The sequence below is a fragment of the Armigeres subalbatus genome, chromosome 1 (genome assembly GCF_024139115.2).
Source record: "Armigeres subalbatus isolate Guangzhou_Male chromosome 1, GZ_Asu_2, whole genome shotgun sequence".
In the NCBI taxonomy this organism is placed as follows: domain Eukaryota; kingdom Metazoa; phylum Arthropoda; class Insecta; order Diptera; family Culicidae; genus Armigeres; species Armigeres subalbatus.
In genome coordinates, this window is record NC_085139.1 from 307,552,751 (window position 1) to 307,624,839 (window position 72,089).

The 72,089-nt window shown below is 40.3% G+C and overlaps 4 protein-coding genes and 1 long non-coding RNA gene across 5 annotated transcripts in view; 3 read left to right on the forward strand and 2 right to left on the reverse strand.

Moving 5' to 3' along the window:
• The first annotated feature begins 1,423 nt into the window (after positions 1-1,423).
• On the forward strand, positions 1,424-2,375 carry LOC134217568 (uncharacterized). The gene is made up of 3 exons (XR_009981094.1): positions 1,424-1,443; positions 1,516-1,584; positions 2,072-2,375. It is a non-coding gene; the product is annotated as an uncharacterized LOC134217568 (long non-coding RNA).
• A 740-nt stretch (positions 2,376-3,115) lies between these two features.
• On the forward strand, positions 3,116-32,289 carry LOC134207890 (ras-related protein Rab-40C). Its single transcript, XM_062683909.1, has 4 exons — positions 3,116-3,562; positions 30,745-30,839; positions 30,901-31,078; positions 31,148-32,289. The coding sequence occupies exons 3-4, from the start codon at positions 30,955-30,957 to the stop codon at positions 31,858-31,860; spliced, it is 837 nt and encodes a 278-aa protein (XP_062539893.1). The 5' UTR covers positions 3,116-3,562; positions 30,745-30,839; positions 30,901-30,954; the 3' UTR covers positions 31,861-32,289.
• A 4,148-nt stretch (positions 32,290-36,437) lies between these two features.
• LOC134207551 (uncharacterized) lies at positions 36,438-37,283 on the reverse strand. Its single transcript, XM_062683256.1, has one exon. The coding sequence runs from the start codon at positions 37,281-37,283 to the stop codon at positions 36,438-36,440; it is 846 nt and encodes a 281-aa protein (XP_062539240.1).
• A 25,201-nt stretch (positions 37,284-62,484) lies between these two features.
• The window catches only part of LOC134207891 (putative vitellogenin receptor), a 22,608-nt gene continuing 13,003 nt past the window's right edge, over positions 62,485-72,089 (reverse strand). Inside the window, exons 3-6 of the mRNA XM_062683910.1 lie at positions 67,366-68,118; positions 66,560-67,306; positions 66,082-66,498; positions 62,485-66,018 (exon numbers count right to left, since the gene is read on the reverse strand). Coding sequence (XP_062539894.1) covers positions 62,630-66,018; positions 66,082-66,498; positions 66,560-67,306; positions 67,366-68,118 — 5,306 coding nt within the window. The 3' untranslated portion in view covers positions 62,485-62,629. The remainder of the gene's footprint in view (positions 66,019-66,081; positions 66,499-66,559; positions 67,307-67,365; positions 68,119-72,089) is intronic.
• LOC134217571 (uncharacterized) overlaps positions 70,292-72,089 on the forward strand; it is a 2,109-nt gene continuing 311 nt past the window's right edge. Inside the window, exons 1-3 of the mRNA XM_062696356.1 lie at positions 70,292-70,397; positions 70,479-71,113; positions 71,171-72,089. The exon at positions 71,171-72,089 is cut by the window's right edge and continues 311 nt beyond it. Of these exons, the coding sequence (XP_062552340.1) occupies positions 70,350-70,397; positions 70,479-71,113; positions 71,171-71,900 (1,413 nt within the window). The 5' untranslated portion in view covers positions 70,292-70,349 and the 3' untranslated portion in view covers positions 71,901-72,089. The remainder of the gene's footprint in view (positions 70,398-70,478; positions 71,114-71,170) is intronic.

The following is a 72,089-nucleotide window of genomic DNA, read 5'->3' on the forward strand; positions in this document are numbered from 1 at the left end:
TATATTTGGCCCTATGAGGCAAATATTGTTATATAGTTTATATGCAATGTAAAGCAAGGTTTCAAAAGTTATCAATGTATGAATTTTATGTACGGAAACGTTTCAAAAACAATTGTAAGTATTGTTACATTAGAGAAATATGTTGATGTATTGTATCCTCACTGTTGATACAATCTGTGCAACCATCAAGAAACAATGCATCCTATTGTATACCGTATATTGTATGGTAATTCAATTGTTTACACTATTGAACCAATAGTACATTTTTATCCGGGAAACGCTTGGTGATACGCTGAGACGAGACCTGCAAAGAGGAAAAAATGTAACTTCAGCTGCTGCCAGTCAACTGCTGTCACGAACTGTCAGGTGCAACCAGCAGCTTTTTGAGTGAAAGTATTGGTATCCCAAATAAAATATTCCACATCATTTTTGTTTTACCAAGACTTTTTTACTTTAACGAGTATTCCAAACTTTCCGTTTAGCTTGTTAATAATCAGTAATAAACCTGCACTAATAAAATTTCAATCCTAAAAGTTATTTGTGCTAAAGCTATAACATTTATTAGGAATGATGAACATTATTTTTATGGGTTTAAAAATAAACATCATTTTGCACCTCATGTATATGATAGGGTAAAAAATAACTCATAAAAGAAAAATAATATTTCTTATGTATGTGCAAACATAAACATTATGTTTAAAATTTAATAGCAAAATATTATATAGTTTCACATATATTGTCTATCCGGAACAAATTTATACCGCTTTTTATACCGAAGTTGGATTTTTCTCCAGATACAGGCAACTTTCCCAACTTCGGAAGTAGTGCGCTGGATTCGCCTAAAGATGCGCTAAACAACGCATCAACTAGTTTGACAGATAAAACTTCGGAAGAAAGTTCGGTTCGGAAGTCCCGACTTCCGAATTCTAAGTTGGTGCTACGCCGACAATAATTGTTACGTTTGCCGTTTCAAAACGAATAATGTGGTCGCGGGTCGCATACAGACAAGACTCCTCCAGAGCCAGCATCGATAATCAGTATAGACGAATCCAAGTAAAAATAAGAAGAAGACACACGACGGTGTTAACTTTGACAGATCCTACAGCTCAGCATAGGGAGATCATTTTAAAATGCTTATAATAAATTCTAGACAAAATGTAATTAAAATCTGATTGATGTATGATACGGAAAAAGTTCCGAACTGTATGATAGATACGTTTTTGGAAAAAAATCAAAAAATTGAGATAAGCTTCCAGATATGTAATTCGGAACTTTTTCCGTACCGTACATCAATCAGATTTTAATTACAATTTGTCTAGAATTTATTATAAGCATTTTAAAATCATCTCCCTATGCTGAGCTGTAGGATCTGTCAAAGTTAACACCGTCGTGTGTCTTCTTCTTATTTTTACTTGGATTCGTCTATCGATTGAAGACAAAATGGTAAGAAAATTTATTACTTTCTATTGTTAAGATTAAGCATTTCAATTTTGTGGCTCTATTTGGATCAAACAGGAATTGGACTACCCAATACCGACAAAACGCCAGGATTTTCAACCATTGTGCTGATTGCGATTGTTCCGAGTGTGAAGCTGGGTGCTGCGGATAGAGCCGCTTTTCTGCTCTCAAGCGAGTAGAGGGATATTTTGAAATCAATCCCATAAGCAAAATTATTTTGCAGTTACTTGGCTGTCAAACATTTCCCGCTCTTCAAATTTCTCTTTCCATGCTGCATGAAGGCGCACAAATGCGCGAGACTCTACATGACTTTACGATGGTTTACATACATTCCTGCTCCAATCAGCTGTTGAATCTCGTGAAATTTCGTAACGAGTGCTTTTTAATTGCATTCCTACTAATTTTCAACTCGAAATATAATGTGAAAATATTTGTTATAAATAATACAAAACTCAATCTAAGTTTATTTTTATTTTTTTCCCAAATAATAACAATACTTCTCAATATAGGATCTGAAACGAACATAACCACAATCTTCAATGTTTGGCTCCGGCACAATAGAAAAGTTTGGCTTCAGTCTGACAACCAAATCGATTCTATTCGCACCACCCAGGTGTGAAGTACGGAAGAAAATGAATAATATGGAGAAACTTCTGGAAGGAAGCTCACACCGAAGAAGAAGAAAGAAGCACGAAGAAGAACGAAGAATCGGGGATTCGCATTAACGACAGGACATCACGGAAAAGTGTACCTGTTGGTGTTCCGATATACTTTCGTTGGGAACTGGAGGAAATAGTATCAATTGATGTGCTGACTGGAGGTTACCGCTAGATTTTTGGCGATGATACAAAATCCTCTGACCGAAATTAGCACTGATTACAAACAGCCTAAGTATCGGATTGCGCCCCATATATCCAGTGGCGACACCTTCTACTCAGTACCCAACTCAACTTATCCGCAATCCAAATCCAGGAGCAAACCTTAGTCTCAGTAAATATTTGATTTGTTTTAAATAAATGCATTTTGATTACAATTAATGAAGTGTTTTTTATTCTTAATGTTTTATTTAATAATAATACCGAGAATAATACACCAATATAATTCATAAACTACAAACATAAATTCTATTTAGCGTGACAAATGAGTTTTAAAGATCTCACATATAAATTGTATTTGACATTACGGCATAGATTTCATTTGTCTGAGGCTTAATAACTTTTATGTTCGCAAACATACATATTATTTGTAATAGCAAATTGCAAAAATCTATGTAGTTTCACACATAATAAATATACGGAAATTTACCTCGGTGTGTGTTTTGTTCCCGGTATAAAAATCCTTATGAAAATGAATTAACTATTTCGTGAATTGGATACACTTTTATTGTGCTCGGAAGGGTCCACCTGGGGCTTAGGTGAAACAGTCAAGTAAACAGTTGAAACTCGATGGTCAACTGTGATGAAAAGAAGAACAAGTGTCAAAACAAGAGAAAAGAAGCAGCGTCTTTGCAGGTCTCGTCTCAGGTGATACGTAATTTACGATTGACTATCGAAATTTCTTCGGCACTCATGAGTGAAAATCCCGTCACTGAAAAATCATCGTCCGCGCAAAACGTCAAAGTGACGGCTTGAGTTCGCGGTTGAGAAAAAAAACACCTTTGACAGCAAAACGCTGAAAAAAGGAAAAGTTTACACACCACTCACTCAGGTCAGGTTTATTTATCGCTCTGTTGCAATTTTCCCCGCAGAAAAACGGCATAAATTTTTGTGCAATTTCGATAGTGAAAAGTGTCTCGGCAAGTGCGCGGTAAGTGAAAAATCAACGTGCATCGTGTGCTACACGAAACGGAAATATTCACCGATCGGATCGAATCGTCGCATTACACCCCATCCATTAGCCCAGCGATCCAGGAGAGAAGATTTTACTGCGCTGCAAGTGGCGAATCAGCCGAAAAAGACACAAAAAAAAGTTGGGAGAAAAAACTGAACGCCCGTCCCCCGCGCCACTCGGTATAGGGGCAGAACCGGATTCGGCCATTATCTGTTTCCGATCGGCAAGAACTTGGTGGCGAAATCAACGGAAACGGGTTCTTCGGTTCCGACGGGTGAGTGCACAGAAATTATTGTAATTTATTCAGCAACCCTTCAACTTCCACCCACACTGCGACCGAAACTGGATACTCCTCCGCTTGTCGCTATGTTTTGCCTTTCATCTCAATCGCGTATTTTTTCATTATTTTTTTTTAAATACTGGTGGGTGATTGTTTCCATCGCTAGATCCTCCATTCGGATGGTTGTGGGTTGGAGGGATGGTTAAGTGGTCACATTCCGGCTCGCAGATCGGTAGTCCCTGCTGTTCGTTTGTAGAAATAGTCAAACCCTCTTCGGCGGTGGTGACCTTGTATTTTAATTTATTCACAAATAACACATTCTTATTCGCTCACCAATCGCTTCCCCGAACAGGCGTCAGTAGTCTTCTTCCCTTCTCCTAGCGAAGTGAATTGTTTTATGCTTGAATTACAAAGTCGACACAAATCCATAGGTGATAATTATGCATTTTTTCTCATGTAGAAGTCTCTAAGTCAAATTTAAATATGGATTGTCACAAATTGAACCTATTATAGGAAGATTTGAAGGAGGGTGTATACTATGTATAGTATTATAAAGAGATGATAATGATTTATTATTATAATGTATTATGAGATGATATTAATTTGCTGGAGTAGATATTTCAATTCTGCTCTGAATCTTTCTGAGTAAATACTTGAGAGTAAAATTAAAAAAAAAAATACGAGTCAAGTACGAGACACTGAAGACGGGCTTACTGTGTTACGTATCTGTCAAAGGTACAATCAGGTGGTGGAATTAAATGGAATTGTACGAACTCGTCTTATGACAGGTATTGTAGATCCAGTTGAAAACCGAACTGAGCTCTCTGATTTTGAGTAAGTCAACTGAATTAAAAATTAATTCAGAATACCAGAAGTTTGGACATTATTCTTTCTTAACGTGGTAATTTAGTAATTGATGCTTTATTAAAAACGATAACCTGCTAGAACAAGACTTTTGCTCAGGTCAAGGAAGGTTACTTTTGGTAGATACAATTCAGAATACAGTGAGTTGAGTATAACATGGAAACAATTTGTTATGTACATTTGAATTCTACTAATACATTAAATTGCTTGTCTTAATGCTTACCTATTAGGAGGCTCAGCCCATTAGCCCTGTCCCTTCTTTAACCGTTAATGGTGCACATAATATCTGCACCCATAACAAATAACAAATGAGCGGGGCTAATGGGCCTACTTTATAGGATACAAGAAAGCTGCTTTCTCGAACGCGTGAGCCATTTTGTTCGAGATTCCACGGAGAGCGATCCCAGCATTGGAATCGAAGAGTTACAAGGCTGTTACAACAGTCGCGGATTTCGCGATTTTCGCGAATTTGTCGCGGATTTACCCTTCCAGTCGCGAAAATCGCGGTTCCGTCAAACATTGTCGCGAAAATCGCGGATTTATAACTACACTCTCGCGAAAATCGCGATTTCCTCAATTTAATTTTAGGATAAATTCAACATGTCGATTATTTGGGCGTTTGCAAAATAAGCAATCCGTCAAAGATCCAAACACATGGTATTCGAATAACCTTTCAATAGTCGTATGGATGTTGGTTTAAGTGGACACATAGAAAGTCTGTCGAATTGCATTTATAGATTACTGAAATGCCGAGAATTATTTATTTTATTGCCTAGAACTTTTGTGCCACTAATTTCGGAATTACAATTATGATTACTTGCGCTGCATAGAGGGTCAACGATAAAGTTGGATCAAACGCATTATTATTCACACATGCAACTGCTGGGACGGAACTGATAGCTGATCGAAGCTGTCTTTATTTATATGTTTTTGATTTATAATATTAGGTTCAACACCAATGAGGAAAGGAAACAGAAGGAAGGCATAGTTCAACAATGCACATATATTTTCTGTGGCTCGTGATATGGTTGAAGTGTTAACTATGCAGTTTTGGGTATTACATAAATTAGCAAATGTTCTTTCATTTTCTTTTCTATCGACAAATATGCCAATAGATTAGAAGCAAAAATATTGAAATCTCGCATTTATAAAACATGTTTTGAAGTACTATATACTATATTTTTGTTTGTCGCGGATTTGTTTCTTCAGTCGCGGATTTCAATTTGCCAGTCGTGGATTTTGCGGATTGGAATTCGACTAGTTTGTAACAGCCCTGGAGTTATCTCAGCATCGTGTAACGGTATTCTATATTTTCTTTGCGCGAGGGGACACGGTACACGCACGAGAGTGAAGATATAAAGGGCTACTAGCAAATGTATGCAGCCAATTCAGCTTAATGGATTCAAAAGTGCCCGTAAATTTGTTTACATTATATTGACAATTTTGCACTTATAACTAAGCCTACCTTACGACCTAATTTTGTGTCGAGCCGCTAATTGCATACTCGATGCTCTGGCGCAGCTGCTGTTGCAGGGGCCCCGCTTTCCAGAACCAGTCGTTCGAATGCGCTTGTCATCTGACCGCGCTCCTTGCGCTTCCACTCACTTACAGCATACAAGTCATTGCTTGACCCGCAGAGGCACTTAACAGTTAATTTTTGATCTAGCAGAAGTCCTAAATATTTAGCTTCGCTAGACCAATTAATTGGAACCCCATTCATAGTGACAATATGTCTGCTAGAAGGTTTCAAATAAGAAGCTCTCGGCTTTTGTGGGAAAATTATAAGCTGAGTTTTGGAAGCATTCGGGGAAATTTTCCATTTTTGCAAGTAAGTGGAGAAAATATCCAAGCTTTTTTTGCAATCTACTACAAATGACACGAAGGCTACGCCCTTTGGCTGAGAGACCTGTGTCATCTGCAAACAAAGATTTTTGACACCCTGGTGGTAAATCAGGTAAGTCAGAAGTAAAAATGTTATACAATATGGGCCCCAGTATGCTGCCTTGGGGAACACCAGCTCTAACAGGTAATCTATCAGATTTAGAATTCTGATAGTTTACCTGCAGTGAGCGATCTGATAAATAATTTTGGATCAGTTTAATAATGTACAGAGGAAAATTAAAATTCATCAATTTTACAATCAAACCTTCATGCCAAACACTGTCAAATGCTTTCTGTATATCAAGAAGAGCAACTCCAGTCGAATATCCTTCAGATTTGTTGAGCCGAATTAAATTCGTTACTCTTAATAACTGAAGGGTGGTTGAATGCCCATGGCGAAAACCAAATTGCTCATCAGCAAAAATAGAATTGTCAATAATATAAACCATCATTATATTCAAAATAATCTTTTCAAACAGTTTGCTTATTGAAGAAAGCAAACTGATTGGGCGATAACTAGAAGCCTCAGTTGGATTTTTGTCCGGCTTCAAAATAGGAACAACTTTGGCGTTTTTCCATTTATCTGGGAAGTATGCCAATTGAAAACATTTGTTAAATAAATTAACCAAAAAGGATAAAGAGCTTTTTTGATAAGTATGTAGAAAATACCATCATCACCCGGGGCTTTCATATTTTTAAATTTTCTAGTAATAGATCTCACTTCATCCAAATTAGTTCCCAACGAAGGGTCAAAAACATTCTCTTGATTGAGAATGTCTTCGAAGCTCCGTGTAACCTGGTCCTCAATTGGACTAGTGAGACCTAGACTAAAATTATGGGCACTCTCGAACTGCTGAGCAAGTTTTTGAGCCTTTTCGCCATTTGTTAATAAAATTTTATTTCCCTCTTTAAGCGCTGGAATTGGCTTTTGAGGTTTTTTAAGAATTTTCGTTAATTTCCACAAGGGTTTCGAACTGGGATCCAACTTCGAGACATTATTCTCAAAGTTGGTATTTCTCAGAATAGCGAAACGTTTTTTAATTTCATTTTGCAAATCTCGCCAAATAACTTTCAACGCGGGATCGCGAGTTCTTTGGTATTGCCTTCTTCTCACATTTTTAAGACGGACCAGTAGCTGAAGATCATCGTCAATAATAATGGAGTTGAATTTAATTTCACATTTAGAAATTGCAATGCCTCTGGCTTCGACAATTAAATGTGTCAACGATACGAGAGCATTATCAATATCACTTTTGGTATCGAGAGGAATATCAACATCAAAATTCCTATCGATATACGTTTTATATAAATCCCAATCAGCTCTATGATAATTAAAAGTAGAGCTGATTGGATTATAAATGTCTTCTTGTGAGATTTCAAACGTCACAGGAAGGTGATCAGAGTGAAAGTCAGCATGAGTTACCAATTGGCCACACAGCTGACTTGAATCCGTTAAAACTAAATCAATTGTAGAAGGATTTCGACTGGAAGAAAAACAAGTTGGTCCATTGGGATATTGAATAGTATAATATCCCGCAGAACAATCTTCAAATAAAATTTTACCATTGGAATTGCTTTGAGCATTATTCCATGAACGGTGCTTGGCATTGAAGTCACCAATTACGAAGAATTTTGATTTGTTGCGAGTCAGAATTTGAAGATCAGCTTTCAACAAATTCTGTTGCTGCCCATTGCATTGAAAAGGCAAGTAGGCTGCAGTGAAGGAAAATTGTCCAAAATTTGTTTCAACAGAAACTTTCAAGGTTTCAAAAACTTTGGTTTCGAACGAAGAAAATAATTTATGTTTGATACGTCTATTGATGACAATGACAGGCGCTGTCAAGACGATCATTTCTGTAGATATAATAATTTGGATCTCTTTAATGGAGAGTCCTGGTTTTAAATAAGTTTCTGTTATAATGGCAATATGCACATTATGAACTGTTAGGAAGTTGAATAATTCATCTTCCTTACCCTTTAGAGAGCGGGCATTCCAATTTAGAACTTTCACACAATTATTTGGATCCATTTTAACGGAGTCCGATAACAATTTTTTGTGTAACCTGAACAGCTTCAGGAATGGTATTTGCTTTGAACATTGCATCAATCATGTGATGCAATTGTTCAGTTAAAAAATCAAAATCGGAAGCAGTCATGCTACCTGAATCGGCAACATGACCGTTATTTTCCGTTGGGACATGGGTATAAACCTCCTTTTGAGAAAAGAAATTTTGTCTACCAGCAGCGATGTTTGCATGCGTAGGTACATTGAAAAAATTGGAATTTACTGAAGTGCTTGCTACCCGTTGACGAGCGGCAAAATTTGTTTGTGAATTTTGGTGGGTATGAATTGCTCGACCGGTAACTGGTTTCGAAATTTGAGCGTTTGAAAAATTTCTACCCGTCGAATCTGGGATCCGATTGGAATTTCCCGTCATCAATTTTGCACGGGAATTCAAAAATTTTTTGCGTGAAGGGCATTCCCAGAAATTGGATTTATGATTGCCCCCACAATTTGCGCACTTAAATTTATTGGAATCTTCTCTCACAGGACATGCGTCCTTGGCGTGAGAGGTTCCACCACAAATCATGCAATTAGCATCCATGTGACAATGTTTGGTTCCATGACCCCACTTTTGGCACTTACGGCACTGGGTGGGGTTTTGAAAATTTCCCCCAGGCCTGCGGAAATGTTCCCATGTAACACGGACATGAGACATAATACAGGCCTTTTCCAAACTTTTTATATTATTTAGTTCACTTTTGTTAAAATGAACTAAATAAAATTCTTGAGAAATGCCATCTTAATTACTTGGACTGGTGAAAATCCAAGTAATTGAGAAATTTTAATCTCATCCAGTGATTTGTCATCACTGGGGAGACCTTTCAAGACGACTTTGAACAATCGCTCAGTTTTGTCGTCGTATGTGAAGAATTTATGGCGCTTCTCAGTTAAATACTGAAGAAGACGTTTGCGATCGTCAAAGGATCCCGGCAAAACGCGGCAGTCACCCTTCCTAGCAATCTGAAATGAAACCTTGATCCCCTGAAGGTTACTCAAGATTTCATTCCGAAAGCCAGAAAACTCGGCAACAGATACCACAATTGGCGGAATCCTTTGTTTGTTCGCATGAATCGAATCACCTGGGCTTGGGCAGGACGGTCTTGAAACCTTGTTTCTTTGAAGGAAGTGGAGAATTCAGAGACTCCCCCTTCCTCTTGTTTTTGTTAATACTCATTGCTGAGCGTGGAGACGTGACCTTCTAAGAGTTTTTTTTTTCCAGAACGGTGTCCCTGCAGGATTACCACCGCTTGTCGGAATTTTACTTCCGCAAACGGGTCCAACGTAAAACGTAGGCACGGGTCCTTGCAAAGATCGTAACGGGATCAGTGGGTACAAATAGCGCTGAGAAGCACCGTTGAAATTAAAATAGCTTCGGGTAGTATTAAAAACTTCCTTCCGCAAAGAAAGAAAGAACCGCACAGCACGAAAGCACGATGCGGTCTATCGATATGACTTAATATGCCATTCTCAAAGTACTTCTTTCTTCGCACGAATAGTGCTGAACAATCACACAGCAGATGTTAAGAGGTCTCAATCCCACAATCACAGAAGCGACAGATATCAGTTTGACTTCTGTTTATCTTTTTCAAATGATATCTTGCCGGACAATGACCTGTAAGCAAACCAATAATTATTTTCAGAGAACTTTTTTTCAGGCTCAACAATTTATTCGACATTTTCTTGTTTGGAGTGATGAACTGTTTAGCCTGTCTTAAGGCTTTCGACGCAATCCAGCTCGACTGTATAGTATTATCTTTCCAGTTTTTAATCTCCATTTGTATAACACATTTAGAAGCTCCGCAGAAAGGTTCGGGTCCTATGAACTGGACATTTGAACCTTGTCTTGCGAGTAAATCCGCTTTTTCATTTCCTTTGATGTCACAATGTCCCGGCACCCAGTACAGATGCATTTGGTTTGAAATAGCTAGTTGTTTCAACAATTTTATGCATTCCCAAACCAATTTAGACTGGCATTTGAATGATTTTAATGCATTTAGAGCGGCCTGGCTATCTGAAAATATACAAATCCGGGCATGTCTGTATTTTCTTTGCAAGCATACGAATGCGCATTCTAAGATTGCATATATGTCTGCAAGGAAAACAGTAGTCCACTTTTCCATTGGTATTGATAAGTTTAGTCCTGGGCCTGTGATTCCTGCTCCAGTACTGTCATTCATTTTTGATCCATCTGTGTAGAACTTAATCGATCCTGGTGGAATATTTGGTTCTCCTAATTCCCATATTTGGCGGTCTGTTTGAACTACTTTGTATGGTATATCTAGGTTCAGCCTCTTTTCCATCCAGTCTTCGTTCATTACTACGATTGGATTAATAGGAAAATCTCTCAGTATACTAAGATGTCCTAAAAGATTGCCATCTAAAACTCGTTACATCTTCGTAATCTTAGTGCACATTTTCAGCTTCCATTCGCACGTATTGATGCAATAGTAGCTTATAAAGAGCTGCTTCTAATGCTCTCGATGATGTACTATGCATTGCACCTGTTATGGCCGTACAAGCCAAACGTTGTATTTTGTCCAATTTGTATTGTGTCGTTTTTTGGTTTATCTTCGGCCACCAAACTAATGACGCGTATACTATTCTGGGTCGTACAATAACCATATATATCAAATGAATCATTTTAGGTTTAAGTCCCCATTTCTTTCCATACGTTTTATTACTTATCCATAGAGCGTTTGTAGCTCTGTTAACTACGTGTTCTATGTGTAAGTTCCAATTGAGTTTATCATGTAAGATGACACCCAGGTATTTAACACTTGAAGAATATTTTAGAGTTGTTGTGTCAATTGTCAAGCTTTTTAGCGTAAACTTTTTTCTACGAGTGAATGGAACTAAAACAGTTTGTGCAGGATTTATATTTAAGCCTTCGTTAAAGCACCATTGCAAAGTGCAGTTCAATGCAGCTTGCATTCTTTCAGAGATTATCGAATCAAATTTTCCTCGAACTATTATGACAACGTCATCAGCAAAACCAATAACCTCGAAACCTTGTTCTACTAGTTTGTTTAGAAGATCATTAACTATGAGAGACCAACAAAGGAGATAATACACCTCGCTGCGGACAACCTTTAGTGGTCTTGATTTTTATAATTGAGTCTCCCAATTCGGCATATACTTTTCTATTATTCAGCATTTCCATAATCCAGACTGTAATTAGCTTTTCAAAGTTCATTTTTTCCATCGATTTTTTCATAGATTTATAAGGGGTTATCCACAAATTACGTAAGGGTTTATTTGCCATTTTTTAACCCCCCTCCCTCCCTTGTAAGGCATCATAAGATTTTCAAAGACCCCCCTCCCCTCCCTAACATCTTAGTAAGATTTCATTTTTTTCATTAAAATTATTCAAATTTGCTTGTGAAATGTTTTTAAAGCAGTTTATGTTTTTATTGAAGCTTTGGATAAAAAAGAAAGTTGAATAAAAAATTAGAAATCAGTTTTGGCGCAAACGAATCAGCAGAACCATCAATTTATGTGCTCTTACGATTGAGCAAACATAAATGATTAATCAGCTGCTGTGAACTCATTTGTTACCCAGGCTTCGACAGCTTGAACCTCAGCAAAATAATCGTCCATTGATTGTGGCGTGAAATCAGTTGCGTTGTCGGTATCAACATCCTCTTCATCCATCCAGTCAACGTCTTCAGCTCCTGTGTAATCGTCACGGATCACACACAGCAATTCCTTACATCGGCGAGCTGCTACTCGCACGGGACGAACTTTACCAGATTGTTTGTTGCACGAAGATCCATGAACCGATTTAGTGTGTATACCAGCAGCTTTCATCGATGCGAAATACAAACCACAAGTCTTACAGGTTCTTTGCTTGATTTCATTACGAAGCGAAGGACAGTACATGTCGTATGGTACATTAACCATGTCAGAATCAACAGGTATAGGTACACCCAATGCAAGACGCTGGAACAGAGGCAAAAACCGATCTGTCTGTTTTACATCACCTGGTCTTGGTACCATGATACCCGCACTAGATTGTCTCAATGGGCAAGGTGGTGGAAGAAACCTGTTTGGTAAAACATAGAGAAAGCTACTTCGGAATGGCTTGCAGCATCCAGCATTTTCACATTTAACGATTTGCAAGGCATATTGAGATTCGCGTACATGGTCCTTGTACCACTCATGATCTGGCAAGCTAGGAGGATCACATGCTTTCCTTGGTTCTTTATATTCGGCTACAATCGGGAATCCATCAATGACCAATGCACTCCATAGTTGACCCAATGCTTCACCCGCTGCTGTGAAGTTTTTCTTTTCGAGTTCTCCATCTATGGTTTTACCTCTTTCATCAAGATGGGATCCATATGAATCTGCAGGCAGGATCACTCCAGCTAGTTGGGAGCTGAGTGGCGCCATTTTCCGCTCTACGCGATTGAACGCGCTTCTTCCAGGCGCATTGGTCATCACAAGCATTGCATCAAGGTCATACCGAAGAAAGTGTTGCACAGCATACAAAATAACTTTTGGGTATCTATAATGAAAAATGGATTTAACTGAAATACACATCTATACGTATATGAGAGCCAAACCTCGGATTTTCGTCAGGGCCCCCATCGACGGAGATAATCATGACCGGTTTTACAAATCCATCTTCAGTTTTCATGAAACTTTGAAAAGCTTCAACATCCATCAAAGTATCTAGATCATCCGAATGCGTTGCGGCATTGGAAGCAGCATGCTTGAGGCTTCTAATAGCAATATACGTTGGCCCTGAATAAGTCACAGCTTCTGGATAGCCTTGTCCATGTGGTTTAATTACAATCGCACTGTAGACGGAAGGTGTAAGTTTGTGTTTTGGGGCTACTACCCAGTCATGGTCAGGTAGACTAACTCGGTACTCAAGGTGCATAAGTAGAGGTGACTGTTTGTGTGCCGCTGTGAGTCCAATCGGGACTTTAGCTTTGTCGTCCTGACTGATAAAGTTAACCTGATCGCCACCCAGCAGTGAGGCAATGGATGCAATGTTTCGAATTGTTGAGACGCAGAACGTACTATCTGGATGCTGTTTATGTTGATCCGCTTGAGCCTTGAATAGCTTTACCTGAAATTTGCAATAACACAACATTTTTTTTTGGTTTTACTTCTTCAGAACTCATTTTGTAAAATATTTAAATATAGGGGGATTCATATTCCGGCAATTTTGCATCACTTCGCCAGAAGCATTTTTTTAAACTTACATAGCACAAACTTGGCAACAACATGCTTCCTATAATTCTGCGTTAGCATACCGAGTTTCAATTAAATCGATCAATAACAAAACCCCATGACGAAGTGATTCTTTGGGGTGCCGAAGTGCTGCAAAGCCCTACTTATAAATTTAATTGACCGAATCGTTTGAAGATCCAAAAAAAGCCAAAATTCCACAAAAATTTTATGAGGGCCGTTTAAGAAAATTTAGACGAAACAGATCATGCATATGGATACAATAAAAAAAATTATCGCTGAGGCAAATGAAATGTAATATGTTATTATTAGTCATATAATATAAACTTTATTATGTATTACCAAATCGGGATTATAGAATTAGATTAACGCAGAGCATCGTAGCACAGACAAACAGACATAACACTTGTGAAATTCTCATTGTTCACTGATTTATTGGTCAATGTAGATCGTCATTAGTTGGCCAATCGATCATTCGTGGTGCGCGCATCAGATTGGTGAAATCGAAGCAAAATTCTTTACACAAACAATGACAGTTCTTTATGGATTTTTACAGTAGAGCAACAAAGAGCAGGAGATGGCGGCCATGTTTCACTCAAACTCTGACAGATAGCAATGGGGTTTCCCATAGGAGGGAAGAGCAGAATTTGCTTCGACTTCGCGAATTGGCTCGAGTTTGACGTTTGCTCACTGCCGCCGTCTGGTTCGTGGTATGCTCAACTTAATGAAAACAACAGATGTCGTTAGGGTTTATACGACGATGAATTTCATTAGTGAATTTTCAATATGTTATGTCTGTTTGTCTGTGATCGTAGTTAATATTCTGAATGAAATTTACCCAAAATAGCTCCGATAAAAAACAGTAAGAAAAAAGAGAACATAAATTTGGATTCAAATTCTAATAATCCTGATGCACTAAATATGACAGTCGAATCAATATTTTATCATAAAATAGCTATAATCAAATCTCAATTGGCGTGAAAAAAGGGGCTCTGGGGCTGTTGACAAAACAGTTAGGCCGTTACAAATCATTTTAAAACAAGAGGGAAGACAGTGAGTAATTGAAAGTAACTCTGAGTAATCCTGAGTATATATTAGGGTGGTTCAAAAAATCGAGTTTGCTCCACACCGCTCATCCGATTCTGTATCAAATCCTGGATGTTCTCCGAAAATTTGGATAAAAACTGACTTAGCACAAGCCGTTTCAAGTTTGCATGGAGAAATTAAATTTTCCATTGTACTGGCTATAACGCTTCCACATTGAACGCAGGCAAAAAGAAAACCCACATAGCTAAAAGAAATACTCAAGAGCTCAAAACAAAATTACGATGTGATTATCCGGGATGTTATTTTTTATGAATCCAGAGAAAAGAGTCCGAGCTGTAGATTATTAAACCATGAACTGGATAATTTGTAGCAGTATATGATTGCTTGGAGCGATATTTCATGGGAAAATACTTCATTCCTAAGCCATCATGCTTTACCACTTATAACACCTGTGTGAGGAGCTGTTTTCTTGGTCAACGATCTTAATATTTTAATTACTAGACGACGAGTCATATCTTGACCGACAAAGAGCGCCTTGACGAAGTGAACAAAACTGTCAAAACTACAAAAAGTTAACAACTTCATGTTCAGAATCATGCGCTACTCACCGGAACGGTCGATACGTGTCGTTTTCCTTCCAATGTTGCCGAATTTTTCGGCAGCAATCGAATATAGAGTCCACTTCGTGAAATGTTAAATCCCTTTCCCTTCACGGCGTCGTGCAGCTCATCAAGTGTTCGATACGTTCTAAGCATTTCTGTACGTCTTCTTGAATCCGCTGCAGTTTTCAGAACAACGAGGTCGACAATCGTTTCCAATAACTGGTCATTTTCCGCAAACACTGGTCTTCCTGCTTCACTACGCAATCTGAAGGACTCTGACCCTTGGGGATTTTTGGCTAGGATGTCTTCGAGTTGTTTTTTACGGTTTTCTCGGAATTTACGCTGATACTCGGCGTTTTTCTTGGTTGACGTCAGGGACTGCTCTTTAGCCTCAATTTCAAGTTTCAGCTTTTTAATTTGCCGGTCAGCGGTATCATCCATCCCCGCATCTCTTGCCACGATTAAAGCGTCCTTCCTTGCTCGTAGAACTGATAGCTCCGATGCAATTTTGTCCTGCGTCGGAGTTTTTCTCTCTTGCGTAGAAGCCGTTGTTACAGGCTCGTCGGGCTTAGAAGAGTTTTTGTTCTGGTCCGATGTGCATTCAGCGCCAGTTGTAGTAGAACCCGATGCTGCGGAGATGCAAGAGGAAGTCGGTTGATCCTGCGAGCTACTCTCCGGACGTTGTTTTTGAGCCGCCTAAAATAATACAATAATTTAGTATGAAACTTTTAAACCAACATTTATAGTTACCTTAACAAAAAAATTATTGAATATGCTCTGCTTTTGCAACCTCGTTGCTTCCAGGAGGTTGAGTTTTTGTTTAATTGCTCTTTCGAGACTCTCGAATGTTTTGTTTTCCGCCTTCATCTGGTTCCAGATTTCATTAGCCTTCAGCTGGGCCTTGGCGGCAGATAATCCGGGGTTGGCATTTTTAAATGCCTGGCACCACTTGATGTGTAAATCGCCTTTTTTAGACATTGCAAATTAACACTTTTTCGCTACTGAAACTTTTCAATGGAATTCTTTCTCGTGGACCGATACGCAAGCGGATTGAGTTTAAATTTGAACTACGCGGTAGGTGCTGATTTGTTTTAACGTTTGCGCGGTTTACACGGTATCATCAAATTACTCATTTGCAAGTTTAAAATAACCCATTTGCAAGATTATTTAATTAAATAAATTATATCATTCAAATTTTTATATATATATTCTTATCTTACGTAAGATTTTAACAAATCCCCCCTCGCTCCATCGTAAGCAAATGTAAGAAAACTTGGAACCCCCCTCCCCCCCTATTCCCTTACATAATTTGTGGATGACCCCTAAGAAGCATTATCAAATGCATACATCGAGAAATGCTACAAGGGCAATTTCCTTGGCATTGAAGGCGCTTTCTATTTTTGAAACTAGTTTGTGCAAAGCTGTGACAGTAGATTTGTTTGCTTGATAGGCAAACTGATGTCTGCTTAGGGGGTTTGTTTTAGGATATTTTGATTTTATATGTTCGTCAATTATTTTTTCCATTATTTTCAGCATACCGATGTAAGGCTTATTGGCCTGTATGATTTTGCATTTGTTTTGTCTCTTTTTCCTGCTTTTGGAATAAAGACAACTCGAACTTGGGACCATATTTTTTGGTATATGGCCAAGTGCTAGACTAGCTTTAAATACATTGGTGAGAGAATCAAGTAGTACTTCTCCGCCCTTCTGAAGAAGTGCAGGAAAAATACCACCCCTCCCTGGAGATTTGAAGGGGTCGAAGGAGTTCATTGCCCACTCAACTTTAGACCGTGTGAAGATAGTGTTAAGTAAAGCTGAATTGTTACTCATAGTCCCATTTGGACAAAAGTTTTCATCAGTTTCTTCACTTATTCTATCTTCACTTTGAATTAAATTTGAACCAGGGAAATGAGTTTCCATCATAATTTCAAGAGTTTCTCCTGAGTTAACAGTAAACTTACCGTTTGCTTTCTTAACGTTTCCCAGACCATTAGAATGATCTTTTGAAAGTAAGGTACTCCGGGGCAAGTGAAAATACGGGGTAAGTGGGCACGGGTTAGGGACAAAAGGTCGAAAGACAAAAGGTCGAAAGGACAAAAGGTCGAAAGACAAAACGTCGAAAGACAAAAGGTCGAAGGGACAAATGGTCGAAAAGGACAAAAGGTCGAAAGGGACAAAAGGTCGAAAAGACAAAACGTCGAACGGGACAAAACGTCGAAACGGACAGAACGTCGAACAGGACAAAAGGTCGAAAGAAACTAAAGATCAATAAGATCAAAAGGTCGAAATGGACAAGGAACTGAAACGGAGAGAGTCAATCTAGCACCAGAGTTGCTTTACACAGTTAACAAAAACTCTGCTCTTTTATTTTTCACAATTTTTAACAAATAAATAAAATTCATTCAGTGAGTACAACTAATAGTTGGATGTTGAGTTTTCTAAATGTCACTTCGATCTGTCATAATGGTGCACGCCGCACATCAAATACACCGGCGTATATTACACGCCGGTGTATTTTCAATGCGTGCGCCTTTTGACAGATCGAAGCGACATTCAGAAAACCTAGATTTTCATCTATAATTTGCACTCATTGAATGAATTTTATTTAATTATAAAATAGTTCAAAATAAAAGAGCAAATTTTTTGCCAACTGTATAGGACAACTCTGTCTCACGCAATACAAGTTTTAGTCCTTTCTTTTTATTTTATCATTCCTTAATCTTTTTATCTCTAACAGAACTATGTAGATATTCATAATATTGTTTCATAGTAATTACTCCTTCTTTGAAAATTGCTTATTCTTCAACTTTGCATGATGTGATGAGTGTGTTATTTCCAGTGGTGCAATCTATCAACAAAGCCTGCTGAATGTGATTCTTTTGTTTTGTATTTTTCTCTGCTGCTCTTTGACGCCTGTGCCTATGACGGTGCCTTTCAGTCAGAAAGACAAAGCAGGAGTAGCTTAGCCAACTCGGTTTGCCAACAGCGGGCTGAAGTTGATGATCATTCGGCACAAATTTCCTGTCTTTGTCTTTCAAGTGATAGTATTCACCCATGCATTTATATAGGGCCGTCCCATTCACGCAGCAGCGAGTGAACTGAATGGACTGTCACTGCGAGCCGCGTGTGCAATGAGAAAAAAGGTCTTTTGTTTACTTTATCATTGATTGTTGCTGCTAACCATTTTCAGTTTTCACTTCTAGGAAGTGAGTGTGAAGAGGCAATGGTATCAATATCCTACAAATTTCAGTCACTGAGTTTGAGAATTCGCACCCCTGGTTATTTCTACTTGAAGTTAAATGCATTTCATAATTTTTTTCGGAATACACCCATTTTGTTATCAACTTGTTCTTGATCGACATTTTGTCCCTTTCGATCTTTTGTCCTTTTCGACCTTTTGTCCTTTTCGACCTTTTGTGTCTTTCGACCTTTTGTCCTTTCGACCTTTTGTCCCTTTCGACGTTTTGTCTTTTCGACCTTTTGTCCTTTCGACCTTTTGTCTTTTCGACCTTTTGTCTTTCGACCTTTTGTCCTTTCGACCTTTTGTCTTTCGACCTTTTGTCATAGATTCAGTGGGCACTATGGCTGCTGATCAATCGATAAACGTTTTTTTTTGTAACAATCTTCTAGAAAGATGAAGCAGGACTATCAACGAATACAGCCCAAACAAAAATATTTGGAATCAAAACCATTTGAGGCACCATGCTAATGCTATTGCTTGATCATGACTTTAGACTACCGGGAAAATCTATTACTTATATTTTAATTCAATGGATTTCCATCATTGATGTGGAAGGTGAATAATTTGAGCAATCAAATAATTGTGTGACATCGAAAATGATTTATAAGTTTTAATTTAAGCCAAAATTTGCAATTTTCACTTACCCTTTAGTTTTAACATACATGGGGCAAGTGGGACATATTTGAACAACAATTTCAATAGAGCCTTTTTAATTGTTTTTAAATCGTTGTCTAGTGAAAAATAACTTCGACACTCATATATCATATGGATCTGAATCAGATGTAGTTTGCTTATTGTTGGTTTCGCTGTTAAATAGTATTGTACAGTTGATTAACAATAATACAAAATTCATTCTAAAAAATATCTCCCGCAATAGTTATAACAATGCGATATTTTTCCATTTACAGTGCAAATAATCTATTTGTTCTACGATAGGTCAACAAAATTTGTCTTGTGTTTTGTTATTTTCAAATTGCGCATCAAATTTACAGATTTTCAGATAAATAAAGTGCTCAACACATAAATTGGCAATTTCGTTCAAATTTATAGCAGTGCGCATAGCCTGAATAAAAACGTTTCTTTTGAAGTACTGATTTATGTAATAATCTGTGCTTTAAACACAGAAACATTCACTCGAATATTGAATAAAGAATTGCTTATCCTTTCCATCTAAAACATTTGGTACAAAAGTAACCCAGTGAAGAGCAAAACAAGAGCCAATTAAACAGTAAATCGGCTGTTGTCTGGTGTTCATATTTGCTAAAATTATAATCCCTTCCTTGTAGCAAAAACAAAAATCCGACAAGCAACAAACCTCCATCCATGATCTGAAAATACTACGACTCAAAAGTAACATGAACATTGTAGATTCCTTTAATTAGTTTAATTCGACAGTATAAAACAGAATAGGTCCCACTTGCCCCGTTTGAAGGGGTAAGTGGGTCCTACAGGTGAATTTATTTCTTTCACTACCAATATTTTTTGTAATTGAATAAATGGCTTACAACACGTCTACACTTTAACAACGGAAGCATATAATGATGTATGCGTGGTTAATGTTCTGAAATATCGTGTTTTATGAATATGCGTTAACAATTTTGCTGAACTAGCGTTTTTTAGGTCCCACTTGCCCCGGGGTACCTTACTTTCTGTAGTTTTGCTACATCTGGAGTTTTTTTTCCATGTTTTCACAATAAAAATCTCCATTATCTTTTTGATTTTCTTACTTCTTTGTTGTACATTGAAAGAGCTTCCTTGTACTGGTCCCATTCACCAGAAGTTTTTGCTCTGTTGAAAAGCCGTCGATATTTTTTCCTTAGCTTATTCAAGGTTCTGTTCCACCAAGGAACATCTCTAGTTGAGAATTCTTTCTTGATTGGACAGCTACTCATATAAGCATTTCTAATATTTTCAGTAATATTTTCTGCAATATTGCCAAGTTGTCTTACGGATTCAATCGGATCGCTCAAATTTATGTTTTCAGATTGTAACTTTTCATTATATCTTTCCCAGTTGGTATTCCTAGGATTTCTGTAGCTCACTTTGATTATTTCTCCGATACATGCCAGTTTTCTATTTTTGTTGAAAGCATTGGACTACAGATTGTTAAGTCCAATACTTCCTGTCTAACTCTCGTTACAAATGTAGGTTGATCCTCTTTATTACATAAATCGATATTATTCGAAGATATGTACTCAAAAAAGTCTTCACCTATTTTATTAATGTCGGTGCTTCCCCAGATTGTATGGTGGGAATTTGCATCACAATCAACAATAAAGTGTTTATTATGTATTTTACAGAACGAGATAAACTCTGTCAATTCTTGAGGAGGTACAGTGTCCACGTCCCCAGGGAAGTAGGCTGAGGCGATATAAGCTTCTGTTTTTCCCCGAGTGGTCGGAATCTCCATCTGAATTGCAACCAAGTCCTTAGTAATGAATTGTGTTATTGGAACGAATTTAATCCCTCCTTTTATTGCGATAGCTGTACGAGGTTTAAGACCATTGGCGTAACTACAGGGGGCTAGAGGGGGCTATAGCCCCACCTAGAACTAATTTAGCCCCCCCTAGAATTTTTGCCACCTTGCATGAATATTGTACTTATCTAGCTCTCTGATCATTTATAGGCGTAACTTCCAGGAATGCCTTTTCTTCATTCACATCTCCCTCTATACGAAACATTGAATCTATTTTAATAAATTTTCGAACTTCGAACAATATTGTTATATCTTAAGACATGAATGTTAAACACGAAAAATAGTACGCTCTCTTGATTCTTCAGCGCTAGATGTCATTACTGTAGGAAATTGGAGTAGGAACATAGGTTCCATGCTGATGTAATGCTGATTGAATGCATTATAGAAGCAACAGACTAAGAAAACAAATACAATTTCTAAAATTTAGATTGGATAATGAAAGTTCTAGTGGCATACTGAACTGTCTGTATGGTCCTAATATCGACACAGCATAAAATGTTGGACAAAATAGTTTAAGGAACACAGGATGCTTTGCTTATTGGCATATTTCTTAAAAATCCTGATTTAAAATTGCCTTTCTCAGCAAGTATTTATTCTTTAAATATTTTGAAGTTTAACACAGTTTTGCGAGTATATTAAATTAAACCTAGCGTGTTCATAGTTCTTAAAGATACATGACCTTTCTGGAAGAATTATCAAAAGAATCCTTCCGGAATAGTGAGAGCTTTGTACTACGTATCATATGTCTGTATCGATCCAGATATTTTGAAAGAATTTCTTTCTGTAGCTTTGAATGGTAATTAGGTGGATTTTTCTCAGAAAATCATTTAAAAGATTCCAGAAAGGCAAAATCTTGAGTTTTCAAGAAGAGGTAACAAAAATTTAAATGAGAAAGAAATAGGAGTTCCTTCGGATGGATAAAACTCCACAGGCGTCTTACTACCCAACAAACAATTCAAGTTGAAGCTAGTTTTTTAGCTGAACAAGCCAAATTATGGCGAAATAAGCTCTTTATCAGCCTCCAATGCTTGTTGGGTAAGCTCATATGTCTTTCTAATCGCATAAAGTTTTTCTGGAATCTGACGACAGAAAATTCATCACTCACACTCAACCTCCTGTGAAATGATGGTTCTGAGACGAACCGACAATGCGCCTTTCCAATCACAGGCAAAATCAGAATTGTGAAAGAAAATTTCTTTTGTCTACTCTGACATCAACGTCAGATGATTTGCCATCCATCCATTGCAATTTGAAGTATGTTCGTCTCGGCTCAACCTCCTCTAGTGTATCTGAGAAAAACCGATTTGTTTTCAATAATGTTTCATTCCAATTTCAAACAGAAATAAAATCTGAATTTTGAATATCACTTGACTGCTACTGACGCCAACGTTTCTGCAGCGTTGCTCTCCGACGAGCGTTTGTGATTCTGATACTGACGGAAACCTCCTTCAGTACCGACGCCATTGTTTGCTATCAACCCTTTCTTTTCATAAAATGCTGATCCTGAAAAAAGTCGATTTTCAATCCACAATGCGTCTTTCGAATCACTCACAGCAATCAAACGTTAAATTGAACCGTGTGTTAAAAATTCACTGCTGCTGCTGTCCGACGGCCGCTCAATGATTTCGCGCTAAGACGCTAAGAATAAACGTTTAGCACCGCCACTGATATCCCGAGACCGCAATCGACGTCTAAAGCCCTCTGTACACCTCCCGTGAACATGAACATGAACAAGAGGTGAGAAAGAGCGATAATTTCACAGTGAACATCGTCGTGGACAATCGAGTCTAGTTGGAAGTGTTGAATTATTGCCCACGAATGCAGGCAGCAAGTAAGTGTACAGTAGTAAACGAAGAAAATAAAAATGAAACATATTGTCGCATATATGTATATGAACTATTCGTGTGGGTAATCTACGGAACGATGTTGATCAAGTGGTTTAATTTTAATCATCTTTTCGTTTAAATGTTCGGGAATTTTGTTATGAAAAGCCAGTAGGTACATATACTTAATGATTTCTGAAATTTTCAACTGTGCTACCAAATGTATACATTTTGCACCGTTCAAAGTTGAATTAACAAGTTCCGGTGATCGATTGACCTGAATCCAAATATTATCTTTCGACTGGTTCGCATCAAAGGAGTTCTGGCAAAACTACCCACGAAGCATGTAATTCACATGATTCATTCTGTTCCACACATTAATACAATAATGTCCAATTATGCAATTATAGTTAAGAAAATACGAATTTACGAAAAGAGAAGTAATTTCTTCTAATCTTCTATCCCATTTGAAGGATTGATTTTGACATGTAGTAACAAGTTTAATTTGATGAGGAGTTATTTTTTTTTTTTACTTTTGCTAGATATGATTTTTTGACTTTCTCTTTTGGCTTACATTTGTTTAATACTTTTCTTCATCTCATTTTTTTTAAATTTACTATTCATTTGTTCGAATAGTGTTAATTAATGTTTGAATATTTGACCAGTTCGCCAATAAAAAATCACAATTTTTGCTCAAGTTTTCGTGTATAAAATTCACTTGATCACGTATCGTATATCCGTACCGTATTTAATTGTTGTGTTTACTATTGAAAGTCTTAATATGTATTCAATAATTTTTGCTGTGCTAAGATTTTGTTGATAGTTATTATCCAAATTATGTAAATTACTCACATAAACTGTTTCAAATAAACAACTTTATTGAATAAACTCATATAGGTATACCTGATCACAAACATTCTGAATGATAATTATTATTAATATCTGTACCTCGTGGATTGTCATAACGCAAAGAGCATACGAGCGTGTGTGTACCAAAAAAACAAGGGCAGACAGACAGGCAGGATGAAAACGACAGAGAGGCAATCTACACATCTTGTTAGATTCTTTATTCTCCCTGTATTGCTGTGGTGGGTATATGGCGAATATGGTGTATATATCAGAGAGGAGAGAAGCTTTCTCTGGTAAATCAGGTAAAAAAATTCCACGGAGCTCGTTCACGTTCGAATGGCAAAAGCATTCTGAAAATCTGTTCACCGTGAACGACAGAGACGATGCACAAGCATATCGGAAGCATATCAAATGATTCAGTAGTAGCAAAGAAGAAAAAGTATGCCAAGCATTTATAACTAATATAGCTTTGAATAAACTTTGAATAAACAAAAGAATTAATAAATAAATAAATTAATGACTTAAAATTAATGGGTTGATAAATTAAAAAATGAACAATCGATTAAATTACAAAATTATTGATTTGAAAAACTAATAAATGGATAATTTTTTAGATTAATAAATTCAGAAATGAATGAATTTATAAATTATTGAATAAAAAAAATAAATATAATAAAATAATCAAAAATAAAATAGTAAAATAATAAAAAATATTTCATAATAAGTTTATAAAGGTATGTTAATAAATTATTAAATTACCAAATTGATAAATAAACAAATTTATAAATTTATAAATCAATGAGATAATAAATTAATAAATTGATGAATAAAAAAAATGATAAATTAATCAATTAATAATTAATAAATAACTAAGCTGCCGCTGCAAGCATAACTGTCTAATATTTTCATAATTTGCTATCTATATGGAAAAGTAAGAAATTAATAAACTAATCACTCAAAAATCTAATATATCAACAGCAAAAAATGATAAATCAATAAATTTATTTTGAAACCTAGTAAATCAGTGACTCAATAAATAAGCGAATGAACAAATTATAATTAATGAACAATAATGATGATACACAAAAAAAATATATTTTTTCCTTCATTGCACACTAGATAAACCCCTTTCAAAAGAGGAAAAAATAATAACTTTCTTTACGGACAACTTACAGAAGAGATTAAGGGCTTATTCAAAAAGGAATGTTCCAAAGAATTTAGGAATCAAGGACGTGGAACACTCATGTATGTAGTTATGCGGCTCGTTTTGCCCCAATGTCCCATACATCACGAGTTTACATATTTTTTGTCATTTTATCTTTAGGACATTGCTCTAAAATTGTGTTTATCTCTTCACTGTGGATCGACAGAAGGGCACTACATATATTTTGCGGGAAAAAGTTGAAAATTTTAGGGATTTTGGTGTTTAATAAGCGTCAAAATGCATTTTATTTGAATTTTCCGGCCGCGTCAATTTGAAATCGTCGCAAAGCAAATTGTCGCCAGCAAACATGGCCATAAGATCTGTCAGATCAACTACGAACAAAATTGTTTGATTTCAATAATCAGATTATTTCCAGAAGTTGAGTACTTTTTTGCATGTTTTAATGATTTGACTTTGCATTAACACAGATTTAAATTAAAGATATTGGCGACGATTTTAAAGGTGCATAAAAAGTGATCGACGCGATTTGTTACCAGCGAAACTGAAAATACTATTAATTTAAATGATATTTGCCAATAATATAATGAAAATAACAAATAATCATATATTTCATTGAATGTATTGAATTATAGGGGACTTATTCAAAAGAAAATTTTCAAAGAAATTCAGTGAGTGATTTTTCATAGATACTACTGTATTTAGTTATTGAGCTCGTTTTACTCCAATGTCCCATAAATCAATTTTTTTCATATTTTTCTTCCTTTTATCTTTAAAATATTGTACTAAAATTGTGTTTTCCTTTTCATTGTGGATCCTCAAAAAGCACTATACATATTTTGTTGGCAAAAGTTGAAAATTAAAGTGTTTTTGGGGTAAAATAATCATCAAAGCGCATTTTTGTGAATTTATTTTTAATATAAAATAATCTTCTAAGCTTGTTGACCTCAAAAACCCCTCGAATCAATTTTTTCAATGCAATACAATTCAATACAATTATTGAGCTATATAATTTCATAGAGGAATGTGGACGAAAAGGCATGAGAAAAGCATATTTCCGATCTCATCCTATCTATTGTCACATCGACTCTCAAATAATATGATAACTCTTGAATAGATCGCACGATCGGGTATGGTTTGGAAATGTTCGGCATCGGCTCTATCGAGAAGTATTTAAAAATCGTGTTTTATCCAATAAATCACAAAACAAAACATTTGCGAAATAATTGATATTATACATGATATTTTATACATGAAAAATTCACATAAAATGCACTTTGATGCCTATTTGACCCCTAAATCCCTTAAATTTCTAACTATTACCATATTTAGTGCACCTCTATGGATCCACAGTGAAGAGATGAACACAATTTTAGAGAAATTTCCTAAAGATAAAATATAGAAAAAATATGAAAACTCGTGATTCGGGCAAAACATGCTCAATATCTACATACAGAAGTGTTCCACGTCCAATGAAACAGCACTCACTGAATTTTCTTGGAAAATTCTCTTTCGAATAAGCCCTTAATTTCTTCTGTAAATCGCTCGTAAAGAAAGTTAAAAAAAATTTCCTCCTAAATCGGATTTTCCCATTGTGCATTGGCTCTACATTAGGGTGGTTCAAAAAAACGATTTTGCTCCACAGTGCTCATCTGATTCTTTACCATGTTCTGAGTGTCCTCTGAAAATTTGAGCTCATTTGGATTAAAACTGATTTAGCACAAGCCGTTTCAAGTTAGCAAGTCAAGCAAATTAGTATGGGGAAATTTATTTTTTCATTATACTGTTAATTACGTTTCCCCATCAAGCGCAGGTTAAAAGAAAACCTACATAGCTAAAAGGAATACTCAACAGCTTTCACTCAGTGAAAACCGCATCTCAATTAATCTTTCCAATAATTAGTAATCGATTTTTTGAACCACCCTACTCTACATTCCATCTGGAACTTGGCTTACCTTCTAGAACAGAGCTTCCCAAACTTTTTGGTATGTGACCCACCTAGCGAAATTCTATATGTCTCGCGACCAGGGACGGGAATGGTTGACAATTCTTTTTACCATTCCTTCTTCTATGCAAAAAAATAAAAACAAAACCACGGCAGCCACAGCAGCAGCCACGCCAAGCAGACGACAGTCAGCACATGCTTTTACCATTTTCTCTCCCCACAATTAATGTTTTCGTACAATAATTTCACAACGTATAACCGTTTTTGGTGGGAAATATTCATTTCATTACTACTTGCTTGATTTAGAGACAAGAACTAATAAATCAGTACCTACGGATAGCACTCCTTCTAGGCTTTGCGCCACAGGTAATTAAACTCGATTCTGTGCTGTTTGCGCTGCGCACGAGCCGAAACAAAAAAATCTCACGCAAATGTTGACCGCGCGCCGGCACGACTCTAACGTAGCAGCAAGCAAACAGTTTGCTTCATCGGAAAAATAAATGTCACGATGTCGCGTACATTTTTTTTGGCAAACTGTTTCGGCTTGTTTGGCGTAAGAAATTTGACTGAAAAAAAGATAAACATTCGCATAATCAAAGTGTTTTAATGTACATTTCCCAACACTGCTCGCGACCCACTTATGAAAAAATGCATTTTACCAAGTAGTATTATAAGCATTAATTGAAACAGAATGTCATCTGTTTCGGATTCTTCCTTCTGAAAAATATTCACATTAGTTTACATGTACAAATTCAAAAAATGACGAACATGATAATGTTTGTCAAAATGTTAGCGTATTTATTTTACTTCATTGAAGGGACATCTTTTAGGCATAAATGTTTTCTAAAATAGCGTGGTGACGACTATTTAAAATAAATCGCGGTTTGAACTTGAAATTATGTTCCTGAAAAAAAAAATGATAAAAAGGTTCGGTATCCGAGCTGCAATTAATATTTGTTCTACGCGACCCACCAACAATCCGCTCGCGACCCCCCTGGGGGTCGGGACCCACAGTTTGGGAAACCATGTTCTAGAGTAATAATTTGAAAGCTGTCAATCGCATAAATATGTATGTGTGGCAAGTAAAATGGATACACTATACACTGGTAGGGAGCCGATAATGTTTCCAACCCGCAAACATTCTAGGCCGGACCGAGAATCGAACTCGTCATTTGTGTTGGGAATCCTACGCCTTTGCTCGCAAAGCTTACTGGAGACCCGTATAAATTAATACAATTTAATAAAAATAAAACACCAATAAAAAACCAAATCTTCCAGTCGTTTTTCTTTTGTATATAAATTAACTATTAAATCAAATATAAATCATAAAATAAAAAAATATGAATAAATACAATGGTTTCTAGTTAGCCTAGTCAGCAAAGGCGGAGTATTCTCGATTTTTTTGCCGTCTAAAAGATTTTTTTCGGGTTTTCAGCAATCTCGACTCACTGGCCATAGCGTATCTTTGTACTTGCAACATAAGACACATATCCATGCAATGGACGGGTACAGAATAGAAACATCAAATAATAACTGTGGAAATGTTAATGAAATATTGAGTAAAGAAGCAGGCCAAGATTCAGTGGTAATATAGAGCCATTGAAGAGGTAGAAGAAGAAGAAAAAGAATGATTTTTTTTATGAATGAAGTAATCTATCTATGAAAATATAAATTTTTCGATTGAATATACGAATGATTGAAGTATTAAAATAAAAAATATTTAAAAAGAAAAAATAATATTACCAAATAATAAAAAAGAAACACAATTCATTTATGAGAAACTACTGAGTTAGTTTCCTTCCGACCAAACCGATACGAGTGTTAAAATGAGCGACAGCGACACACAAAGCAGGAACCCACCGAAACCGATTCAACGAGAACAGTAAACACTCTCGGTCGGTGTGAACTCCCAATCCAAATCAATCTATTCTCCTTGTATTTTTGAATTCACCACAGCTCCACGTTCATGTTCACCGTCGCGTTTACACTTGCGATGAGTTCACCGCAGATACGATTTCACGATGATTTCACAGGCATGACCGTGGAATGCTCATAAATCTGATATTATTGATGTTTTTCATGTTTTTATGCATCTCACTACTAAATGCAGCATCTGCCTTTCATTTGAACATGATTCCCCCACGATTTGAGTATGTATCAAGAAGTTATTATCGAAAAACAGTTTGTTCACGTTCACGTTCACGGGAGGTGTAAAATGCGCTTAAGAAGAACAGATTTTCTTTCCACAAAGCGCTTTTCTAATCACTGATAGAAGCGAAACGATAGTCTGAGCATTGCGTGGATATTTCTCTTGAGTACTGCTACTTTCGGCGACGGCCAGCGCATATTCTAATCCATTGTTTTTAATTGTTGGGGAAAATCTTAAAGAGTTCGTCGATCGATTGATACCAAAATCTCGAAAATCGGTACTTTTCGTGAAGGTCTCAAATTTGAATATGCAGAATACCTCCCTATCTTCGCAAAGGACGTAATCCTACGTCAAAAATTTAGCCCCCCCCTAGAATTTTTCGTTAGTTACGCCAATGTTTAAGACATTTCTCATCGTAAATGAGTTTGCATGCCTGCGTAGCGAATCCAAGAACTTTGTTCTTATTAGTTCAAGGTTCTTGTATAAGCGCTACTTCGACATTGTCTTTGATGATTCTTCGGAAAAGGACTGCAGTTGCTCTTTTGGCGTGATGCAGGTTTATTTGAATGAATTTTATTGTATTCTTCATTACTTATATTATTTTTATTTATTTATTTATTTATTTATTTATTTTAGCCTTTCTCGTATACAAAGTATACGTAAAGGCTATATGTTCGCTCCAGAAATGAACTTTTTATAGGAGGCCCGGAGACCCATAGTGTTATATACCAATCAACTCAGTTCGACGAATTGAGGTGATGTCTGTGTGTGTGTGTGTGTGTGTGTGTGTGTGTGTGTGTGTGTGTGTGTGTGTGTGTGTGTGTGTGTGTGTGTGTGTGTGTGTGTCTGTGTGTGTGTGTCTGTGCGCACCCACCCAAAAAAAAATGGCACTCATTTTTCAGGTACTTGTCCTTAACCGATTTACTCGCAAGTTGCATTCGACGCAGCATACTCTACCATTGTTTCCTATTGAAAATTGGTCAGATCGGACTATGGGCTCGGAAATTATGGCCAAAATACCCCTTTTTATAGAAAAAATGAGTAAAAAAAATGTCAATCATTTTTCAGGCACTTATCCTTAACCGATTTACTCGCAACAGGTTGCATTCAACGCAGGATACTTTACCATTGTTTCCTATTGAAAATTGGTCAGATCAGACTATGGGCTCGGAAGTTATGGCCAAAACACCACTTTTTTATAGAAAAAATCAGAAAAAAATGTCACTCATTTTTCAAACAGTTATCCTTAACCGATTTACTCGCAACTAGTTGCATTTGATGCAGAATACTATCCCATTGTTTCCTATTGAAAATTGGCCAGATCGGACCATGGGCTCAAGAATAATGGCCAAAATACTATTTTTATAATGCACGAGAAAGGCACCATCACCGCTAGGTGGATTAATCAGGGTTTTTTTCCGGGTTACAACTTTCATAAAGGACTTACCATCCACTCCTTTTCGGTTATTTGTCTCTTAAGTACATCTGGTCTTTTTTTCAAGGCCCAAGACGATTTTGAATTTTTTGAATTCCAGTCAATTTCTGGTCTTTTGAAGACCCAGAATGAGTTTGTCCTTTTGTAGGCCCAAATTTATTCTGGGTTTTCGAAGACCCGGGAAGGTTTTGGTCCTTTGATTGTCCAGAGACATTCTGGTCCATGTAGGGGCCTGAGAAGTTTAAGTCCGTTGATATACCGGACAATTCGAGAGAAAGTGTGTGAAAATTTCTGAATATTCTAAGGATTCATTCACATAAGGAAATACATATTTATCTGAAAGCATTAATGTTCTCGTAGAAAAGAATTGAAGTATTGAAATTCCGTTTTTAGTGGCCACCCGTTATAAATAAATCAATTTCTTATATTTATTTTCAGATTTCAGCAGCTGTGTTTTGCTGCAAAACACCTTAAATCTGTGCAGCTTGGCCGCATCTATGGCTACGAGAGGCCTATCATTGGCCAGAACAAATGTAATACACTTGCCTTTGGCCCCAAACAAATTCACAATAAATTTGAATGCCTTTTTTCCAGAACCGTTAATCATCCTTCAATCAGTCCAAGCGGCTTACAAATTCCAGAAACGACATGGCTAAAGAGTACGATTATCTGCTGAAGGTGCTGTTGGTCGGTGACAGCGATGTAGGAAAGCAAGAAATTTTATCTGGATTGGATGATGGCTCATCGGAGAGCCCATTCTGCAGTGGAAGCAGTGAGCTATTTAATCATTTTTTTTTTCAAAATCCATTAATTCACTGATTTTTCTTCTTTTCCAATTCAGCCGCATACAAAACCACAACGATCCTGCTGGACGGCAAACGGGTTAAGCTACAGGTTTGGGACACCTCCGGGCAGGGTCGGTTTTGCACAATCATCCGATCGTACTCCCGCGGCGCGCAGGGCATCATCCTGGTGTACGACATCACAAACAAATGGAGCTTCGATGGGTTGAGTCGGTGGTTGAAGGAAGTGGAAGAACACGCGCCCGGCGTTCCCAAGGTGCTGGTCGGCAATCGGTTACATTTGGCCTTCAAGCGGCAGGTCGCGGCCAAACAGGCCGAGTTGTACGCCTCCCGGAACAAGATGGCCTGCTTCGAGATTTCCCCATTGTGTGATTTCAATATCCGAGAGTCGTTCTGCGAGCTCGCCCGGATGGCACTGCACCGGAACGGAATGGAGCGGATCTGGCGCTCGAACAAGGTTCTCTCGCTGCAGGAACTCTGTTGCCGGACGATTGTCCGGAGGACGAGCGTTTATGCCATCGATACGCTCCCACTGCCTCCATCGGTGAAGTCCTACCTGAAATCGTACGCCCTCACCTCGTCACAGTGTTTGAACACGTTCCTGCATCACAACACGGCACCCACGTCCAACGCGAAAAACTTCAAGTGCAAAACTCCCACCGGCCACCTGAAGCTGCACCGGAGCGGCATCGGCATCGGAGGCGGCAGCAGTGCCATCGGCAACATGCGGAACAGCTGTGTGATATCCTGATTGACGTCGCTGGTGGCGTCGTTGCGGCGGATATTTATCCGCCGGCGACGTCGTTCCCGGAATGATGGAGCGGGCGGGGGTGGTAATGGCGGCAGCAGACGCAGCAGCCACCACAGTGCGTCGGCGGTCATCATTGGGAACACCACGGCCACCATCACCGGCCGTCAGATGCCGACGAATGCCGGCCCGGGCGGTGGAGGGGGCCGAGGTCGTGGTGGCGGCAGCAGAAACAGACAAAGCGGCAGTAGTTGTGGTTGTTTTTAGAAGAAGCGTTAGTAAGTACTAAACAATTTGTTTTCTTAATTTCTATGATCTGTTTTACTGTTGTTTTGAAGGGGTATTGCTTCATTTTGATATTAGGCGTAGGGCTTTAGTTTTCTTGCTTTTCATTTTTTTCCCTTGTTCTATTATATAAACAAAGTGACAGTTTTTAAGTTATTCGCTTTTTATTTTTATTCTTTCGTTATAATGTTTAGGAACTCCATTGGATGTAAATTAAAATAAATATGGCATGTAGCAATGTGTCGTGAAGCATTTCAGTAGATTATTTTGAGGAAAAACTATCAAAATCCTCAAAATTCTTCTAATAATTATGGAATTTTAGGAATCCTTTCCGAAATCTAAGGTTCTTTTCGGAGTTGTGAGTTTCCTGTGAGGCTAACTTTGTGTGAACAATTTGACGCCAATATACACGGTTCGATGCCGCATCTCTTTATCCTCGAATGCGCCCCACGCTCGCCAATTCGTTTTGCACCTGGTCAGCCCACCTCGCTCGCTGCGCTCCACGCCGTCTCGTACCTGCCGGATCGGAACCGAACACCACCTTTGCAGGGTTGCTGTCCGGCATTCTTGCAACATGCCTTGCTCATCGTACCTATCCAGCTTTAGCTACCTTTTGGATGCTGGGTTCATCATAGAGCTGGGCGAGCTCTTGGTTCATCTTCGCCGTTATCGACCATCCAAAATACTAGAGCTCTTGGACTGTGCACATTGAAGTTAGAGAGCAAATCCCATGCTTCTATCAATTGTGCAATTGCGATTATTTTGGTCGATCACGGAGTAGCAACTACGAAATGCACGGTCATCATGCTCATGCTTCGTGTGGACTGATGATGTTTTGTCCAAGATTGTGCGAGCTGACAAAGTGACGACCTATTTCGGCGACCTTCTCTGCAGGAGTTATCAAGCGATCCTCAGAGCCATTGCTGTCTAATGGGATCAAAGGTGGAATGGGTTGAGGCTTGGATTTTAGAATTTTGGTCAGCTTCCAGAATGGCTTAGCACAGTCTGTGAGAGCGCGGATCTTATTGGAATAATCACTATTTCTAAGGACCACCATTCTGGCCTGGATTGCTTTTGTCATGCGATTGCAACGGGTTTTGAGTGCAGGCAGCCCAGTACGTTGGTACTGTCTGCGAACCACGTTGCGAAGACGAATGAGATCTTTGGTGAGGGTGTCAATGGTTAGGGTGTTGCTTACCTGACGAGCCGTTGGAACATGCTGCTCTCTGGCCACCGAGATTGCCTCTTCGATGGCGCACAGCTGGCGGTCGATACTTTCTGGCGTCTCCGGACGCACCTCGTAGTCGATGGTGGTGTCAACGCACTGCTGGAACCGCTGCCAGTTCACTCGATGGTAGTTCTTTCTGGGGAGATGGAGACAATTGATCGACGAACTGATTTCGGCCACTATTGGATAGTGATCCGAGCTGAGCTCCTGGTATACGATCGGTTGTGAGGTGTGATCGTCCATGTTGGTTATGTACAGGTCTAACGCTGGGTGGACTGCGGACCGATTCAGCCGAGTGGGGGAATCCGGACTCAGAATCGTGAAGTGACCTTCCTCCATGTCGTTGCTCCAGATGGCACCGTTTCGATTGCCACGACTGTTGCCCCAGGCTTGATGCTTAGCGTTCAGGTCACCGGCAATGATGTACTGACCTTCCCGCCGCGTAAGCTTGACAATGTCCATCCGAATGGCCGATGTACCATCGATCTCCATGGCTTGAGTTGGGCATGAGAGTGATTACTTCGACTGAAGTGGTGACTTTTACCCCAACGGCCTCGATGATCTTGAGCTACAGACTTGGCAGCAGACGATAATAGACGTTGTTTCTCAGTGCGATAGCCACACCTCCTCCCCTGGAGTTGGACCGGTCGAGTCTCACCACATGGAAGACCGGAATATGTACACTCACCTCGGGCTTACGGTGCGTTTCCGTGATGAAGGCCACGTCGATCTCTCTCTCGTCGAGAAAACTAGCCAGCTCAATGATGTTGCTCTTAAGTGAGCAAGCGTTTCAATTGACCAGACCTACCCTAGCAGCCATTTTCAATGACGATCATACCCAGGGTGAAGATCATGTCGAAGCGTGTTTTGCACCCGCGTAGTCGCGTTGCCAGTTGGGTGAAAATCGGAACTAGCTGCTCCGATGTGTAGAGCGGTGGGTCGCCCTCGGCCGGAAGGGGCTCATTATCCTGACGATGGAATCCAAGGGAAGGAACTGGAGGCGTTTAGAACAGTCTTCTTCGGCAGGGTCCTGGTTGAGGCCTTCTTTTGGATTTCCAAAAACGCCGCCCGCTTTGGACAGTCCTTGGTTGTAGCACGATGTTTCTCGCCGCAGTTGGCGCATTTGGGATCAGCCACCTCCATCCTCTCGTACTGTTCGGTCGGATGGGGTTCGCTACACTTGTTGCAGCGCGGCTTCATGCGTGCCGTACCCGAAGTTGAAGCAGTTGGTGCACTGCGTGACGTCGTCGCGGCGAATTTTCCGGCGCAAATCCGGTGGATTGCCCTTCCCACTTCTCCTTCCGCTCAGGTTGCACCTGCGGCAGCTGTGATTGCTGTTTCTTACGTTTTTTCGGCGGATTGCCAGTATCGTCGATTGGCAACGACGAATATACGTTGCTCTGCAAAAGCTGCTTGGAGGGGGTTACCCGCGCCTTATCGGCCACCGAGTCTCCCAAGTAACCAAAAGTTCTCTTAAGAGTACGTTTTTTGCTTAAGCAGCTCAGTAAAGCTGATTAAGCGAAAAACGTACTCTTAAAGGAATTTTTGGTTACTTGGACTCGCATGACGGATCCGGGAAAAAATAACGCCAACGCGACGAAGCAAAAACGTAAACCCTAGTAGCACAGCTCAGATCGGTTTGGTTGCAGCAACTCCAATGTGACTAGATTTGGTCGCATATGAGTTGCAGTGACTGATATGTGACAAGTGTGCTACTCGGGAACAGCGAACGAACGAGAAAAAAACCCTTGGAAAAATGTGCGAGCAAAAAGCACGTCCGTACGTGCTGCTATCACGAACTGGGGTCCTATGCACCCCTTTTGTTCCTATTATGATTCTGACGTCGTGGCTTGGGCAGCTGTCGTACTCACGTTTCAGCTGCGCGTGGAATGCGTACTCCTCATCATCGGTGCTGCCGAAGTGAAGTTCTTCTTCTTATTGGCATTACATCCCCACCCTGGGACAGAGCCGCCTCGCAGCTTAGTGTTTATTAAGCACTTCCACAGTTATTAACTGCGAGGTTTCTAAGCCAGGTTACCATTTTTGCATTCGTATATCATGAGGCTAGCACGATGATACTTTAATGCCCAGGGAAGTCGAGACAATTTCCAATCCGAAAATTGCCTAGACCGGCACCGGGAATCGAACCCAGCCACCCTCAGCATGGTCTTGCTTTGTAGCCGCGCGTCTTACCACACGGCTAAGGAGGACCCCATATGGGCTTTAGTGGGCTATGGACGTTGATTATGCTGAAGTTGAAGAACCGGCCTTTGATCACCAACCTGCTCATTTTTTCATTGATCGGCCACAACCCGAGCACACGCCTTCGCATATCACCACCCATCACTATGAAAGCTGTTCCCAGCTTGTGTGTGTTGCCGCAGCTCTGGTAGATGGTATGATTACCTCTAAACCTTCGCACCGTTGATCCCTTCCAACAAACCTCCTGCAGCGCTACGATGCCGAATCCACGGTCCTTGAGCACATCGGCGAGTATGCGTGTGCTCCCGATGAAGTTGAGAGATTTGCAGTTCCACGAATCGAGTTTTCAATCGCTAGTACTTTTTCGTAGCAGTGGTCTTCGCCGATGGTTCCGGTCCGTACTCTCTTGTTGATTATTCGTTGGGTATGTTTTTTTAAAAGCTGGCTTGCAGGGCCTGACACCAAACCCCCTAAATTTCCGGAGGACCATTCCTCCTTATTCTATTGAGGTTAAGTAAAATCGAGGGAATTCGGAGACAAGTAAACGCGTGTGGACGCTAATACGCTACAGACACGAGTGAATTTATTTACGTTTCAATACATGTGTGGTTTGACTTTAATAGAGTTGCCAGATGGGCATTTCGTTTAGTCGTTGCTCGAACCGGGGGGTTCAACACTCCTCCTCAACGCGGAACGATTTGATGCCAATCGCCTTCCGGAGCTGTTGCAGTTTCACGGCTTGCAATGGTTTGGTTAGCAGATCAGCTTGCATGTATTGCATGTATCATATTGCAGTTGCACGATGCCGTCCCGAACCATATCCTTGACGAAGTTGTATTTTGTGTCGATGTGCTTTGCCTTGCGTTCAGCTCGGTCTCCACGGGTCAACGCAATGGTTGTCCTCCTTAACCAAAATTGGTAAAACCAACTGCTCGTCAACGTCCAGCATGAGCTTCTGGATCCACTTCACCTCCTGCATGCACTCGGCGAGGGCAACGTATTCGGCTTCGGTACTCGATAAGGCCACACATTTCTGCTTGTGGCAGCCCCATCCGATGAGTCCATCGCCGTACTTGAAGACAAACTCCGAGTTTGATTTGCGATCACTAGCGTCGCCCGCCCAGTCGGCGTCCACAAAACATTCCAGTTTCTGTCCGTCTCCTCCGAGGTACAGTACCTTGTCCAATGTACCCTTAAGGTAGCGAAGTACCCTCTTGGCCTCAACCCAGTCCGCTTCGGTCGGCTTCGTGACTCGTCTTCCAAGTATTGACGTGGCGATCGATACATCGGTCCGGGTGGTCGCGGCGACGTACAACAAAGCACCTATTAGACTCTGGTACGCTTTCGGTGAATCCAGTTTCCTACTACTCTCCTCCTTTTGTTTTAAAAAGCCGGGATCTATCGGGTATTTCGACGGCTTTGCGTCCTGCATACCAAACCGCTCCAGAACCCGCTCCAAGTAGGCCTGCTGGTCAAGACAGTAACGCCCATCGACCATCCGAACACGTATCCCAAGGAAAAAACGTAGGTTATTCATGACGCTGATCGTGAAGTTTTGTTTCATCACTTCGATCACTTCAGCAAACTCCTCTTCCGTGAAACAGATCACGATCACATCGTCAACATAGATAAGGACAAAAATTGACTTACCATCCTTCTGGCGTATGTAAAGACACGGATCTGCCATCGATTGGTAGAAACCCATGCCCATGGACCTCGTCGATTTTCGTATTCCAAAAACGAGCTGCCTGTTTGAGGCCGTAAATACTGCGCCTCAACCGGCACACGTTGTTCAGCTTACCGTTTTCATACCCGGGAGGTTGGCGCATGAAGATCTCCTCCTGAAGCTGACCGTGGAGGCACAGACGAGCCGCGCCTTGAATCGGACGAGATTGCCTTCTTCATCTTCCTTGCACTTATAAATCCATTTGGACCCGATGGCCTTCCGCTTTGCCGGCAACTCCATAAGTTCCCACGTTCCATTTTCACGATGCGACTGCATTTCCTCGGCCATCGCCGATTTCCACTCGGCGCACTGCGGACCAGACACAGCTTCCTTGTACGACCTTGGTTCAACCAAGCTCTCATTCACTGCATTCACTTCCTCAGAATATCTTGCTGGCGGAACATCAGCCGTTGTTCTCTGCGAACGACGTACGACCGGAGGTGGTGCCGAATCTTCAGCGTCATCATCGTTCCACAGACCGCTAAGCCAGTCGTTGTCGTTATCGTTCCAAAATCCTCGTGGCCAGCCATCATCTTCGTCGTCCCAGCCAAAGAAGTCGGGTTCGGAATTCGTATCATCGGCCGCCGGATGGAGGTCACTTGGCACGTTATCGAAAGACCACTCGATTTCTCTTTCACTTGTCGGACTTTTCTCCAGATGTTGAAGTTGACTATTGGAACTGTCGCTACGAAGCTGATCCTTGGATCCATCACCGAGCTCTAGAAAACGAACATCGCGACTGATTTGGATCTGCCCTGTCTTCATATTCAGCATCCTATACGCTTTATGTTCGGCCGAATAGCCGACGAAAGTCAACTTAACGGCCTTGACGTCTAATTTATTCCGCTTCACCGATGGAATCAGCACATAACTGACGCTTCCGAACAGTCGCAGGTGGTTCATGTCCGGCTTCCTGCCAAACCAAATCTCGTTCGGCGTACGATCTACTGCAGCAGATGGCAGACGGTTCTTCAGGTAACAAGCGGTGTTTACCGCCTCCGCCCAAAATCGCTTGTGCATACCTGCGTCTAGCAGCATACACCGGCTCATCTCACTTAGAGACCGGTTCTTCCGCTCCGAGACCCCATTCTGTTGGGGTGAGTACGCTGCAGTGTATTCCGCCTTGATCCCTTCTTCGATATAGAACTTCCGTAATGCTGCGCTGGAATACTCCCCGCCCTGATCGGAGCGGATTACTCGCGGTTTGTGACCAAACTGATTTTGAACCAATCTCACGTATTCGCGAATTTTATCCTCGACCTCCGATTTTTTCTTTAGGAAATAGACGTAAGTATAACGACTGTGATCGTCTATTACGGTCATATAATAGCGGCACCCTCCGGGGGTCGTCTCTTCCGATGGGCTGCATACGTCGCTGTGAATAATATCCAGCACTTCCGTTGATGTCTTCTCAGCGATTTGCGGAAACGATGGTCGGGCCATTTTGCCTTCGATGCAGCATTCACAGGTCCAGCGCATGCCTAGTCAACGACTTTGAGTCCAATCACCAAATCATGCCGCTTCATGTTGCCAAGAACATCTGGATCGCTGTGTCCAAGGCGGCGATGCCAAGTATGTTGACAGTTTTTCGAGGGCTGTCGTGTCTCGGATTTCAACACTCGATCCTCTGCAACTTGTAGCCAATATATCGCTCACTTTATCCGCGACCGCGACGACCGTATTACCGAATACAAGTTTGCAACCGATGCTGTCAAATACCGCACTGACACCCTTTGCCGCGAGTTTCCCGATCGAAATCATATTTCCCTCGAGCGTCGGAACGTAAAGCACACCGCGAAGTGTGAGTTCGATCGTGACCCCACTGTCATCCACACACTTAATCAAGCAGTTGCCAATGCCTTCTACGCGATTTTCGCTGCCATCCGCGACGATGACACCGCGAACTGTTCTTCTTCTTCTTCTTCTTCTTCTTATTGGCATTACATCCCCACACTGGGACAGAGCCGCCTCGCAGCTTAGTGTTCATTAAGCACTTCCACAGTTATTAACTGCGAGGTTTCTAAGCCAGGTTACCATTTTAGCATTCGTATATCATGAGGCTAGCACGATGATACTTTTATGCCCAAGGAAGTCGAGACAATTTCCAATCCGAAAATTGCATAGACCGGCACCGGGAATCGAACCCAGCCACCCTCAGCATGGTCTTGCTTTGTAGCCGCGCGTCTTACCGCACGGCTAAGGAGGGCGCGAACTGTGTTTCATCTGAATAAACGCACTTTTATCGCTTCACATATGCGAGGTAGCACCCGAGTCCACCAGTCACGAATGAGCAACGTCACGACTACCATCCCGACGAACCATGAACGTGAACGATCTGGTGTCATTTTCCTGCACCTGCTTCACTTTTTCTTTTTGCTTCGGTTTATTCTTCTTTTTCTTCTCGACATTACTCTCGGCATTCTTCCGGGTCAGAAACTCCTTACAGTCATGCTTCTTGTGTCCGGAGCGACCACAGAAAAAACACACCCCTGCTGATTTCATGTCACTTTTCACTCCCAGCACTCGCTCCTCCTGTGATTTTCCGCCGTACAGCTTTTCACTTTCGTCGATGAGCTTTGTTCGCACTAGCTCCATCGTCAAATCCTGATCCGAACGGCTCTCTAGAGCGGTGGTGAGACCGTCGAACGCCTTCGGAAGACTTCGCAAGGTCATGGCCAGAGATGCATCCTGAACAGAACATGAGCCAAGAGCGTGCCTTGGTGTTCTTAGTTTTTAACTCTGAACACAGTTCAGTGTGCACTGGGTCGGTACACAAGCAAAACGATCATAGTAACTAAGATTCCTTGGATTTAGAACTATGCGAAAACATACGAGCATGCTTGATTTCTATCGGTTGGATGCCCGCCCACGTGTTCCATTACTAGCCGAAAAATGTGTAGCATGCCGTCGTCGCTTGAATTTGTTTTTCTAGGATACAAGTTGCTAAGTTAGGTTAGTGCTCTTGAACAGTGTGCAGTGTTCAAAACGTTTTGAACACGAACACGCGTTCTCGTGTTCAGATGCATCTCTGGTCATGGCCAAGGTCGCCCGTACCAGAATGTTACCAGTCGCCATTGTGAAATTTTACACACAGTACAGATCAGGCTGGAAAATGTTTTAATTTGCGATAACGAGATCGGGTGTACACGTTCACTGGTTGGTTAAGTGGTTGACCAACTAAGAAGTGTCCGGTCGTTAAAGCTTCAAAGAAATCGATTGACCCTGGCAGCGGATCAAAACAATAGACAGCTTCTGAACATGCATGTTGTTAATTTCCTGGAGAACTGGAATATGCCTTTGCCTAGGTGGGAAGGCAGACGATATGGAGAAACTTTACTATATTCCCAAGCAACTTAGAAGTCGATACCAAACACTATCCTGATCATGGCACCGATGTTTCGTCCAGAGTGGGACAACCCTACGTTGTGTTGTTTTTTTAGTGGACTCCATACGACGAATAAGAACGACTGTTACTGTTCCGAATGGGACTATTGTTTTTTTGTGTGTGTCATGAACAGGATGGTCCCTGGAGTCGATTTCGTTTTACCCGTTTCACCAGACCGAATGATACGCTTCGGCTAGGCTAAGTGGGATGGCGGTCAATGACCAAAATCAATTATTCGACGGCTATTTTTCATGGTTTTTGATCAGGAAGCGAAGTATGAATATAGAATGGGCCATTGACAACTCTGACCGTTTCCAGAACCAACGGATTGAAGAAGAGAAATTGAAAGGAATCTGTTTATGGAATATCAGTGGAACTAGTTGATTGGAAAGAGTTTTCAGGAAAAAATCAAATTTATATTCTGAAAAACGGGGTTTGAGTTCTCTGGATAAATTCGTATATTTGCCATGCCGGTCCACGTCTCTGCCTTGGACTAAACTAATTTTTGGCTTAACGTTATCTTTGGAAACTTGATACAAGTCCTGGCACGTCTGGCAGTCTTAAGCACGTCTGGCAGAATTCTTCTAGTACTGAGTACATTTTTAATATTGGATACCCAAATCAAGAATTACATCTCGTTAAATACCGTTTCATGTCATTTTATCTAAGGTTTTCATTTGATCAAAATGGGGTTCCTCTACATACCGCTTATTATTTATATCTATTCTTCCGCATCGTTATAATATTATTTTTCACAGTTTTTCTGAACCTCAATTGGTTGTACAGAAGTAAAAGAATACTGAGCTATTCGCCAGACATTTGTGAGAACGAATGACTTGACTGCGCTGTTGCAATAAGTCATATTTGTGTGAAAATTGACGAATGCTAGGTGACATTTCCTAGAGTGTGAGAAATAATTGTATCATAAAACAAAAATAAATCATTTCAAAATTATCAATTGGAAAAGTTAAAAAAGTGAACATTTCTACAATTATATATCGATAAAATACCAAATACTAATTTTATACATTTATCCCTAAATTTACGGCATAACACTAAATATGGTAAACATTCACAAAACAAATCACTTTGCAGATTCAGAAAGTGAATCCATAACCTCTTAGATATAAGAAAATTGTATACATTGTTTTATAAGCGAAATCAATAACTTAACACACAAAATGAAACAATATTATTTATAGCGTGGAGCAAGACTTTTCTCTTGTAAAAGGAATAATAGTTCAGAAATCAGAAATCAACAAATCTACTGAAGGCTATCAAAAGAAACTAAAAAACACGTCCAACTTTTTGAAAACTAATACAAAACAAGCCCTTAGTTTCTTATTCAGTAAACATTTTCCCACTTACCGCATCATCATCCAGTATAATCTTTCACAATCATTCAGTGTTGCCATACCCGCGGCGGGACAAATTGTGATGTGTGAGTGAAACAAAGTAATAAAAGGGAGTTATTTAGTCTCGCTGATTATTTCCATTTTTCGGAATAAAATTTACTTGTAATAACTAGATTGAATGGCGTAATCTCAAAAAGTTAGACCATAATAAGCTAACGGTATAGATATTTATTCCAATATTTGTTGCAGACAGCTAAGAAAAAAAGAAAACTTATAATAGTTTGTTGAAGTTCGAACCATTCATAACTGTAGAACGACTGAACATGAACCGAAACAGCAGTTTATTTTGATTTCCTTTTTTGTCTAATTTGTTCCTTACAATATGTAATAATGAACGCGTATTTTTGTAATTGTGTTCCCTTGTAATTTTGCTAACGATATACATTTAACGGATTAAGTCAGCCACAGTGTCCCGTACACATTCAACTACACGCAGACACTCACAATGTATTTAACACTGTACTTGCATACAAAAATAAGCGCAAATGTGTCGAACGTAACAATTTTTTGGTCATCAATTCAAAAAACACGAGCTCAAATCTCATTCCCGATTAGCACCCAAAAGTGTTGTAACGGCCATAAAACAAAACAAATTTACTTCTCACGTGAACAGGCAAACACTAATTTATTTGAAAACGGAAGGAAAACTATACACAAATGCACGTGAAGTGAGGTTTGACACATTTTTACCCTTGTACATAAATATACCAGCGTATTATTATTATTATATATTGAGTATATAAAACGATGAGAAAATCGACAAACAATGCAACAAATATTCTGAAACGAAAGTATTTCCATAGATTTATATCCGAAAGCCTTATTCTTCTAGATTTTTTCGTTAGATATCGTCAGATCCTAGACTGCTCCTATTCGCATAAGCGTCCCATGTCAGTTTTCTTCAACTTGAGAAACATGCCGTTGAATTTTTCAAACTCGTTTTACATGGAGAAATTAAAAAAATTCTAATAAATCGATAAAACCAGCAATCTTTCTGAAAATTTGGCATAATATTCTTTATCTGTATACTATTAAATGGACCATAATTATATTGATGTTTTGTGTGAGAGTGTATATCAAAATCTGGAATTTGACTGTTATGCGAATAAATAGCAAGATGGGACAACACAAGTGGGTTTTGATTTTCAAATTTCTAGAACAAAGCCTATTATTTTATCAGTTTTTCTTAAAGATGAGTTCATTTTAAGCTTATTTCTGAAAGAAAATCAAAATCGTCAAAAATCGACATGGGACTCTTATGCGAATCGCGGTAGTTGAGCTCTATTGATTCTTCCAATGGTACAGGTTTAGACAATCTGCCTTCGTTGCGCTGAATCCCTTGGAACAACCGTTTGTTGGTTTTTCAAACTTTCAATATCAATATCTAAAGCAGGTTTCCATGACGCATGGAAAATGTTGCCAGAATGTACCGTGACCGTCCCTAATTGTACGCACACTTTATCTTTTTTTGTTAATATTTATCATAAAAATCGCAGCGTTAGAACATTTCTTCGAAGAATTATTGAATAATATATCCATATTCAAAACAAAATCAATTATATGTGGATTTAGATTCGTGGAATAAACCAAAAATTTATCTACAGCACAGAAAACGTCCAAATGTCGACTCCGCTAACCATAAGAAAATTATTTGAGGCTTTTAGTGGAATGTAACGGGACAAGCGAGCGTGGGCAGACTCTCTGGCCGACGAAGGAGAGAGAGCCGCCGCAACCGGGGACATTCGCCTCCTCTACGATATCTCACGACGCTTAAGCGGGGCGAAGATGAATGCAACGATGCCTGTGAAAGACGCGAATGATCAGTTATTGACCGACCCAACTGACCAGCTGAAACGCTGGTTCGAGCACTTCGAACAACTTTTTCAAGTGCCAACCAGGCCATCACCACCTCGGCATGATCTGCCTAGGATCCGACGTATAACACGTGTCAATACCGAAGCTCCATCACTGCTAGAGATTCAAACAGCCATCCAAAGCATGAAATCAAATAAAGCCCCAGGGGTCGACCGCATATCAGCAGAGATGCTCAAAGCTGACCCCATGACATCCGCTCAACTACTGCATCGTTTATTTTCGTTGGGACACCGCAACTTTCCCGGTCGACTGGATGCAATGTATCTTAGTGAAGGTGCCCAAAAAGGGTGACCTGACTGTATGCGATAACTGGCGAGGCATTATGTTGCTGTGTACCGTTCTCAAAGTTCTGTGCAAAATTATCCTAGCCCGGATTCAGGAGAAGATCGATGCGACTCTCCGGCGGCAGCAAGCCGGATTCCGTGCCGGAAGATCCTGTGTGGACCATATTGTCACGCTCCGCATCATTTTGGAGCAGGTCAACGAATTCCAAGAGTCCCTTTACTTGGTATTCATTGACTACGAAAAAGCTTTCGACCGTCTCAATCACGAGAATATGTGGGGCGCCCTGAGACGCAAGGGGGTTCCTGAGAAAATAATCGGCCTCATCGAAGCACAGTACGAGGCCTTTTCGTGTAGAGTGCTGCACAATGGGGTCCTGTCCGACCCTATCCGGGTCGTAGCTGGTGTGAGGCAAGGATGTATTCTATCACCGTTACTGTTCCTCATCGTAATCGATGAGATTCTGGTAGATGCGATTGACCGTGAACCAAACCGCGGGCTGTTATGGCAGCCTATAACCATGGAGCACTTAAACGACTTCGAATTGGCGGATGACGTTGCACTACTCGCGCAACGGCGCTCTGATATGCAGAGTAAGCTCAACGACCTTGCCGATCGCTCCTCCTCGGCAGGTTTAGTCATCAACGTCAACAAAACCAAATCGTTGGATGTAAACACGGTGACTCCTTCCAGTTTCACAGTAGCCGGGCAACCAGTGGAGAATGTTGAAAGCTTCCAATATCTTGGTAGCCAAATGGCGTCAGACGGCGGTACCAAGATCGACATAGGCGCACGGATCAAGAAAGCAAGGGCTGCCTTTGCGAGTTTAAGAAATATCTGGAAAAACAGGCAGATAAGGCAGATAAGTGAACGCACCAAAATACGAATTTTCAACTCTAACGTGAAATCTGTGCTGTTATACGCTAGCGAAACATGGTGTGTATCAGTGGAGAACACTCAATGGCTGCAGGTGTTCATTAACAGATGCCTACGGTATATAATTCGGGCCTGGTGGCCTCACAACTGGATCTCAAACAACGAGCTCCATCGTCGTTGTCACCAGAGGCCGATAGCAACAGAAATTCGGGATCGGAAGTGGGGCTGGGTCGGCCACACTCTACGTAGGGGCGGAAACGAAATCTGTAAGCAAGCATTAGACTGGAACCCAGCGGGACATCGCAGCAGAGGCAGACCCAGAGGCTCATGGCGGCGAAGCCTCAATAAAGAAATAAAAGAAGTCAACCGAAATCTAACCTGGCAACAGGTTAAAGCGATAGCCGGGCATCGCTCAGGATGGAGATCTTTCAAGTCGGCCCTTTGCACCACCGGAGGTGTACAGGATCCATAAGTAAGTAAGTAAGTTTAGTGTAATGTGATCAGCAAGAGTCCTGCGAAACGTGAAGATTATAAAAATATTTGTAAGGCAGTATAAATTGGAGTAAAGGAGAATGGGCAAAAATGTATGGACTGTGGGAATTCGGTGTACACCTTTAGTTAAAAGATCTTTAAAAAACTAGAAACAGTGTATGGGGTCAACGTTGTACATGCTGGGAGAAAAATGTTATGAAGCGAGTAAAATGTAATTATTTGAAGCTTTTGTATGGTTTTTCCAGTTCCCTCACAAAACTCAAAATGGTTTTAAATGGTCCAGTCTTGGTGACCTGCCTCTAGTTATGAGGGAATTCCATGGAAAAGGTTGGACTACAGAATGGGGAAATGTACATGCTGCAAATGGCATCGCCATTTTACCGCCACTTCACCGCCACTTAACCGGCACTTTACCGCAACTATATAGAGATATAAAAAAAGAGAGAGATTGATATAAAAAAGAGAGAGAGATATATAAAAAAAGAGAAAGAGAGATATAAAAAGAGAGAGAGAGATATAAAAAAGAGAGAGAGATTTAAAAAAAAAGAGAAAGATATAAAAAAAGAGAGAGAGAGATATATAAAAAGAGGAAGAGAGATAGAAAGATATAAAAAAGATATAAAAAAGAGAGAGATATAAAAAAGAGAGAGATATAAAAAAAGAGAGAGATATAAAAAAAGAGAGAGATATAAAAAAAGAGAGAGATATAAAAAAAGAGAGAGATATAAAAAAAGAGAGAGATATAAAAAAAGAGAGATATAAAAAAAGAGAGAGATATAAAAAAAGAGAGAGATATAAAAAAAGAGAGAGAAAGAGATATAGAAGAGAGAGAGAGAGAGAGAGATTTAAAAAAGAGAGAGAGAGATATATAAAAAGAGAGAGAGAGAGATATAAAAAAAGAGAGAGAGATATAAAAAGAGAGAGAGAGAGAGAGAGAGATATAAAAAGAGAGAGAGAGATATAAAAAAGAGAGAGATATAAAAAAAGAGAGAGATATAAAAAGAGAGAGAGAGATATATAAAAAAAGAGAGAGATATATATAAAAAGAGAGAGAGAGATATATATATATATAAAAAGAGAGAGAGATATAAAAAAAGAGAGAGAGAAAGAGATATAAAAAAGCGAGAGAGAAATATAAAAAGAGAGAGAGAGAGAAATATAAAAAAAGAGAGAGATATATAAAAAAGAGAGAGAGATATAAAAAGAGAGAGAGAGAGATATAAAAAGAGAGAGAGAGAGATAAAAAGAGAGAGAGAGAGATAAAAAGAGAGAGAGAGAGAGAGAGATATAAAAAAGAGAGAGAGAGAGAAAGAGATATAAAAAAGAGAGAGAGAGAGATATAAAAAAAGAGAGAGATATAAAAACCCAGATTAATCCACCTACAGTGAGATTTTGACCCTTCCTTAGTTATAAGGAATTTTTTTCCAGACTCCAGTATTTAAACCGAGATAAAACTACTCTGCTTTCTACGGTGATTTATCGTGAAAGTAACAAAATAATTGCCTACCCAAAGGCGGATGTCATGGGTTGAGTGACAACTCAACGAATGATAACGTACTGTACTTCATGCTGCCTATCTATAAGGCGCTCGTAGGATTGAATAACTATTGTGACATGGTTAGTAACTATCGTAACGCTGGTTTCATATATTGTACTCGTAATTTCCAGAGACCTCGATATTAATTAATCTAGAACTAACTAAATCAGTCATTGATCTGAGCGAAACTCAATAGCGTTCAATAATAACATATATTTCGCCTTATGGATGTTTAATTTGGTAAAACTAAACTTGTTCAATACCTTAAAAATGAGCAAGATTTTTATGGTAGTAAATTTCGGAATTTGCACACATACGCACACATACATGCATACAAGTGATCTATTAATGTCTCAAAACATGCTCACATTTGCTATCTAGCATCGACTGAAGAAATTTTTGAAATCCCTTTCAATTTTTACGTTTTTTGCTTTTCTGAGAAGATTTTCTTGTACATGCTTCTATATGTTCCTAAATTAAAATCATTTGTTTCTTTGAAACAAATTAGAAAAATAGGCATAATTCTATGTCATATAATTTGTTATAATTATATTTTCAATGTCAAAGTGAATTTGTTTAAAATATCATACATTTTATTCAATAATTCACGAGATTTCTTGATAGATCAATACGTAACACACCTGCGTAACGCATACAAAGTGAAATTATAGACACTTCCGAAGGAAGGTTCAGAAAGATAGAGAGAAATAGATATAAAAAATGAAAGAGAGAGAGAGAGAGAGAGATATTAAAAAGAGAGAGAGAGAGAGATATTAAAAAAAAGAGAGAGAGATATTCAAAAAAAGAGATAGTGAGAGAGATTTTATTACAAAAAAAGGAAGAGAGAGAGAGATTTTATTAAAAAACCCAGATTGATCCACCTAGCAGTGATTGTGCCTTTCTCGTGCATTATTGAACAACCCAATCAAACAATCAAATCTCGCTTAACTTTTCAAAAGGACCTAAGTAACATTTTTTTCATGAATTTATTTGAGTACTGCAATCAAAAGCTTGCATGTTGTTCTGTTGATTGCGCTAGTCAAATTAATTCATGAAAAAAATGTTACTTAGGACCTTTTGAAAAGTGATGCGAGAAATGCATTATTTTCGGAAATTCGTTGAAATGCTGAATAATTTGTGATATTACTTTTAAAATCACCAAGTAAAGTATTATTAGCGTGCGCGTTCTATGCCAGCTTTTCCATTATACTAGAAAGCTGCAGAAACGAAATGGCGTTATGCGTCGTAACTTGCATGCAAGCTTGCGTTTCAATTGTTGTATTAAAGTCGTGTACTAAATCGAGTAGAAGAGTTTGAGTTGGGTTGATGCTTCAAGGCATTTTATGGCATGCTATAACTTAATTACTATGTTTCATAACTATTTTAATATTTAGATTTTTTGGAATGCGCAATCGTTATGAAATTCAATAGTGATCAACTACGCTTTATTCTTTGTCGAATGTAACTTGTTGTGAGAGAATCGGTTTAGAATTACTATGTGAAAAATTGGCTGATGTTTTTTACACACATACACACGGACAGACAGACATTTACTCAGTTCGTCGAGCTGAGTCGATTGGTATATAACACTATGGGTCTCTGAGCCTTCTATAAAAAGTTCGATATTGGAGTGAAATGATAGCCTTTCGGTTCAACTTTGTTGCACGAGAAAGGCAAAAAGGAGAGAGAGATTTTATTTAAAAAAAAAGGGAGAGAGAGAGAGATTTTATTAAAAAAAAAGGGAGAGAGAGAGATTTTATTTAAAAAAAGGGAGAGAGAGAATTTTTATTTAAAAAAGGGAGAGAGAGAATTTTTATTTAAAAAAAGGAGAGAGATAGAGATTTTATTAAAAAAAAAAAAGGGAGAGAGATAGAGATTCTATTAAAAAAAGGGAGAGAGATAGAGATTTTATTAAAAAAAGGGAGAGAGATAGAGATTTTATGAAAAAAGGGAGAGAGAGGTTATATTAAAAAAAACTAATCGCTTTTCGCTATTCGCGGCCGTACTGCAGCTGTAATATTATCGTTGTATTAGGGTCGAATTGTGCAGTGATACAATGTTCAATTTACCTCTCACTTTAGAATAACGACAATATGCAAAACCTACAACCACACTATACTCCGTTCCTAACAGTTCCAAGCTAATTTTCTATAAAATAATTGATTAATTCCCTCATCTACATTCATCAACGGCTCACCATGAATCTCACCTATGCCTTGCACTTCTGCAGTCACTATATCAGTAGTGTTTTGTTTTGATTGTTGTTGCTAATTTATCTGCCGCTCATACATACCTATAGGTTGACCAGTACCAATCAACCTGTAGGTGGTAGATAATGTGAAAATCAGGGCCAGCGCTGATTGTTGCTCTAAATTAATTTAATAAACATGTAAGGTGCGTCGCAACTCCTAGATGTTGCAACAACCCCCCCTGGCTACGCCACTGGTTCTTTATCACCATTCACAATGCACGAAAGAGGCAGCATTGCATTGGTTGTTGGCGTTATCCTATTTGATCGTATTGGATAGAGAAGTGTGTCTTGATGCGATCGGTGGTATCAAAAGCCGAAGCATACAATCGACGGGCATGCTCTGGTTCAACGACGGCTTGAGTGAAGGCAAAGCGTAACGATAAGGGAGGTTTTTTAGGGACACGCTGTACACGCTTGGACACAAGGTGTTTGTGGATTTATACTGCCTACACGATATAACTTCATTTTGGTTGTCGTAGGGAAATACATTTTGGGGTGTATTTTTGTTGGATAGAAGATAATTTGTAATCATGGAATCATGTAAGGCTTGCGCTAAGAATTTTGTGCGGTCTGATAGGAGTGTTTTGTGCAGTGGGTCGTGTGGAAGGGTTTTTCATCCTGGCTGTGTTGGTCTGAATGCTACAAGCTTCAAAGCATGGGCAGTAGGGTGGTTCAAAAGATCGATTTTGCTCCACAGTGCTCATCTGATTCTTTACCATGTTCTGAGTGTCCTCTGAAAATTTGAGCTCATTTGTATTAAAACTGATTTAGCACAAGCCGTTTCAAGTTTGCATGCAAATTAGTATGGGGAAATTTATTTTTCTATTATACTGTTAATGACATTTCCCCATTAAGCGCAGGTTAAAAAAAAAACTACATAGCTAAAAGAAATACTCAACAGCTTTCACCCAACCACCCAACCCAACCAACCATTCCAGTTCATGAAATCATGATTATAATTCATGATTTCAGGAACATTATTCATGGTACTACGCAATCTTCAACAGTCGACAAAATGCATAACCGGTTATACTTCGAACACTCCCTTCCCAAGAAGTGAGAACGGCTGAAAGGTAGCACGCCGGACTCTCACTCGGTGTACTCGAGTTCAAAACCCCTGTTGAACTTTTTTTTTATTTTTCGATCTCAACAACCAAATCGTAACGCATTGGTTGCGTTACGCGAAAATAAATCATGAAATCATGATTTATATTCATGGTGTATTTTCATAAAATGAAAACACGTTGGATTCATGAAATCATGAATTATTTTCTCATTTCCGGGAACGGATTTTTACCCGTGTAGATTTTAAGACAGGTTGCGAATCTTTAGTCATGATCGTTAAACTTCTGTGAGGGCATCACTGAAATGTGCAGTGCAACATAGTAGCCTGAATTTGTGTGTGCTGTCTTTCGCGCCACGAGCTGCAATGTTGCCTGTTGATGAGTTATGCAATTAGCTCCAAAAAACCACGGCATAGATTAAATTCGATTACTAATTATTGGAACGATTAATTGAGATGCAGTTTTCACTGAGTGAAAGCTGTTGAGTATTCCTTATAGCTAAGTATGTTTTCTTTTAACCTGCGCTTGATGGGAAAGCGTCATTAGCAGTATAATGAAAAAAAAAAAATTTCCCCATACTAATTTGCATGCAAACTTGAAACGGCTTGTGCTAAATCAGTTTTATTCCAAATGAGCTCAAATTTTCAGAGGACACTCAGAACATGGTAAAGAATCAGATAAGCACTGTGGAGCAAAATCAATTTTTTTTGAACCACCCTAATGGGCAGCAGGGGCCCTCCTTAGCCGTGCGGTAAGATGCGCGGCTACAAAGCAAGACCATGCTGAGGGTGGCTGGGTTCGATTCCCGGTGCCGGTCTAGGCAATTTTCGGAATCGGATTTCGGATTTGTCTCGACTACCCTGGGCATAAAAGTATCATCGTGTTAGCCTCATGATATACGAATGCAGAAATGGTATCCTGGCTTAGAAACCTCGCAGTTAATAACTGTGGAAGTGCTTAATGAACACTAAGCTGCGAGGCGGCAATGTCCCAGTGTGGGGATGTAATGCCAATGAAGAAGAGAAGAAATGGGTAGCGAATGTTGGTTTGTTTTGGTTTTGTGAGGAGATCCAGATGTAACTCTGGATAATGATGATAGCAACAATCGTGAATTGAATGTACCGCCGAATGCTGCCGACGTCATGTTGCCTGTCGCATCAACTACGGGAACGAATGCTGAAGTCACCACGAGAACTATCAATACTGCCACCGTTTCCTCCGTCGCTGCCTCCTCCGTCACCACTTCTACCGTCAATCCCGTCGCTACTGTCATCGCTCCATCCACCGCTGCTACCACCTACGCCACTGTCGCCTCAGGAGCTAACGCTGTTGCTGCTGTTTCGAATCGTGTTCCAACTAATTCGTCTTCAATCAACCACACAGTATGCTTGAATCTCACCCGCTCTATTGCACCGCCATCAAACCAAGATTGCCGACTGAAAGTGGTAAATAGAACGTCTACCAGTGCGTCAGACACCAAACGTAGAAATGATGAAATCGTTCTACGTCACACCTTTTCACATCGAATAAACGGAAGATGATATCATCGAGTATCTGCGAGAAACCATCAACGTCGACCGTTCTACGCTAAATTGTGTTAAGCTAGTGCCACGAAATAAGGATATTAACGAACTTTCATTCGTATGATTTAAACTCTCTGTTTCTGAAGATCTTGTCGCTGTAATTAACGATCCGTTTTATTTACCAGAAGGTGTAGAAATTCGCGAGTTTCAGCCAAAAAAACGTGAGCGTACGAAGCGGGCTAGTTCCGAAATGATTAGCGTAAGTAATGCACTTCGTAATACCAATGCACAAACTGATTCAAATACTTCCTTAGCTCCTTTGTTGTTCGATGCGCCTATATACGAATCGAAAATCAAGCTCTACTCACTCGATTTTTTGAAAATGAAAACTATTCTAGAGAAACATTCTAATAATTTTATGAAAATAGCACTCCATAATGCAAGGAGTTTAAATAGCAACATTGAAAACTATCGTTCATTCGTAGTAAATTCAAAACTAGATGTTTTATCTGTAGTGGAAATCTGGCTCAAACCTTCTAACACCAGCATGTCAGTAGAGCTTGAGGGCTACAAGATTGTCAGATCTGATCGTCAAAATAGGAAAAAATCAAGAGCAGAGTCGCCTTTTATTTGAGGAAAACATCAAATAGGCTAGATGTACCAGTTGTGGCTATAGCACCAGTTGTCGCACTAGTGCTTTATATGCCAAATGGCCAATCAAATCACCACAAACCTAGTTCATATCGATAAAGCATATTCATATGATACGATAACACCTTTGATTTCCTCCAAAACAAGCAAAGCATAATTGTAAAAATTGATTTTGCTTAATTTTTGACGTCCTTTGCACCAGTTGTCGCCCTAGTGGTCCCTATTTGGCCAGTCCCATAAGAAAACAATGGGATTTGCCAAATAAGGAACCAAAATTAAGAATAGTGCCACAACGGGTGCATGCGTTCCTATTATGGATTAATAAATTTTGAGGATAATAACAAATTTTATTGTGGTTTTCACAACTGTTCTAAGGAACAGGAAGTAAAACCTTTCGCTTGATATATAAAGTCCACCCACATGCCTTTTGCTTATTTTTTAAAAAAATAGTTGTTCCTATGTATGGCGACAATTGGTACACCCACCCTACTCTGTAATCACAAAATCTGAAAAAGAAAGCGAAATTGGCTATTTGTTTATCAAATTAAAACAGGCTAACTTAGTCTGTGGAGTCGTGTATAAACCCCCAGATGTTGCAATAGCGAACATCGATGCAATTTTTAGCATTGTTTCTGAAATTGCCGCTATAGAACCCAATATTCTGATGACAGGTGATTTAACATAAATTTGAATGGAAAATTCTAACAATACATTGAAACTGATCGACTATTTAAGTGCATTATCATTCAAGCTAATTCCCACTCATCCAACTTGCCACAGGTCCGGTTCTGCATCAACCATTGATATATGTATTGCAGAATTTTACTATGGATTTTAACAGGTCTGCCTGTTCGTTCTTTTTTGGGGGATAAATTTATCCCCCAGTGTCAAATTACCCCAATACTTATTTATTTTGCATTAGTATGTGCGCAAATTTTGAATGTTTACGTTTTTACAGGAGAATATGATGCAAAACGCCTAACCACTCAATAATCCAACATGATACAATCATGAGAAAATAGAGAAAAAAAAATTAACGAACTGAAAATTAAAACTATTTTACACTCGATTCCATACTTTAAACATAAGAATCACAGAGAAACAGACGTCTCACTTAGAACAATATGCAATCAAAATCATCGTCACGGAAGCATTATCGCCCAGTGCTAAATGCAGCGTGTGTGGCCAAACGGCAACCAGATGGCGGTAGTGTGCAAACGTCAAACACAAGCAAATCCGATGGAAGCGCCATCGATGGCCGATTGACCACCTACAAAAATTTGAATTCACCGTTAAAAAGGTGAACGATGGAACAAGTGTTGAGTGAGACGTCTGTTTCTCTGTGTAAGAATGTTCAACTTATTTGCTCAATTCTTCAGAATACTACTTGCACAAGGTACTGTCTATGCCTTTGTTCGTTTTATATCAGTTTCACCCTCGGAATTGTTTATGTTGCATTCGCTATGCACTCGTATTGGTGACTCAGAAAAGATGTGACAAAGATGGCGTAGCTTGTCATCCCCGTGATATATTATTTACAGGTAATTGCACTCAGAGCTTGAACAACGTTTATCAATCGTCTGTGGGTGGAATCAGTGATCACGATTTCATTTGCATTGATTACAAATTTAAGCATCCTTAAACTTGTGCTGATGTTTACTGGACACGTGATTATCACAAAATAGATCAATCCTCTTTCTTGGCAGATTTGCGCTGCGTAGATTTTGATGCTGTACTCAACTATGCAGAGATTAATGTGAAACTAAAATGTTTCAATGATCTATTTTTCGCCATTCTTGATAAGCATCCCCGCTCAGGAAAAAACGGTCAAAGATCCAAGCACTCCTTGGATCAACACTCGTATCCATCGATTGATTAAAAATCGGTCCAAAGCTTATGAATGTTGGAAACACGATAGAGAGAGTCAGAGTAAATGGAGAAATTTCACCTGTCTTCGCAACTTAACAAATCGAGAGGACAAACGTTCGAAACGAGAATATTTTCTCCTCCCAACTAAGTGCCGACCTTCCTGCTAAGAGCAAGATTACCGGTGGTGAGTTTAAGCCGTTTGGCAGCGCAGTATCATTACTTGACACTTTACCGGTCGCTACTAAACGCGCTGCTATAACAGTAGCGCGACTGACAGGTGACCAAATTTGGTAGCGCGATAAGAGCGCTGCTATTTGGTGAACCATCAACTGTCAAACGTCACCGGTACGGAAAACAGCAACCAAATTGAGAGCCGAAAATAGTGACCGATACGGAAACGAGTGACGAAACTAAAATGAAAGCGCTGCGCGAGTGATTAAAATGCTCGCGACCGATAATGATGCTCTAAGCAACTTTGGAAAAACATTAAACGATTAGGCTTAAAACAAACAAATAATAATATGGGTGGATGGGATTTTAATGCAGATACCCTCAACTCATTCTTTTTTGCTCACTACACACCACTTAGCTTTAATTAAAATAATGATGTTGGAACACATCCGAATTTCTCATTTAGGTGTGTTACAAATGATGAAATACTCTCTGAGTTCGTTACTGCTTCGTGTGATGCTGTTGGTAACGATTTAATTCCGCTCAATGTTTTAAAAATGTCTTTAAGTGTTACTCTCAAATACATTGAAAACATTGTATTACTTCCTCAGATTTCCCCCTTGATTGGAAAATCGCAAAAGTAATTCCAATAGGTAAGACTGATCACCCTGTTACTGAAAAAGACTATCGTCCAATAAGTATTCTTTGTGCACTTTCAAAAATATTCGATTCATTACTCTCTAAGCAACTAAATGAGTATTTGACACACAACGATCTATTATGTACTTTCCAGTCTGGATATAGGCAATCATGCAGCACTGTAACTGCTCTTATTAAAATTGAAAACGACATTAGAGAAGCATTAGACAACAAAATGGTCACTTTATTGGCACTTCTGGATTTCAGTAAAGCATTCGATTCTATTGATCATAGATAGTTGTGTAACAAGTTGAAGTATAATTTCTACTTAGATCAATTTTCCATAAAATTAATTAAGTCGTATGCAATACGTTGATTTCAACAACCAACAATCCGAACTATTTCCTGTTTTACGTGGGGTGCCACAAGGTTCAATTCTTGGACCGTTACTTTTCTCGATGTACATCACTGATCTACCTTTAACCTTCGGGGACTCGCGCCGTTGTAAAAAGTACAACACCTTTGAAAAAAGCACGCCTCTTGTTCACAACAGAAGCGGGACTGCGTAAGCGGTCCAGGACCAAGCGAGTCCCGGAAGGTTAAATCTGTCATATTGTAGATTTCATCTATATGCAGACGACTGTCAATTATACATATCAGGACTCAGGAGTGCCTGATACAATATCTGAAATGGTAAATCGAATTAATTCTGACATTCAGAGTATCTTGCTATGGTGCGAGAATAACGGCCTTATACTCAACGGAGGAAAAATTCAAACGATTATTTTTCACACTAAAAGTGCCGTTCTTGTTAATGTACCATCAATAAGAGTGGGTAACGATATCATTGAATATTCTAATGTAGTCAGAAATCTTGGCTTAATGATGGATTCTAACTTGAACTGGACATCCCAGGTTAATGCCGTTTGCAGTAAAATTTATAATGCCTTACACTCGCTTGAAACATTGTACTCCCCAACATATCCGGGTTCAATTGGTTAAGTCTCTCTTAGTTCCATTGTTTGATTATGGAGATATTTTGTTTGGCCTTGTAACTAAGAAAAATTCAAGAAAACTTCACCAGGTGTTCAATGCAGTCACCAGATATGCATTTAATCTGATAAAGATCGTCCATATATCTAATTATAGAAAGGCAATACTTGGATGTGATTTTACAAGTAATTTAAAGCTTAGAATCTGTATCGAAACATTCAAAATTATAAACGACCCTCCAATTCACCTTCGAGATTTCTTCAGACATGCGCCCTCTTCAAGAAGTTCATTACTCATCGTTCCTAGATGCCTTTCAAATAGTTTAAAAGAATCTTATCGTTTACGAGCCATACAAATTTGGAATAATCTAACTCGAAATCAAAGGAGTGAAAGAAGTTTTTCTACTTTTAAAAGAAATTTGAATAATTTATTTAGTGTATACTCATTGGTATTAGATGTTGCATAGTAGCATAAGCTTTGAAAATCAGTAGGTGATTATTTGTGTTACTATATGGGATCGTTCAAAAATGATGTCACAGGTTTTAGGGGGGGAGGGGGTCTAAGATTTTGTGACAGTACATGTACTAGGTATACAAAAAAGCGTGACAGAGGGGGGGGGGGGGGGTCTAGAAACCCAAAAAAGTAGTGGACGTCATATTTGAATCGCCCCTATGGAGTTTGTTAATAAATAAATAAAATAAAATTAAAAATATGCGGCGCTATTGAAAATTGGCCCGATCGACCATCCAGTTTTCCGCGAGCGGTAATGGCCGCCAGCCACATTGCCACATTGCCACATTGGTCAGAATTCTCAGAGAGGTGGGTGCAGTTGACCTCCAGAAATGTCAAATCAGAGACTAACCCGCAGGCAAGCTGGCGGCCATTACCGCTCGCGGAAAACTGGATAGATTTTTTTTCCAAAGAGCCCCTTCTTCCTTAAAAAATAATTTAAAATCAAAAGAAAATTTTCTTGAATTCTGGAATTTGCAAGAACGCATTAAAATTATTGCAAATAAATGTGAAGTTATGAAAATAGTGAAATCTACCCCCCCAAGGTGCTATTTTGACATTTCTTAAAAGTTTTCCCAATTACATTTATGCCCGAGAAAGGCACTCGCATGATCAGGGGGATTAATATGAGTTTTTTATAAGAAAATTATTTTGAGCTTTTTAGTGGAATGTTTTCACCTGTCATAAGACGAGTTTAAACAATTCAATGGGATTGTTTAAACTCGTCTTATGACAGGGGATGAGTTTTTTAGTTGACTTTCCAGCACTTGTGCGATCCTTGGTCACCCGTGGTACCTCGTTAACGACAAGAATAACAAGACGATTTTTTCGCGGGTGTTAAATATGTACAACAGCGCACCTTCCTAGTCCTACCATTATTGATTTCATGTGATTCCCTGAAAATCAAAAGATTTACTCATCATCCCCTCAGCTCATTATTCAACGAATTTTAATTAGTGCAACACGATGTGAATTTTTTTGCTGTTCTTTCTGGTTTTGTTCTACGATTCTCATTACGCAGCCACGCATTTCTTTTGCGCTGTATGATGTCCTGGTTTCCGTGGTCATTTAATTAGTGGTCTACTGAATCTAGCAGGCTGATGGTTTTTCCTCTTCCCTTGCCAGTTTTGTCCCTAACGTAATTAGCAACGATTGCTGTGATGACCAACAAAAGCGATGAATATCGCCACGCAATTTGCATGGCTAATTACGATTTGATGGATTGACGATGCGTCGTTGTCCATTGGGGATCGATGTCCAGTCCGTGGTCGCAGTGGCCACTCATTAAGTCCCTCGGCGTACCAGGAGCCAAGACTCGCCACGGAGCACTTTTCCTCCCCCACTTTATCATTGACCAGACGAAAAGGAAATGGATAAGAAGGAAAAAAGACGTTTTTTTTCCTACCCAACATGCTGAAGATACAGAAATGTACACCCTCGTCGACCCAAACCACTAATTGGAGTAATTAAAAGCGGGAGGGGATCACGTGTTCAGCAGAACAAGGGAAAAAACGTTAAGATAAAAGGGGAGGTAGTCGGTCGACGTTGCCGCCGCCGTACCGAACGTCTCGGTCTCGGACGGAAGTGAAAGTTATTCTTTTTCTCTTCGTGTTCGCCCAATCCAAACACTTGTTGCGAGTATGCGGTACAACAAACCGGGCAAAGAAAAAGATAGGCAACCGCCCAACCGCGGCAGGCAGCTGAAAGTATAAAATCAGGGGCTTTTCAAGGGCAATCTGCTTTCTTCTGTCAACGTTCACAGTTTCAGCTCGAATATCCGGACCCCTTCCGTCCGGTGCCATCATCGACGAGCGACACTGAAATAAACGACATCCGGGTTGGCCTTGACGGTGGGCGTAAACGTCGTACGTGTGATATTTATTTTTGCCTATCTGACAGGCGCGTACGTTGTGCGGAACGTACCGAGGAGGGCACCTGTTGTTGTTTTACACAAGCCGTTGATTGATGGGTACGCGAACCTTCGACGCAGGGATGCCAGGGGATATTTTCAAATGTCTTCACAGTCGAGTAAAAATGTCTTCAAATGTCTTCAATATCAAAATTACGATTTTCATTGAGAAATTTCAAAATCCAACAGGTTTGTAATTTCAAGCATCTCCTTGTTTTTTGTAGCATTAACACTTAAATTGTTAGAATTCAAGAGAATATTCCTTCAAATCTTCACGAGTAAGGGCAGTGAATTTCCCTTGGATTTTCTAATGAGTCTTTAAATATAATTCTAACGGATTTCTCTAACTGAATTTCCATGTGGAATTCCTGAAGGGATTCGGAAGAATTTCCACAAGTTTTTCTGAAGAAATTTCTGCAAGAATTTGTGAAGAAACTTCAGGATAAACTCCTGATGGATTTTTCGGAAGAATTCTCAAAGAAACTCCTAAAAGGTACGGAGGAATTGCTGTTAGAACATCTAAAGGATTTTCTGAAGGTACTTCCAGATAAATTTCTAAAGGAACTTCTGGGTGATATACTAGTTCCATTAGCATGGAACATGCGGAGGAATTGCAGAAGAATTTTCAGGAGGAATTCAGGAGGGATTTTCTGGAGGAATTAATGAAGGATTTTCCCGAAGAATTCCTGAAGGATTTTCCTGAGCAAGCTCCAAGCTCCTGAAGAAATTTCTGAAGAAACTTCCGAAGGAACTTCTAGACAACTTTTTGGAGGAACTTCCTGAGGTATTGCTACAGGAAATTCCGAAAGAATTGCTGGAAGAAATAACAGAAAAAACTCCGGAGTATATTTCAGAGGTATTATTGGAGAATCTTTCGGCAACATTCTTGGAGAATCATCAAGAGGAATTCCTGGAGAAACTTCCGAAGGGATTTTTGGAAGAATTTCCGAACGAATGCCTGCAGGAGTTTCGAGAGGCATTCCAGGAAGAACTGGTGGAGGAAGTCGTGAAATTTGTGGAGGAACGACTGGAGAAGGTATGGAACGACTGGAGGAGGTATTTCCGACGATCCTACGGAGAAATTTCTGAACGAACTTATGGAGAAGCTCCTAGAAATACTTCTAAACGAATTTCTGGAGAAATTTTCTGAAAAATATCTGAAGGAATTTGCGGACGAATTCCTGGAGGAACTTCAGGAGGAATTTCAGAAATAATTCCAGAGAGGGATTTACTGGAGAAATTCTTAGAAGGATTCCCAGATAAAAATCTGGAAAAGTGTCCAATGATATTTCTAGAAAATATACCAAAGGAATTCAAGGAAGAATTCAACGAGAAAGTGTAACGAGTGTCCCCTGAACATTCTACTGAGTCTTTAAAAACAATCTGGCGGATTTGTTTATGAAATTTCTCTGATTTTCTTCATCAAATTATTTACCGTGGCAATTTACTGAAAAAATTTAAAACAATTTCCTGTTGAAATTTAGAACTTTCTATGAAATTTCGGTATATGGAAAATCCGAAGTGACATCCCTAAAATTTCTAATATACAAATCTGGAGTACACCCCACGAAAATTTAGACAAATTTCTTGTGGAAATGAAAAAGAATTCGTTGTGGTAGTTCAGATGATTTCCCCGCAAGAACTTAGAAAAAATCTTGTGGAAATTGAGATGAATCTCCCGTTTAAATTTTGGAGGAATTCCTTTATTTGCCCATACGAAAAGATCAGATTAATTATGAAGAAATAAAGAAAAATGGTTCTAGTCCAACAGTTAAATATAGATTTAATCAAGTCATTGTAGAATTCTGTCTTTTTTGCCTTTTTTGGTTGGTTCAGAACGCAATGATCGAAGTCGTTTTTAACAGACACGTCGTAAACGCCACCACTTCCAAGGAAAATTTAAACGAATGCTGCAATCGTAAATTTTTGAACCACCACACAAAAAGTACGCATAAAAAAGTACGTTTGACGTCTAAAATGTGTTGCAGTTATCAACCTTATCAACCCGCCAGTGTAAATGTGTTTTGGCGTTTAAGATTTTATGCCCGGGACATTAGCTTATTATGTATAACTTTTGTAATATTCATATACTCTGCATATAGAAGTCGCAGAATTTATAAGTTAGTATTCAAATTATATTTTCTATTCACTGGCTTATTGTTTTTGACCCTTCCTTCGGAAGTGTCTATAATATCACTTTGTATGCGTTACGCAGGTGTGTTACGTATTAATCTATCAAGAAATCTCGTGAATTATTAAATAAAATGTATGGTATTTGAAACAAATTCACTTTGACATTGAAAATATAATTATAACAAATGATATGATATGGAATTATGCCTATTTTTCTGATTTGTTGAGGAACATATAGAAGCATGTACAAAAAAATCTTCTCAGAAAAGCAAAAACGTAAAAATTGAAAGGGATTTCAAACATTTCTTCAGTGGAAGCTAGATAGCAAATGTGAGCATGTTTTGAGATGCTAATATATCACTTGTATGCATGTATGTGTGCGTATGTGTGCAAATTCTGAAATTTACTACCATAAAAATCTCGCTCATTTTTAATGTATTTAAAAGTTTAGTTTTACCAAATTAGGCATCCATAAGGCGAAATATATGTTATTATTGAACGCTATTGAGTTTCGCTCAGATCAATGATTGATTTAGTTAGTTCTGGATTAATTAATATCGAGGTCTCTGGAAATTACGAGTACAATATATGCAACCAGCGTTACGATAGTTACTAACCATGTCACAATAGTTATTCAATCCGACGAGCGCCTTATAGATAGGCAGCATGCAGTACAGTACGTTATCATTCGTTGAGCCACTCAACCCATGACATCCGCCTTTGGGTAGGCAATTATTTTGTCACTTTCACGGTAAATCGCCGTGGGAAGCTGAGTAGTTTTATTTCGTTTTAAATATTGGAGTCTGGAAAAAATGTCCTTATAACTAAGGAAGGGTCAAAATCTCACTGTAGGTGGATTAATATGGGTTTTTTATCCTTTATTTAGGTTATTTTTTAATTTTAAAATTAAGTTCATCACTAGCTTATTGATTGTCTTCAAGTATCTTTAAATAAGAAGATAAGTCTTCAAATATTTTGAAAAGTCTTCAAAATGTCTTCATGAAATAAATGTCTTCACAGAGATTCGAATGTCTTCAAATTGAAGACATGTCTTCAAATCTGGCATCCCTGCTTCGACGGGCCGTCGGTGCTGTTTACCGGGGAAGGTCAATCGGCCACCTGTGAAAATAACCTGGTCGTCCCAGGAGATTGTTATGATGTGTTATTGGCACGCACCGTTGCCGCCACACCACGCCCTTCGGGGAAGCGTTTAGCCTTGATTTCGGTCCGTCCCGGGGCGTGAATCGTACATCCTTATGCATATATTCAGGCGGGGGTTTATTTTCACGAACTTGGCTCGCTTCCGGAATGGCCGATGGAATAGTATTATCGGTTGCGTGTTCTCAAGTACCTATGTTAGTAATCTGGGGGTCAGCGGCGCAGAATATGGGAGGAAGCGGATGACACGTTTACGGTGGGCGTGCGTGACTGTAGTGGAAAATGTACGATTTGCTGTGATAATGGATGTTGCGTGTTATTTTTTTTTTTTTTTTTTTTTGTGTCTTTATTAAGGAGACTTTTAGCCCGAGGCTGGCTCGTCTCCGGTGTTGCGTGTTATGCATGCGGAATACATTTCAGGGGCAGGTCCAATCATGACGAAAATACACGTAGTTGATTTTCAACAATGGACAGCTATATTTGTTACAAATTACTAATGTTTTCCTTTAAACATCTAACATCTAACAATTACAATTAAGAGGTTTCAAGGTTACTTACTACCAACAAAGTAACCAAAACCAGAGAAGGCGCACATTAATCACAATATTAACCGCTGCAGGGGGTCATCCCTGCAGTCATACGCGTCCGCCATCGAGTCCACGTCGGACATGTTTTCCAGCTCCAGGGCGGTGCTGGTGACGTTGTGCTGCCGGAGCGACTCGCTGGAACTTGCCTCCCCTGAGCCCGGCGGACCGTGAGGGGGCGTCTCCAGCGTTAGCTCGTTGTGCGTGGTGGTCTGGTGCAGCCGCGGTACTTTTTGAAACATTTTGACTTCTGCCGCATCGGCTGTGCTCAGTTCGGGGTTGTGAAAGTGCATTCCGATATCGAACTTGTGCTGGAAACGACGCCGGTAGATGTAACCGGCAGCTCCGCCGATCAAGACTAGGATAAACAGTGCCAGGAATACGTTGGCAACTGTCGATGCTGTTGAGGACTGTTCGGATGAGTCGTGATTGCTTGGCGCGGGCTCACCAAGATGCGTTTTGACCATAGGAGTCATCACATCTGAATTCTGTGGGCAGATGTCGGTTTCTCGTATGTGTTCGCCGTTATGACAGATGCACATTCCTGTCCCGTTCTCTCCGGGTACACACACATGACTGCAGTTGATCTTGCTCGTATCGCAAACATTCTCTGCTTCGGGTTGGCGCGATTCCTGGACGATCAGCAGCTGGTCCGAATTGTGAACGTTCAACTCCAGCAGGCGGCATTCAAAGTTTCCATAGAGCTTGCATTGCCCTACCGTGGATGACGCCATGTTGAGGATTAGGGCTTGGTTCTCAAATATTGTGATTCCTATCGGGCGGCTGACGGCGAGGTTTTGCTTCTCGATGATCGTTCGCAGATGTTTGCCTTCGTAGTCTAGCGCCTTGATTGTTCGCGAGCTGATGTCGGCAATGTAGAGCAGCTGGTTTTCCGTGTCCACCTGTAGGGAAGTCACGTGCGATACATCCTTGGTGATCACCACTTGATTTTGGCCGGTCATGTCCGCCCGGTAGATGATCGAGTGTGGAACTTCGAAAATCCAAAAATGCATGAGGGAGTAGAACAGGATCCGATTCACTGGATCAACGACCACGGCTTTTACGAAGACTTGCGAGGTGAAGGTTATGATACGGGAGCAACGTTGACGTACGATTGAACATACTTTGATGGAAGGTTCGGATCGATCGTAGAAATAGAGATTTCCTGTTACCCAATCCACGGCCAGATGCTCCGGATGGCCAACGTTATACAGCACGTGTGTGCTGTTGCGTTCCATATCGTGTTCGTAGATCACTGGATTGTATTCGTCGGTAAAGTAGAGCATCTGTCTGCGTATATCGACATCCATTGAAGTGATTCGGGATTCGTTGGCTTGAATAAAAATTCGGATCGAAGGGGGATTCACCTCCAATTTGCGGATCTGGTTGTATGATGTGTAGAAAACGTATCGACTTGGACCCACCGCTTTGCAGGAGATCTTGTCAGACCGGAGCATGAATCCAGGATTGCACGAGCAGCGGTAAGAGCCGAATGTGTTTCTACACCTCTGAGCGCAAGGTTTACCGTCAGCACACTCATCCACATCCAAGCACGATTTCCTGTTCCCCGCTAAAGTAAACCCATCGCGGCATTCGCAGATAGCTCCGGTAGGCGTTTTGATACACTTGTGCTCGCATGGACTCTTCGCGCACGCTTCATCGCAACCCTTCCCTTCATCCTTTCCATCATCGCAGTCGTTCTTTCCGTTGCAAACCTGACTCATCTCTATGCAAACTCCAGGCTTGCATTCAAACGTTCCTTCTCCACAGGCCACATGCACTTCGATTGCATCTGGAGCCGTTCCATTGACGCAATCCACTTCATCGCTGCCGTCGTCGCAGTCCACCTCTTTGTCACATCGCCACTCCTTCCGAATACATTTGCCACTCTTGCATTGAAATTCGTGCAACCCACAGTTGCTGCACCTCGCTTCGTCTTCCCCTTCCGGACATTCCGCAGTCCCATTGCAACGCACCGCAATGTCCAAGCACTTCCCGGATCGGTGACACAAAAATTTAGTCGGATTCTCGTCCTCCAGACCGACGCAAGGCTCCAGCTCAACTTTACAATTCATCTCATCCGAATTATCTCCGCAGTCGTTGTTCCCGTCGCAAACCAACCGATCTTCAATACAATGCCCCAGCGCACACTTGGTGAAACCTGGCAGACATTCACTCTTCTTCAGACATTTATCATGCTCATCCGACCCGTCCGTACAATCCGGATTCCCATCGCACTCCCACCACCTTGGTATGCACTGTCCCGTGTTGCATCGGTACATCATGGGACCGCAAGTCGTTGCATTGCTCTTCTCGTTATTCAAATCCGTGCAGCCTACCTCATCCGACCCATCCAAACAGTCCGGGAATTTATCGCACAGTGCATTCGCATCGATACACATCCCATCCGGGCAGGCATGTTGATGTGCATGACACGCGCTGCTTCGATTGTACCCTTCGCATTTCAGCTCATCAGACCCATCGCCGCAGTCCACGTGTTCATCGCACCGTCGCGTCTGCTCGATGCACTTGCTCTTGTCCGCACACATGAACTCGTCGTATTGACAACGCAACGGCTTCGCCTGTCCCGGCTCGTCGCATCCCTTCTCGTCCGATCCATCCGCGCAGTCTTTGTTGCCATTGCAGCGCTTGCTGATGGTTAAACATTCGCCGCTGGTGCACTTGAACTCACAATCGATCGCATCGATGCAGGTCGTATTCTTCGGTGTGCTGAAGATCATTCCCGTCGGACAGACACATGCCGTACTGTACATTCCAGCGGGCACGCAGATGTGTGAGCAGCCTCCATTCTGCTTCATGCAAGGGTGATCGTACCGCTGTAAGGATTGGCTTCCGAGCAGTACGATTTCGTCGGAAAACGCTCCATAGGGTGGCTTATCGATGTTGATCTTCTTGGTAACGCCGAGGTTGTGCTTATCGGACCAGTAGAGACGCTTGGATCGGTAGCACGTCCAGAAGATGCTGTCGCCGACGAGAGCAATGGAGACTGGTAGTCGCAGATATTCCCGGAACAGGTGCCGCGTGTCGCCTTCGTAGCTGGAGAACTCAATCTTGCTGTAGCCCATGTCGTTCCAGTAGACCGATCGCAGATCGCGATCAACGACGAAGTTGAACGAACCGTTGCCGCTGAGTCGTTCCTCAATGACATGCAGATGAGGCCCTCGACCGGTCATGTCCAGTTGGTCAATGTGGGTGTGTGGCGAAGGGAGCTGAGAGCGCAGGGCAATGAACATTTTTCCCATCTCCGAAACGATCGCAAGACCGACCGGAATGTCTTGGCCGAGATAATGCTGAACGATAGCCCGATGGCGTGTTTGGAGAGAGAAGAGTTCGACCGTTGATCTGTCGCTGTCCGCCCAGTAGAGGTTATTGCCGAGAAAGTCTGTCAAAAGTTTGGTTATGTTATCAAACAAAAGCTATTTAGGCTGAAAATGTTTTCAATTACCGAAAGCAAGTGCGGAGACGTTTCCAATGCCGCTAGTAATCAGCTTCTGTGACGATTTAGTTTTGGGATCGACGGTAAAGATCGCCTTCTGTCGATTATCGGCGACGAAGATTTCCCCTGTGATCGAGTTAAATGCCATTCTGTGGAAGAAGATTTGATAGGCATCGGCTTGGGAAGATTCGTGGCGACCGAAGGTTTGAGTTTCCAGCTTGACCAGGTAGTTGGAGATTCCCAGTAACAGATACTGACGTTTTACCGTTTCACGACAGGAATGCATGTCCGCTTTCAAGCTCATACCGTAGGGACAGGCGCAGCTGTAGCTGTCGTTTGCTGTCAGAAGGCAGAGGTGAGAGCAGAAGGTTCCCAAGCAAGCATGATCTCCCTTTGGTTGCATACTCGAATGATAGATGTGGACGTCTGGAAAAAAGAGTTTACTTATTAAAAATTATCTTCGTAACAATATCCGTATCATACTTACCGAAAATTTGTCGATCATGAACGTCGATCTTACGATCTTTTCCATTAAACTTTTCACACGACTGGATACTCTTCGTGTCCCAATCGGACCAGTAGAGACGATCGTTGAACACGGAGATCGAGAAGGGATGCTTCAGTACATCGGCCAACACCGTTACCCGGTTAGTTCCGTCCACTTTGATACTCTCGATCTTCTTCAGCTTGGCATCCACCCAGTAGAGGCGTCCGTTGGGCCAATCCAGACTCAGCCCATTCGGCCAGTGGACATCCTGATCGATTAACACCTTTTTATTTCGGCCGTCCATGTTGGCAGTTCCGATCATGGCGTCGTCTCCCCAATCCGAGTAGAACAGGGTTCCATTCTGAGGCATCAGAGCGATTCCCCTCGGCTTATGCAGCGAATCCTGGATCAGTATGGTGCAGTGCACTCCGTTGTTGGAGCAAACGGCGATCATCATGTGACCGCTATCGCTGAAGTAGATGTTTCCGGTAAGCCAATCCACTTCCAGATCTTCGGGTGAAGCCAAACCGGAGGTAAGCAGCAGCTCCCGTTTACTGCCGTCTTGTAGCGATCGTTCGATGGATTCAGTTTTAAACGAGATGTCCGTCCAGTAGACGTGATTACCATCGTAGCTCACACCGATGACCTGCGATAGATCCTTCATTACGTAGTATTGATGCTTGGTATCCAAATGGAGCCCCCCGATGGACTTTTGTGTTGTGTACAGAAGAAGCGGTTCCGTGGAATCTGCGAAAAAAAGATTCATTATGTCACAGATTCATCAATTGCCATATCGAAATATTTACCATCCAGTTCGCAAGTTCTTGAATCGTCCTTCAGTTTAAATTTGTTGACGCACGTGCACCGGAACGATCCCGGCGTGTTCTCACAACCCTGCGAGCACAGGCCGTAGCGTTCGCACTCGTTGATATCCTCGCAGAACTTATTCTTCCTGTTGTATTTGAAACCCGGTTTACAAAGACAAACCGCTCCGTGTGGCGTAGCCTGACAGCCCTCTGGACACCTCATCGTATCGCAATCTTTCGAGTTGCACGATCCTCCCTCATCGCTATGATCGCCGCAATCATCCTTCCCATCGCAAACCTGCTTCAGATCCAAACACGTGTTGTTGTCCGCACACTCAAACTTGCCATGCTCCAGATCACATCCAGCGAAACAATTCTCCTCATCCGATCCGTCCCCACAATCATCGATTCCGTCGCACACCCAATCGTGGCTCTTGATGCAGTGCTTGTTCTTGCACAGAAACCCCTTGCACTTGCTCTCGATGTTCGCGCAGCCGATCGTCTCGTCCGATCCATCGAGGCAATGGGACACACCGTCGCACACCAGGTCCAGCGGGATGCACATTTTGTCCGAGCAGGTGAACTCGAACTTGCTGCACGGGACCGGGACGTGCGGCACTTCGTAGTTGTCGCAGTTTTCCTCGTCGTCTCCGCGGGGGCAGTCGTCGTGCTTGTCGCACAGGAACGACGCACTGATGCAGCTGTTGTCGTGCTTGCAGCGGTACCACATTGGTTTCTTGCAGAGAAAGTAATCTGCGAGAAAAAAGGGTCTTTCGATCAATAGCAATATTTGAAACAATAATAGGTATTAATGAATATAAAAAAAATAAACTTAGTAGGCGTGCCTAATTACAACATGCATGTTTTCAATTTTTGAGGTAATGAGCTTGATGAGTACTACTAGCTCGTTAACACTATTTTTGGAAAATGGCGTATACGTCACTTTTCAGATTACGGAAGTCAACTCAAATTTGACAAAAATGACACGTACCTCCCTCTGCTTCCAACCCCCTCATTTATGTTCCGTTCTATGAAAAAAAAAACGTTTCGCCATCTCCAAAGAATTGCCGCAAAAAATCCAAGCAAGTTCTATAGAAATCTAATGGAATCAGTTAGAAATTGCTTCATAAAATGTTTTGAGAATTCATTAGAAAAAAAATTCTAGAATATATAAAAAAATACTAAGGATTTTTCAAAGGAATTTCTGTAGGAATTTTCTAAGGAATCAATAATGGAGTGTCCATAGGAATTATTAGCGTAATTGTCTACATTATCCCTGAGTGAATGAGAATTCCTGGAGGAGTCTCCGAAGAAATCCCCGAATGGATTATTGAAGGAATTGCTTACGGGAAACCTGAAGGGATCTTCAAAAAAATGGAATTTAAAGGAGTTTTGCTAAAAGAATTCCGAATTGATTTTTCAAAGGACTTTTTAACAGAATTTCAAAAGGTATTCTCGAAGAATTCCTCAAAGGAATTCCAAAATATTTTTTTACAATAAATTTCCGAAGGTTCAAAGGAATTTCTGGAAGAGTTTCTCTTGGAATGTCTGAAGGAATTTCCGAAGAAGTTACTAGAGGAATTTGCAAAGAATTTTTTTTATCTTGCATTTATTTGGAAGGCTCATTTGCCATTTGGCGTTACGGAGACGGATAAGTATATGTTGTGGTGCGCACGCACTGAAAATACACTAGAGCATGGTTTCCCAAACTGTGGGTCGCGACCCCCAGGGGGGTCGTGGGCTGATCAATGGTGGGTCGCGAAAGATTAATTATGATTCATACTTTTAGGCTTATTTTGGCCCACAAGAGGCAGACACTGAGAAATAGAATCAATCAATCCAAATCTAATCCAACTACAATTAAGTTCCAATCCAAATTCATTTCAAATCCAATCCAAACCAAATCCAATCAAAATCCAACAACAATGCAAATCCAATCCAAATTCACTCCAAATCCAATCCAAATCCAATACAAAATTCAATCCAAATCTAGTCCAAATTATACAACAAACCAAATCCAACCCAAATTCGATTCAAACCGAATCCAAATCCATTTTCATTTCATTTTCATTTTCATGATTCAAACCGAATCCAAATCCAATCCAATTTAATTCCGTCCCAAATTAGATTAAAAATTTGCTGAGATTTTGAAAAATACATAACAGGGGTATGACATAATTTATTATTATGATTTGATCAATGTAACGTGAACTTATTTTTATCCACCTTCTTAAAATGCATGTACTTGGTACCTGGTGGGTCGCAAAGAATATGGGATTTTGCTAGGTGGGTCGCATATCCGAAAAGTTTGGGAACCTCTGCACTAGAGTGTTTTCACTGGAGTGCATTTTCAGCGCGCGCGCCCTTGTGGCTCTGGCGTGCATTGTTTTGATAGTTTGACATGACATTTAGAAAATTCAAATATCCTTCTATTAGTTACACCATTGACGAATACATAGACCGAAATGTCCGGTACAAAGCCATCAGAAAATCGGGCACCATGTCTTCTTCTTCATTTTGAAGAAAATACCCCTCGTGGGTGACGAATTACATTATACATAAATATTTTACGAGCGCTGACTTACCCCTCTTGACGTTTTGACAGTTTGTTTGTTTGTTTTTCTCCCTCACCTTGCGACGTCGTTTCGGTTTTGCATCGTACATAAATCTCGAGTACTTATTCAAAAGGACGTATGTGATTTTACAAGCAAAGATTCAAATGTCGATTTGTCCAATCTGATGGCACTCCCACGCAAACCAATAAATTACCAAAATGTAGCCGAAGGCTTCTCCTATAGGAGAAGCCTTCGGCTACCTGTTGGTGGTGTTGGTTTGCGTGGGAGTGCCACCAGATTGGACAAATCGACGTTTGCATCTTTGTTTACAAAGTCACATACGTCCTTTTGAATAAGTACCCGAGATTTTGTGGCTATCAAATTACTCCAACGCGTGCTTCAATTCAGAACAATTTTTTTTCTGTGAACATGATTTCTAATTCATCATCGAAAATTGATAAGGTCGCAACCGAAAAGGTAAGATTATCTAACAGAAATGCCAGAGTGAACAATCTATTCATCTCCACAAACATCTTAAACTCAAAAAATATCTTACAGCCAAAGTGCGATAAAGCTGAAACAACGTCGTCAAAGAGCAAAGAACGTCCATACAAACTGCGACACGTTCGGAGCTTCTCCCGCGATTACCAACAGATGAGTCACATTCCGCTGTACTGCTATTTAGGTCGGTTACAGTGCAAAGATGACGACCGTTTCGCCAAACACATGACGAAACACGGGCGCACATTTGGTTTCATTCGTCAGGTTGATGACTACATTCTGGAGGAACCGAGTTTCGCCGTGCGTTTGGACTACCGTCCCGATTACGCCAGAACGTTGGTGTACGTGCGGAACGTGTCACCTCATTCGGTGTTGCGACTCAGCAGGGCCTACATCCACCTGGCAGACGGTCACATGAAGATGCTGATTGAAAGCGAGATGCGCCTTTCTTGGGGTACGGTTTCAAAGTTTTGCTTCGACAGTTGCCTGCTGTCGGAGCTGGATAGAAGCTACGGACTGATATTGGTTGGACTGGCGGACTCAAAGACAGAAATATTGGAACTTTACCACCTGCAAGTGACCGTGTTGAGTCATTTCGTGAAAGAGCAGCTAATTTTGAAGAAACCAACGATTCATTGTCCGCCGTTGAATCAGTATCCGGTACCGATGGAAAAGAAGATCATATACGAGAGGTGAGTTGTGTTACAAAATGTTCGAACTCAAATGATGCAATACAGTGCGTTTTACAGTTTTCAATGGTTCAACAAATATGTCGCAACAAATCACGAGCAGCTGTCTGCTGTGCGAAATATCGTGAATCGGACTTCGTTCCCTGTTCCGTACATATTATTTGGACCACCCGGTACTGGAAAAACTTCAACTATCGTAGAGGCAGTTTTACAAATTTGGAAACTACAACCCAAAGCCAACGTTCTCGTATCGGCAGCTTCAAATTTCGCCTGTGATGAATTCACCACGCGCCTGCTGGAATTCATTCCCGTCACCGATGTGTTCCGTTTCGTATACTTCGTATCAATTTTGCTGATAACGGAACAACACCATCGTTCTCAAAGAGCAGTGGAGGTTTTGAGGAAGGTGGTGAGTATCGTCGCGGCCCCGACTACGAATATCCGGAAGGCGGTGCATCATACGAGGAAAATTCATCGTACGGCTATGGTGGAAGACCGTTCCGCGGCCGTGGAGGATTCCGCGGACGTGGTGGTTTCCGTGGCGGTTTTCATCGTGATTTTTTCGTCGTTCGTGAACCAGGAATCGATAGATCTCGCTCCCGTTCACCGAGGCGACGCAGTCCGGCTGATTCTGATTCGTAGGAATGGCATGTTATCGAATGCAAGAACGTTACCAGAAGTGGCACGGAAATCTACCACAGTCTGGCAAGGGGCGCTGATTATGAACACTATTCCCAGTCAAGTTGCACCTAACGGACGGAGACCACGAAATAGTGGACAGCCTGATTAAGGACGAGGAAGGTAAACACCACCTTCGTATTACTCAGCGACTACGCCTAGATCAACCCAAGTTGGAAGATGTGCAGAAGCGCATATCGACGTCATCGTCGCACGCAATCTTCCTCGGCCTGCCGGGATCGACGTCATCGGTAGCATCGTCGGATGATGCCAGCGTTCAGACGCGTCCACTGCGTAATCT

Excerpts from the sequence above, each read along its gene's own strand:
- LOC134207890 (XM_062683909.1), top strand. The coding sequence starts at position 30,955 with ATGGCTAAAGAGTACGATTATCTGCTGAAGGTGCTGTTGGTCGGTGAC. Across the intron at positions 31,079-31,147 it reads CCCATTCTGCAGTGGAAGCA|CCGCATACAAAACCACAACG; the intron begins GTGAGCTATTTA and ends TTTCCAATTCAG.
- LOC134207551 (XM_062683256.1), bottom strand. The coding sequence starts at position 37,283 with ATGGGCATGGGTTTCTACCAATCGATGGCAGATCCGTGTCTTTACATA.